The sequence below is a fragment of the Sinohyriopsis cumingii genome, chromosome 14, assembly GCF_028554795.1.
Source record: "Sinohyriopsis cumingii isolate HCF-2022 chromosome 14, ASM2855479v2, whole genome shotgun sequence".
Classification (NCBI taxonomy): domain Eukaryota; kingdom Metazoa; phylum Mollusca; class Bivalvia; order Unionida; family Unionidae; genus Sinohyriopsis; species Sinohyriopsis cumingii.
Genome location: NC_142974.1, coordinates 107,282 through 179,370, shown reverse-complemented (window position 1 = coordinate 179,370; position 72,089 = coordinate 107,282). Strand labels below are relative to the sequence as shown.

The window sequence follows — 72,089 nt, the reverse complement described above, 5'->3', positions numbered from 1 at the left end:
ACCTTATTTTCCGTTGATATTAAATGTTGTCTCTACAAATTACGACATACAGATCTTTAAACTTAATAATGTTATTCTTTTGATGTGAAGTTTGTTCACTATTCGATCATTTAATAATATTTTTGTTCTGGAGCAGTATGAGTCTCATGTCTGTATTGCATGTATTAAGTTCCAGATCAGCATGATTTCCAAAGCGGTTTACTTAGGCTTTCTGCATTTGTGAAAGTCTCTCTCTCTCTCTCTCTCTCTCTCTCTCTCTCTCTCTCTCTCTATATATATATATATATATATATATATATATATATACGCACGGAGACAGGGAGAGGGAGATAGAATGGAGCAAAGAGAGACCGTCTACAATTTAGATTTGTCGAAAATATGGTCACCTGACTAACTGTTGCTAAAACAGGCTGTGGTATAGATCTGCTCCACCGGTAAATATGAGTTCTTTTAACAATGTATAAAATAGTGAACACTTTCTTTGAATTAGTTTTTTTAATTAAGTATATGGACGGAAAACAAGAACAGGGTATTTGTTCTTCAGCAAGAATCCCCTCGCTAACAGGAGCACATTTGCATTAGAGGTTTCACACCACTAAAACCTTTTTTCTAAATATGATCAAATAACCTAACAATTTATCACAGCTTCATGAACAAGAATTCCATGATTTTGATTGATTGGTTTAATAGTTTTACCACTGATTTAAATTTACGTAAATTAATTTATGAAATAAGATGCGATAATCTAGTAGTCAAGAGACTTTTTATTTAAAAATTTTGTCTACTCCACTTTTAAAAGTATATTATGGTCTTTCAGAAATGAGCACCATTACATCGTTTATATGCAGTCCTCATTCCCACCTACTCCAGATGTCAGCTTAAACACTTAAGGTAAACTATAGGAAGCTCAAGAATGGCTTTTCTCAATACGTGGTCACTAATAATTACGACTGTTTCAAAGCCTGTATCTAAAGGATCTTGTTCGACAATATCAATTCTTGAAGTTTGTTACGTTGCCAGGGAAACCGCATTTCTAATATTATAACCAAAATTACGTGTGACTATAGCCCATAATTATGCCTGAAGGGAAATAAATCGAAAAATCTCAGAATATGCAATAAATGGTTTACAAATATTGGAGCTAGAAATAAAAATATACATTTAATATAATGACAAGAAATGATTTGGTCAAGCTTGACCGTTTAAATGTATATACTGATTTTCTTTCAAATCATTAAAGTATTTGGTTAAAATTTAGACAGATCTAAAGGAAATACATTTTAAACAGTTCTTATTAAGAGCAAATAGGTTCTAAGGAATAAATCTGTTGCTGTATTATTATTTTCAAAAAAGAGATCAATCAGTAAACGTCGGGAAGACCTAAAGCATTTCTGAAAAGTTATGAATATTATTAAGTTACTCAAGCTGAAAAAGTAGCGTTAAAGAGTTAAGCGTCATATAATGATGGCGATAATAACAATAAGAAAAAAAGAGACATAACTGCTGAGAAAAAAAGGAAAAAAAAAGTTCATGAAATCTTCATGGTTGATGCAGGCTACAGTTAATATTCAATGCATGCACAATATGACATCAGATCATGGACACTTCCTATTATTAATTACTGGGCTGAAATATTCAATGATATTAGCTTCACTCAATCCCATATTTGGTGGATTTATTATCTAACACATAGATCTATAATTTCTGTAAATATAAAATATAAAATACAACAGCATAGATACAAATGCATTGTTTGTCCATGAAAACAACATTCACCATAAAAAACAGCATCCACCTCCCATTTCCTTTCGATAGACTCTTTCTGGTATGCGAAAACTTTCACCATATCGCGCGTGCACTGTACAGGATCATGACAATAGACAGTTTGTAAATATACATCACAGTCTGTGTCATGGCAGCTAATTAAAAAAAAAAAAAATAATTAAAAATTCTTCATGCGTGCTCTCAGCTAAATCATGCTAAGCATTGTAATTCTATAGTCCTCTATTATGTAAGTCTGTGCACAAATTGTTTTAAAGAACACCTATTTATATATGACCCAAGCAAACACCTTGCATGTTTTTCCCAAATACACATTAATCCGCTTTACAAAGGATACCATTATAAAAGACAGTTCACTGTATTTTATTGACAGGTTTTTCTGTTTAATTATCCAAAATGCACAAGAATACTAATGTGTAAATTCTATATTAAGAACACACTCAAAGAATATATACATATAAGAAAATATATATAAACCCCATTTCATAATTTAACACACATATCAAACCTCTGTACAAATGGCACACTTTTCGTGTTTCCCTGACAGTCCTCAGTAAACAAGTTCTACTGGGTAAGTATGAATGATACATTTTTACACAAAGTTGCAATGCTTAGAACAGTGATAATATTTTCACCGATATGCTTGGTTAATAATTACTGAAAATATAGACATTTCACTTAATTTCTCCACATTTATTAAAAACATGCTTGAACAAGCAGCCAAAGTTGGGATATGCTTGATAGCAGAAGTAGTCTAGTGGATGGTACACATGTTCTAATTCAATATCTTTAATTATGCTTGATCTTCCATATTTTTAAAACAGTTTTCCTTTCAATTTTTCCATTTTCCAATTTATTAACTATTATCTATAATCATGCATACATCTTTTTATAATAATTATGTTTCTTTGGATATTGTAGTTTAATTGAATACATCCAGTAGCTTTTAATTATTGTTGGGAGGCGGAGTGGGGATAACCATCTCATTTGCGATGACAGTTAAATGCTGCAAAGTGCTCAGCATTTCGACAATAAAAGTTTGGTCTGTTCTAAACGATAATACAAAAAAAAATTTCAACATGGAAAAACTATTCCTCTTTGGTTCTCGCTGTCACATTTAAATATTCTGAAGATATCCTTTACACAACCCCACTTAACCTTCATTTAGCATAAAATGTAACTTAGCACAGCAAAAGCAAATAAACAAATTCAAAATCATACCGATCATGTCGATACGTTTCTCGTCAAAATAACGTAAAAATAATGTGAAACAATGCATATCATTTAATACAAAGGAGAATAGCCTACAAACCAAGATGTACCATATATACTCGCATATAAGCCGAATAATTTAGGAAAAAATAAAGGCATGGAAGAAGGGGGGTCGGCTTATCACCGGGACAGTGTCTAAACTTGACAGTTTTTAGGTCTTTATGTTGACTACTTTAATTGCTGTAAATATTCAGACACGAAACAATGGTTTTTTTCCGTGTCCTAAGACATAGGCATGTAAAAAAGTAACTTTCGGTACAATTATTAAACTGTTATAAAGTACTATGGTTGATTTTGTTATTATTTTGCATGTGCATATTTTCTGATTTCTCCAACATGAAGTTAAATAAAGGTAAATACAGACTTCATAAATTGCGGGCCAGTTGAGTTTACCAGGGAGACCATGCTGAACTGTAGTGCACAGTACTTACACAGTGCGAAGAGTGCTTAGCATCACTTAAATCCTTACTTGTTCCCAAGACAGATGCAGATTTTGCTTTATTCTTTGTTTCGATCAAATTGCATTCTTCCAGATAACATTTCAGCTAGTCCTTAATAGCTGTTTCATTTACGTTGAATCACGCTCTCACGAGTTACTCATTTTCAATGATATAAGCGATCCTACAAATTGAGATAATATTTTTAAAACGTTACGCACTTTTAATTGTACAAGACACATAACCATCATAATTTACATGTTCACGAACAGTGGTAATAATAAAGGCTAAAATTCTTATAATAGATCAACCAAGATCAACTTCAATCAATTTTAGTTTAGTGTTTTAGCTGAACAAGCATCATAACTTTCCACGCAATGGAAAGCTTGATGTTTCGGCGTCTCCTATGTCTTTTGTTTTGCAACATCAATACAGGCCAGTTAATCATTAAAACCTTGAAACTGGCTTGTAATAAGAGGGAATTTTGACCAGTAACTATACCAGTGCATTGATGTGTAATTGCCCTTTATTCCATAATATTAGCACTATTACTGTAGTTTTGTATCAATTTCTCAAAAGCCAAGTAGGGAGACTGAATTAAAAATATAGAGATTGGGACCTAAAATCGGGATGTTTTTCGCGGCATTTTTAAAACCTTTTTTCACTAAATATTGATCGATTTTCCTGATCCAATATGCGTGAAATTCGCAAAAAGATTCGCCGTTTCTCCCTGTGACATGCACTATTTCCCCCAGGACTTGCCCTATTTTCATATTCTGCTCAGCTGTGGTCAACTGTACAATAGCTCAAGATTAACCTTAAATAAACAAGCAAGAAAGCCAGCATGACTAATTAAAAGTTAATCCTTGTCCATGCAACTATTCTGTGAAAACGATTGGCCCTCCACCGTAATTCAAAGAAACCATGTTCTACACTTTTGTGTGTTACACAAGCACCAACAATTGATTGGCAAATAAAGGATTTCCAATTTTGTTGAACTAAAGGTACCAAAATAGCCAGCCTCTAGGTACCGTACATGTGGCAACTATTTTCCTCCTCTTTATATATCCAACCTTATTCCCTTATTGTCAACTCGTAATTTATGTAGTATTGTTTATTATAAAACATGTATTATGAATTAGTTTTTTGATGGCACATTTGCAGCGTGGTATGTATTTTCATTCCTTTTATTAATTTAACGATGGTAATTAACATTGTTGCATACGGTATAAAAATGCCAGGTGTTTACTTGTGTAAGTTTATTTCGTGGGAATGGCGCTATAGCATAAGGAGTTAAAGCAATCATAGTGATCATTATTGGGACTGAAATTAATTGTGGACGATTTTATTGTTGTGGTTTATTTTTTTGTTCTGGTTTATATTATGATTTTTGTATTATTGTAGAGGTTTAAAAAATCATTAATTTACATTAATATTGTTTAAACTGGACATTCTATTTAGTGAAGAAGCGGATTCTTTATAGTAAAGTAATTATTTCATGACAACAATAATCCACAGGTGTTACAACAGAACATGTAGGACTTTTCTTGTTTAGAAGAAATGAAAATGGACGACAATGTAATAGTCGGGAGTTCTCTGCAAAACTCGGGAAGATATTATGAAATCAGGAGGATTTCAGAAACTTTATTATTGTATTTTGGAGATATCATTAAAGTTTAGCGCAATGGTGTCCATGATTCGACTTCAAGGGATGTACTTAATTCAGCGCGTAATCGAATCTACAATGTACATGTGGTGGCGCCATTATGTAAATACGTTCAGTAGCCTAATTGCGAGAGTTGAATCAAACCGTATTGTTTGTTTGTTGTGTTGTCATACTGGGATTACATTTTTATGAGTTAGGTATTAACAATTTCAAAGCAAAGTAAAAATTTAATTACCGGTGCACTGATATAAAATGTCCAATGCAATAATGCATAAACAAACAATAATCAAGTCAAAAGGGAGAGGTAGTGTTACAGCAACTCGTGATTGCTATATTCTTTTCATCGTTCTATCAAATTATACAGAAATCTAAATTAGGCAGAAACAATAAGAAAACAAAATTAAATAAATTACTTATAAATTACTTTTCAAACAAGTTTATACCATTTCTTTTTAATAGTCATGCACGCCAACCTGGAGATAAGTATACATGTAATTTTTTAAAATATAAGTTTGCCTAAATAAATGCATTTTGAACTTATCTCGTGCATCTTGAGATATCTCGGAGTTGTAGGTTGGCTTATACGCGGGTCATGCACTTTTTAGTGTTTATACCTGTTCAGTTTGGGGCTCGGCTTATACGCGAGTATATACGGTAACTAAAATTACAAATATACCTAAAGCCACACATATCAATGTGCAAAGTTTACATATTATAATGGACATACTACACAGTATCAAAACACTAAAGTGATATTATACACAGCAAAACCGCAATATTTTGGACACAATCATTGTCTGGAATGGTATGCTGTTATGAGGCATAAAGTATGGAATGCAGATACTTAAAAACCAACCAGTAGGTCTACAAATAGTATGTACAATATACAGTGTATTTCATACGGGCTGTGATTGGAGCCTTGTTATTTCTTGTGTCAAATAGAGTATAAAATAATCTAAACACCTATCCAAAATTATCTAAACACCTATCAGCTGATCAGAGCTGTAAGCTATTTAGCCTACTCTTTTAACCACTCAACACTGATAAGTGATCATTTTGTGAAAGTTACAATTTTCAACATACAAGTTAGCTAGCTGACTATCACAAGCAAGTGAAAAGAAGAAACTTTCCTTGATGGCAGCTCAGATACTTTTTACTCTTTGTTATTCAGTTCCATTTTATAAATATACTCGCGTTTTCTCGTGTCCAAAATGGGCAATCATTGCATCCCATATATCCAAATAGTGAGGGTTCCTTTATCTGTGTAAGATACATTATAAAATATAACATTAGATTCTGAAGCAAATAATGTTGGATACTATTGAACAAATTGTGCTCAAAAAAGTAAATATTTCTATTAAGTCACAATTACAATAACCTTGCAAAGGATCAGCTAAAATCATGCTGACAAATTAAATGTGTTCCAGTGCATGAAATGTCCCTAATAGATGGGTTCTTGTGATGGAATCAGCAACTATTTGTTGTCTACCTTGCAAGAACTGCCGCATTCAAATTGGAAGCGGATTCCATCATTTCCATCAGTCGCACAATAAAAGATTGTGCAATAAACTTGCAGCAACTATTTGTACATAGTCTTCAGAAGAGTGTTCAATTATTGTTGAAGACAAACTATTCAAACAATCCAGTTGTTACTTCAAAATCAACATTAAACATCCTGATTATATTCAGTATAAAGGCAGGGCTTTTATTTCAGTCAGTATGATGTCACATGATAGTACCAGGATGAATATTTAGCCTTAATTGTTACTGAATACTCTTGCATTTATGTGCAATTAAATATTTTTTAATAAATGATAGCACTGATACATGAGTGGAAATAATTCTGACCTATAATAATATAATCTAGCATAGTTATTATTTATACAAGTTTGCAATTAAGTAAATATACCTCACAATTCATTTTCCATTAGTCAGTTGATTATACATGTAAATGACAAAATAGCAAATAAAGTTGGCTGATATCAACCACCTTGCATGATAGATAAATCTCTCCACAAACAGTTACAATGAAGGTGAAAAACAATTCAAAATATCTGCTATACTAAAACAATAATCACATTTTGACAAAAGAAGGGGTTCACTTGGCACATGGGTACTTGTGTATAATATCATGTGAAGTGCAATTACCCTGACATGTTTGTATATGCAAACTGAATCTACCAAACTTACCTTTATTTACAAATTTTAGAACAGGGATTGCTTAAATGTGAGGCCATCTGTGTTGGTCAATTTGCATGTAAATTGATTCAGTCTATCCATGCAATGGAGAGTCAAACCTGTATAAAGTGGTCACTATCATCATGATGACCAGGTTTGTTCAGTTTCATTAAAAGTTGCTTTGTAAATAATCTGTATTTAATGATCACATGCACAACGTAGTGTATTTAGCAGTGACCATAATTACTCCAAGTTTTCTACTGGTTCTCTATGTGAAGATTCAGAAAGTTCCAACTACATGTATTTATATAAATAAGTACTTAATACTAAATAATTTGCTGCTTAAAATAAAATAATTAATAAAACCATTAGTATGGTATGGTAAGCATGAATTCAAAATACGTTTTCAATATCTCTTGCTAAAGTATGTTTCCATTCCTTCATTAATCTTTAATACTGAGAAGCTGGGTGACCTTGCATATAAAAACCTCCTATATTATAAATGCCTATCTCAGCATGTCCCTGGGGTGACCACTATGCACAGACTGGTTCAATTCCTTATCCAAACTATTGGTCTGATCCAGGCACACTGGATATTAGATACCAGTGGCAAAAGCATGATGAAATACCAATGGTAAAATAATGACATTGCGTTATCTGCATGAATCGTTAATAAATCCCTTCATATGATAGCATTTATAGAAATAGAAATAATAATAATACTAATGATAATGATACTAATAAAATAACATTATTTTATGTTGCTAAATTAAGTTTGGATCTTTGCATGCAGCTTGAGAGCAAACACATCTACTGTACTTAATTCAAGTGCAATATTTTGTTCACTTTATCATCAGGTTTCACTGATTAGAACTATACAGTGATCATTCCTTTTTACAATGCAATAAGCAATTTAAATTTGCAATGCCAACAAAACCCTTTAAATTAAATTAAATTTATGCAATGTATTTTGTAGCATACATAAATATTTGGTACTGACATTCAAATAGGTTTTAATATCTTATTTCATTTAATTGTAGGGCACACTCCATTATTTTAGTTCTTTGAATCTTGTACAACTACTAACGCAAAGGTCTAGTAATCATTATGCTAATTGGTAAATGATGTTGCAGTGGTGTATCCACTGTTACATCACTTAAGTACAATACAAACACAAATGTACCAAAATAACAAAAGGATGTCAAAATGTATCCCAATAACATCATTTGTTACATATGTACCATAAATGGGTAAATGATGTCAAAATGTATATCTTATAGCATGCTGTAAAATGTATATATATCATAAATGGTAAATTATAAAAAATGTATCTCTTGACATAAGATACATATATACATACCAACAATGGACACATCTCAAATGTATCCCTTATAGCATTGCCAGACCTGCCAACCCCGACGAGACCGTCTTAGTATGACAGCTGATTATTTGCGTAAGATTGACCACTTTTCAGTAAGAGTAAACAAAATAGCAATAACTGCTATTGTAAAGCTGGAAAACATAATTAAAAGTTTGACGCAGCGATGATAACATTGTGTTCAACTGAAAGGCTCATGCGTATACCTCATTTACCACTAGTACAATTGCACAAGCTTTAGTTCTAAACCCTATGCAACTCAATGGCTTGTTGCTATCTCTCAACTTGACGTAATTCTTGTAAATTCTTTTTCCATTTCACATGATGACGGCAGTCATATCTCCCACCACGAGACTCACTCAAATTGACACGTGAAGTTCATTATACATAATTGTGTCCTTTCCATCTTTTATTCACAAGAATCTGAATATTCCTTTTTACTCTTGTGTTGATTATTAACACTTTTCTAGGGGCTCATTTTTCCTTTCGTCTTAAACATGCATGACTTTCGGGACGACATTAAAAAAAAATTCTATACTCAGTAGTTTGATCATCCAGACCCTTTGCATGAACAAATAGGTGGAGTTTAAAGTGTCTTGGGTGCTGCTGTAAAGTTAATCTGGTTCCTTAACTAATTTCACTAATTCTAATATGAAACCCGGTGCCAAATAAAACACAGATGAACCAATTGTCCAGATTTTTCAGCAACGATTATTTTTCCGTAGTTTTCGCTTGTATGTCGTAAGTCCGTATTTTAAGGCTAATTTTCGTAAGACTTGCAGCAAAATCGCAAGAGTTGGTTGTTCTTTTTGTTGTTATAGGGTTTAACGCCATTTTTCAGCACAGGATAGGCTATACATGGTGGCCAGTATTAATGGTGGAAGAAGAACCCGGGAAAACCCCGGAAAGAACCACCGACCCACTAGAAGCTACCGCCATACTTTCTCACATATCCACATTGGCCGAGCCCGAGACTCGAACCTACGCAGACAGAGATGAGCTAGCAGTGATCCCTGACAGAGAGCGCTTTAAACCACTTGGCCACTTGGGGCCCCCGTAAGAGTTGGATGGTCTGCATTGCACTCACACACACACACACACACACACACACCCACATATATATATATCAAAAATAGGTAAATGACATTGAAATATATCCATTGTAGCAAGACATAAGACACACACACACACACACACACACACACACACACATATATATATATATATATATATATATATATATATATATATATATATATATATATATATATATATATTAGTAAATGATGTCAAAATATATCATTGTAGCATTGCGTAACATACATATATGTAAAAGATTGATAAATGTTGTCAAAATATATCCATTATAGCATGATGTATCATACATATATATCAAAAACTGGTAAATGATTTCACAATGTATCCATTATAGCATAACGTACCATACATATATACATACATACTAAAAATTAGTAAATAGTGTTTAAATGTATCAAAAATGAATAAAGAATGACAAAAATTTGTCTCATGTAGCACTACTTAAATAACATATACCATGGGCATGGTAAATGATGTCAAAGTGTATAAATGTTTATGTCACTAAAGCAGCATACCAAAAATAGGTAAATTATTGCAAAATACGTTCTTAGTAGCATCATTGAAGTAACACTGCTTACAAAGAATGGGTAAATGATGTCGCTCATTTTTCTTGTCACATCATCTAATCTAAAAAAGTATATCAATAATGACATCATAAGGATATCAATAATGACATAAGGACATCAATAATGACATCATAATGACATAAATAATGACATCATAAGGATATCAATAATGACATCATAAGGAAAGCAATAATGACATCATAAGGACATCAATACTGACATCATAATGATACAATAAGGACATCATAATGATATCAATAATGATATCAATAGGGACATCAATACTGACATCATAATGATATCATAAGGACATCATAATGATATCAATAATGATATCAATAGGGACATCAATACTGACATCATAATGATATCATAAGGACATCATAATGATATCAATAATGATATCAATAGGGACATCAATAATGACATAAGGACATCAATAATGACATCATAAGGACATCAATAATGACATCATAAGGATATCAATAATGACATCATAAGGACATCAATAATGACATTATAAGGATATCAATAATGACATCATAAGGACATCAATAATGACATCATAAGGACATCAATAATGACATCATAAGGACATCAATAATGACATCAATAATGACATCATAAGGACATCAATAATGACATCATAAGAACATCAATAATGACATCATAAGGATATCAATAATGACATCATAAGGATATCAATAATGACATCATAAGGACATCAATAATGACATTATAAGGATATCAATAATGACATCATAAGGACATCAATAATGACATCATAAGGACATCAATAATGACATCAATAATGACATCATAAGGACATCAATAATGACATCATAAGGGCATCAATAATGACATAAGGACATCAATAATGGCATCATAAGGACATCAATAATGGCATCATAAGGACATCAATAATGACATCATAAGGACATCAATAATGACATCAATAATGACATCATAAGGACATCAATAATGACATAAGGACATCAATAATGGCATCATAAGGACATCAATAATGACATCATAAGGATATCAATAATGACATCATAAGGACATCAATAATGACATTATAAGGATATCAATAATGACATCATAAGGACATCAATAATGACATCATAAGGACATCAATAATGACATCATAAGGACATCAATAATGACATCAATAATGACATCATAAGGACATCAATAATGACATCATAAGGACATCAATAATGACATTATAAGGATATCAATAATGACATCATAAGGACATCAATAATGACATCATAAGGACATCAATAATGACATCAATAATGACATCATAAGGACATCAATAATGACATCATAAGGACATCAATAATGGCATCATAAGGACATCAATAATGACATCATAAGGACATCAATAATGACATCATAAGGACATCAATAATGACATAAGGACATCAATAATGACATCATAAGGATATCAATAATGACATCATAAGGACATCAATAATGACATCATAAGGACATCAATAATGGCATCATAAGGATATCAATAATGACATCATAAGGACATCAATAATGACATCATAAGGATATCAATAATGACATCATAAGGACATCAATAATGACATCATAAGGACATCAATAATGACATCAATAATGACATCATAAGGACATCAATAATGACATCATAAGGACATCAATAATGACATCATAAGGATATCAATAATGACATCATAAGGACATCAATAATGACATCATAAGGACATCAATAATGACATCATAAGGACATCAATAATGGCATCATAAGGATATCAATAATGACATCATAAGGACATCAATAATGACATCAATAATGACATCATAAGGACATCAATAATGACATCATAAGGACATCAATAATGACATCATAAGGATATCAATAATGACATCATAAGGATATCAATAATGACATCATAAGGACATCAATAATGACATCATAAGGACATCAATAATGGCATCATAAGGACATCAATAATGACATCATAAGGATATCAATAATGACATCATAAGGACATCAATAATGACATCATAAGGACATCAATAATGACATCATAAGGACATCAATAATGACATCAATAATGACATCATAAGGACATCAATAATGACATCATAAGGACATCAATAATGACATCATAAGGATATCAATAATGACATCATAAGGATATCAATAATGACATCATAAGGACATCAATAATGACATCATAAGGACGTCAATAATGGCATCATAAGGACATCAATAATGACATCATAAGGACATCAATAATGACATCAATAATGACATCATAAGGACATCAATAATGACATCATAAGGACATCAATAATGACATCATAAGGATATCAATAATGACATCATAAGGATATCAATAATGACATCATAAGGACATCAATAATGACATCATAATGACATCAATAATGGCATCATAAGGACATCAATAATGACATCATAAGGACATCAATAATGACATCAATAATGACATCATAAGGACATCAATAATGACATCATAAGGACATCAATAATGACATCATAAGGATATCAATAATGACATCATAAGGACATCAATAATGACATCATAAGGACATCAATAATGGCATCATAAGGACATCAATAATGACATCATAAGGACATCAATAATGACATCATAAGGATATCAATAATGACATCATAAGGACATCAATAATGGCATCATAAGGACATCAATAATGGCATCATAAGGATATCAATAATGACATCATAAGGACATCAATAATGACATCATAAGGACATCAATAATGACATCAATAATGACATCATAAGGACATCAATAATGACATCATAAGGACATCAATAATGGCATCATAAGGACATCAATAATGACATAAGGACATCAATAATGGCATCATAAGGACATCAATAATGGCATCATAAGGATATCAATAATGACATCATAAGGACATCAATAATGACATTATAAGGATATCAATAATGACATCATAAGGATATCAATAATGACATCATAAGGACATCAATAATGACATGATAAGGACATCAATAATGACATCAATAATGACATCATAAGGACATCAATAATGACATCATAAGGACATCAATAATGACATCATAAGGACATCAATAATGATATCAATAGGGACATCAATAATGATATCATAAGGACATCAATAATGGCATCATAAGGACATCAATAATGACATCATAAGGACATCAATAATGACATCATAAGGACATCAATAATGACATCATAAGGACATCAATAATGATATCAATAGGGACATCAATAATGGCATCATAAGGACATCAATAATGACATCATAAGGACATCAATAATGATATCAATAGGGACATCAATAATGACATCATAAGGACATCAATAATGACATCATAAGGACATCAATAATGATATCAATAGGGACATCAATAATGACATCATAAGGACATCAATAATGACATCATAAGGACATCAATAATGATATCAATAGGGACATCAATAATGACATCATTAGGACATCAATAATGGCATCATAAGGACATCAATAATGACATCATAAGGACATCAATAATGACATCAATAATGACATCATAAGGACATCAATAATGACATCATAAGGACATCAATAATGACATCATAAGGATATCAATAATGACATCATAAGGATATCAATAATGACATCATAAGGACATCAATAATGACATCATAAGGACATCAATAATGGCATCATAAGGACATCAATAATGACATCATAAGGACATCAATAATGACATCAATAATGACATCATAAGGACATCAATAATGACATCATAAGGACATCAATAATGACATCATAAGGATATCAATAATGACATCATAAGGATATCAATAATGACATCATAAGGACATCAATAATGACATCATAAGGACATCAATAATGGCATCATAAGGACATCAATAATGACATCATAAGGACATCAATAATGACATCAATAATGACATCATAAGGACATCAATAATGACATCATAAGGACATCAATAATGACATCATAAGGATATCAATAATGACATCATAAGGACATCAATAATGACATCATAAGGACATCAATAATGGCATCATAAGGACATCAATAATGACATCATAAGGACATCAATAATGACATCATAAGGATATCAATAATGACATCATAAGGACATCAATAATGGCATCATAAGGACATCAATAATGGCATCATAAGGATATCAATAATGACATCATAAGGACATCAATAATGACATCATAAGGACATCAATAATGACATCAATAATGACATCATAAGGACATCAATAATGACATCATAAGGACATCAATAATGGCATCATAAGGACATCAATAATGACATAAGGACATCAATAATGGCATCATATGGACATCAATAATGGCATCATAAGGATATCAATAATGACATCATAAGGACATCAATAATGACATTATAAGGATATCAATAATGACATCATAAGGACATCAATAATGACATCATAAGGACATCAATAATGACATGATAAGGACATCAATAATGACATCAATAATGACATCATAAGGACATCAATAATGACATCATAAGGACATCAATAATGACATCATAAGGACATCAATAATGATATCAATAGGGACATCAATAATGATATCATAAGGACATCAATAATGGCATCATAAGGACATCAATAATGACATCATAAGGACATCAATAATGACATCATAAGGACATCAATAATGACATCATAAGGACATCAATAATGACATCATAAGGACATCAATAATGATATCAATAGGGACATCAATAATGGCATCATAAGGACATCAATAATGACATCATAAGGACATCAATAATGATATCAATAGGGACATCAATAATGACATCATAAGGACATCAATAATGACATCATAAGGACATCAATAATGATATCAATAGGGACATCAATAATGACATCATAAGGACATCAATAATGACATCATAAGGACATCAATAATGACATCATAAGGACATCAATAATGATATCAATAGGGACATCAATAATGACATCATTAGGACATCAATAATGGCATCATAAGGACATCAATAATGACATCATAAGGATATCAATAATGACATCATAAGGACATCAATAATGACATCATAAGGACATCAATAATGACATCAATAATGACATCATAAGCATATCAATAATAACATAAGGATATCAATAACGACATCATAAAGGATATCAATCATAAGGACATCAATAATGACATCATAAGGATATCAATAATGACATCATAATGACATCAATAATGACATCATAAGGATATCAATAATGACATCATAAGGATATCAATAATGACATCATAATGACATCAATAATGACATCATAAGGATATCAATAATGACATCATAAAGGACATCAATAATGACATCATAAAGGACATCAATAATGACATCATAAGGACATCAATAATGACATCATAAGGATATCAATAATGACATCATAAGGACATCAATATTATGTTTAGGTTTCATGACCTGTTTTCAGATTGCTACTATTCATCCTCATAATCATAATCACAGACACCTAGATGCAACATTTGCAATCTGAAGCCAAATTGCAGACAGTTGTGAGTTATTAAATATGGATACATTTTTCATGTTGTAAATAGATGTGTTATTAGTAAGTAAAAGAGGCTATAGCATGCAAACTATTACAATGTCAAGTTATATTGACGTGTATACTATTTATAATTTTCGTACATGGCAAATGTGCAAGATGCTTGCTCACTGTGTTTAATGTAGTATAATTTAAATTTGAATTTATTCATGTTGTGTCCATATTTGTGGATTTTGAGGCTTACAAAATGCAGGTATGTCAAAGCCAAATGAACATACATCCCTTTTTTAAGACATCTGGATCTATCTATCATATATCTGAGGAAACAGCCTTTCTTTCAGTTTGAGGTTTTTTGTGCATAATCACAAGTTAAGATTGGTATCAACTAAAGTAACTGTAATTAGTTTCATTCCACATTCTGAGTTAATGCAAATAGCTATAAAGTAGACACCATTATTGGTTTATATAATGTTAGGAACAAAGTACATTTAACAAACTGTTACACACTTAAGCATTTGCAATTTTTCAGTGCACATGTCAGAAGTATGCTGTTTGCATGTTGGTTTAATGGGATGTATATAGATGCACATATTTTTTGTACAGCATGAAATCCTGCACATTTTGTTGACCTGTAGTACAAACATCCCCATTCAAGTAAGTAAAAGTAAACTGAAACAAAACTGGAATAAAAACGAATCTATATACATGCACATGTACAACTAGCTAGTTACATACCATTTTAATAAAAGATCATTTTGTCCCTCGATTTGTACATGAAAAAGTCTTGACAATCTACATGATCTTTGAAAGAACATAACTAAAATAAAAACAAACAAATACATGGTTCAAATCAAATCCAAGTCAGCATTTTTAATGCTGTATATCAACTAAATGAAAAGATTAACTTTCAATTTTAAAATTACATACATGCACTATTTTGCATAGTTTTTACATTTCATAAAATGAGGCTATCAGTTTTGCCTCCATGCAAGGATAATGGTGTATTTACAATTTTCTTTGGGAAAATCATGATATAAAATATCTGGACACATATAGAACTTCACTTAATACCTTCTCAGTCATTCTGTTTTATGATTTTGTTAAATAATTTGTTTCACTCTAAATTAACACCACAGTGTTTAGTAATAATCCAAAAGAATACATGCATCTAGATGGCAAATTCTGTAATCTGACCTCATCACCTGAAGCACAAGCATGCATGCAACATCAAAAGCTAACTGTATATTTTCGTCTTGGCTACTTACATTTCTGAATAGTTTGTTCTTGACAGGTCAGTAGTTTATGATAATTACTTAGACATATCAAGGAAATAGACATAAGCATATCATACAAAGTCATATCTGCAATTATCTGGACTACAATGATACGAATCTGAAAGTAACACCATGAATCACCCAAAGCATACATTTATATCATGTTCACTGTTGCATGTCAACCAAGTCTTCTTATTAGTCTAACATACAAAATGTTATACATACGATCACTATTTTCAATGTTCTTTATATATGACAAAAATAAGGTTGGTTGCAAAATTGTATCTCTACAAGAGAATCATATTTTATGTAGAATTATCTTAGGAAATATCACAATATAACATATCAGGGCACATATAAAACTGTTTCAAATGTTATCATTGATTCTTGTTTAAAGCCTGTAAAATAGAGTAGGTCATCTAAACTTTCCTGACATTGTGCAAAAGCAATGCAAGTATTTAGTTGTCCAAGGCAACTGCAACAGCTGTAATTATGCTTTTCAATGATATGAATACACTACAACAGCTGTAATTATGCCATTAAATGATATGAATACACTACAACAGCTGTAATTATGCCATTACATGATACGAATACACTACAACAGCTGAAATTATGCCATTAAATGATATGAATACACTACAACAGCTGCAATTATGCTTTTCTATATGTATACATTACAACAGCTGTAATTATGCTTTTCAATGATATGTATACACTACAACAGCTGTAATTATGCCATTAAATGATATGAATACACTACAACAGCTGCAATTATGCTTTTCAATGATATGAATACACCACAACAGCTGTAATTATGCTTTTAAATGATATGAATACACTATGAATACCACGCGATATTCAACATATAACGTTTACTGTCAAAGTTTAGCAAAAATCTTACTCAAATTAGCATTGGTATTGCTGTACTTATGAACCGAGAATGTGGAAAATTAATGCATATGGCTTTTTCATAAGATGTAATAGTAGTCCAGAAATAGAGGAAACTAACGATTTCATGAAAAATGTACAGATGAACAAAACTGTGGCAATAAAAATGGGTGATGACAACACTGAAAATTGTCATAAAAAAGCAATATAAAAATTTAAACATTTAACAAGGTTAAAATTTAAGTGGGATTATTAATTGCATCTCCTTCGACAGAATCAAAAAAATCATTTCATACGTACAACATGCATATCATTTTTGTTGTTGATCTATCCGCTAGAGATATATTATTTACAACATGAACTATAATACTTGGTGAGTTCATGATACACATCATGAGGAAGCTTCAAAAAGAATTACTGAAATATATTACATCACAACAATGATGTATATTTACAATACTTACAATGTAGAGATTTTGTGACCTTACAATTCAAGCATGGAAGGCTTCTTCATCATTATCAGCTCTTAAATTCTCTCCATTGAGAATCTTCATACATGACATCCCAAAATAATACGAGTTACAACAGTTTCCCGTAGAATTTGTAATGATGGGAAGGACTGCCCTGTCACTCAATGTCAGGAAGGCATACATAGTTCACTGCAAAAGTCCGTAAGAAAACCATAATGAAAATAATGTTTCTTTTAATTCATCCATGATAATAATGTCAAAAATGTAATTATTGTTATTAGCCATGACTCATATAAATTATCGTTATGTTTTTCTAAATGTAATTATTGTTATTAGCCATGACTCATATCAATTATCGTTATGTTTTTCTAAATGTAATTATTGTTATTAGCCATGACTCATATAAATTATCGTTATGTTTTTCTAAATGTAATTATTGTTATTAGCCATGACTCATATCAATTATCGTTATGTTTTTCTAAATGTAATTATTGTTATTAGCCGTGACTCATATAAATTATCGTTATGTTTTTCTAAATGTAATTATTGTTATTAGCCATGACTCATATCAATTATCGTTATGTTTTTCTAAATGTAATTATTGTTATTAGCCATGACTCATATCAATTATCGTTATGTTTTTCTAAATGTAATTATTGTTATTAGCCATGACTCATATAAATTATCGTTATGTTTTTCTAAATGTAATTATTGTTATTAGCCATGACTCATATAAATTATCGTTATGTTTTTCTAAATGTAATTATTGTTATTAGCCATGACTCATATAAATTATCGTTATGTTTTTCTAAATTCTCATTATGCTATGTGCATATTTTCCATCATTACTGTCCAAGGTGTGACCAAATGTTTAAAGCAGTGTATAGAAAACCATATATTTTTGTTCATATACAACACTTTAACTAAACATAACAAGTATTTTATGCCATCATTATCTAAAGTCTGATTAGTAACTAGCACAGCATACTTGTTACAAAATTATATTTCTTCAAAAATCAAAGTTCAGAAGATTTTGTCTTATTAAGTTTCTGATATGAAACCACTAAGATAAATCTCTTTTTACATTGTAATAGACCACTCTGGTTGCCTAAGAGGTTAGATCATATGACTTGGATGTGGGATGTCGCGGGTTTGAACCTCAGCTGAGTCTAAACAAAGACATAAAAATGGTACTAGCAGCTCCCTTGCTTGGCGCTCAGCATTAAGAGGTTAGTGTGAGGACTAGTTGGCCTGGTGTCAGAATAATGTGGCTAGGTGGGACATGATGCTACATGTCTGTAGCATGATGCCCATGTGCTATATATCACTAGAAACTGACATACTGCAAACATCATAGCAATATGACTGAAAAATTGTTAGAGCTATGCTAAAAATCCAAATCACACACACACATTTGTAACATATATTTTGTCAAGCTGTATGCATGATACTTTGCAGACAGCATAAGACAGATTAGATGTCAGGAATGACAATTATGTGCTTGTTGAGAATATGTTCACTCATAAATGAGAAACTCCAGTTTTCTGCTCTGGTTTTCATGTTGGTTGGTAGTTTACAAATGCCAATAACCTTCATTCAGAATTAACTAATGCCTTTGACTGAATGACTAATTTTCAGTTTGCATGTAATAAACACCAGATCTTTTAATATGGAAATGCTACCAATGAACATAGCATATAATACATCCTAACATTTTGAGCATAAATGTAAATAAACTTTGCTTAATAAGCAAAGTTTGTTTTATGTATGAAATGTGAGTAAGGCACAAATTGTTTTAGTCTTGTGACATTCAACCATGGTCACATTTTACTAAAATGATACATATTTACATTATATATCAAAAATATCATACCGTGTGCACTTGAGATGACTTTTAGCTGAGGTAATTTTCATCCACCAACTGAACAACATTCTCTGCTATTTCAAGGGCAATTCTCGCCTGAACATCTGTATACAGTTCTGATGGAACCGGAGTTCTGGCAATGGGGTCAGGGTACCTCATTCTGGTGTGTTCTCCTAGACAGGACTGGAGATTCATGGCTAAATGAACAAGATCTTGGCTCAAACCACCTTTTGTAGCAATGTTGGCAAGCTGGTGACTCTTCAGATCCACTTTGTTTGCATCTTTTGCGTACACGGCAGCTTTCAGAGCTTTCTCAGTCGCCTATTGTAGGTAGGAGATAATTTATATATGCAATTTAGCTTTGACAAATGTGTAAAATGTGCAAATGTGGTTTGTTTATAGTGATAATACAAGGTATTTTATGCGCAAAAATGTGTCAAAACACAAGGGAATGATTTTATTCTCTGGTTCAAAGTTGTTCCTTTATTCCCTTGCAGATACTTGCTTGCAATGAACGGTGCCTGATACACTGTAGTTCTTCTATCATTATTACATCACCAATGTCTAAGTCAAGGCATATCATATAATGAAGCAAAACATAGCAAACAATGGTACAGTAAAACCTGTCTTGAGAAACCACTGCTATGAGAGACCATCTGTTTTGAGATACCAGAATCTCCATGCACAGATTTATTGATCATATAGTGTTACAACCTGTTATGAGAGATCACCTGTCTTGAGAGACCATTATTTTTTGGCAGAAGGGGTCATCTTTCAAGACAGGTTCTACTGTAGTACCTTCATGTCCAGCATGCAAAAAACATTTGCTATAAAACATGTTACCTTAACTACAAAATCATAAGTTTGAATGTGAACATCCCAGAATGAAATATATTCAAGGGGCCCTGACTGGCCGAGTGGTCTAAAGCGCTCTCCATTATGGGTCACTGCCATCTCACCTCTGTCTGTCTGGGTTCGAGTCTAGGATTCAGCCTATGTGGGTATGTGAGAAAGCTTGCCAGTAGCTTCTCGTGGGTCGGTGGCTCTTCCCGGGGTTTTCCCAGGTTCTTCCTCCATCATTAATACTGGCCGCCATGCATAGCCTATCATGTGCTGAAAAATGGTGTTTGTTGCTCTGTTTAAGATGTCTTGGAACTTTCCATCTTATGGAATGATACAATTATGAGCTTGTAGAAGAGCACTTTGGTAAAAGATAAATAAGGCAATAGTGACAATCAATTAAATAGTTCCCTACTATGACCTTTCACATGTGGTTGTTCGTAAGATGAAATAAATCAATGAATGAGATCTTACCTGCTGACAATGGTAACAGATCCAATTGAACGCTGGAACACTTTTGGCCAAGGGATTGAAAACCTTAGCTGATACAAGGTCATTCTTTGCCTGTAGTATCCAGCGTCGAGCATTAGGTTGGTCGGGGGCTGGAAGATAGGGAATCGAACCTCGATAAGCACGATGTTTTCTTCTATGCGCCTGGTAGAAAGTATGTTGATGTTCGCTGTGTTGCTGCCTATATTGTTCACTTCTCCTATTAACTCTTCTGCCAAGATTCTCATACACTGTACCTGTAAAGACATCCCTTCTCTCACAGTTGTTAGTATTGATGCTTACATCATCTAGTGATTGTCCACTGTCTAATCTCGACACAACTTCACCAATATACACAAATATTCTAGTGCAGTAGTTTTCTTCTCCAATATTCCTGTCTGGATGCCACTTCAGCATAAGACGTCTCAAAATGCGATGATGCTCTTCTGTTGGTAGGCTCCTTGCTTCTCGAAGAATATTCTTGATTTGGTGACAAATGTCATCAAAGGGGAGAGATCCAACAGTCACATTATCGGTTGGTAACAGATCTTGCGTTGTTGCGTCTGGCTTTCGTTCAAATTTAAATAATGTGTACCCATATACTCTAATGTGTTCTCTTGCAGGATATCCAATGTCGATCAAGTACTGCTGTTTTATTCCAAATGTACCTGGTTCTTCTGATTGCAATGGATGAATAATGTGAACATAGATGTAGACAGGTTCAGCACTGTCAGATGCATCAATATCATCTTCAAGTTCGTATGCTAAAGAATGATATTCATATCTTTGGAATTCTGAAAACCCTTGCTCAAGGAAAGGATGAAATTCTTTTGGAACGTATGTCCCAGGAGGAGGGAATACAGAGCGCGACAAACTTTGAGGACGATCAAATGGATCAATACGATGTTTATCAAGTACCTTATCGATACTTCTGTTGCCTTTATAGCAGTTTAACATATCATACAGTACTTGAATCTTTGTCAGTTTTATTTCAAGTAAGTGTTCAATGCAGTTTTTGATCATCTCAATTATTCCAGGCTGAACCATATTTAAAAAGTGTTCATTACTCGGATTATTTTCATCATCAGACTGAAAATACATAGTGTAATGTACTGTGTTTTCAACAGTTTTCTCCTGAATGAACCAGGTTTCCGTCTCCTTTGAACACTGTACCATTTGCCCATCAAACATTAAGTATTTGTAAAGCCCAATGACTTCTCTAACCGATAAACTTTGCACTTGAGCATATATTTTCTCCTCATCGTCCCTTGTAAATGGCCTGTTCACTTCAGTTTTCATATGTTTTACAAGCCTCAGAATGCCATCCAAAAACTCAGTGGAATGAAGATACTGTTCTATGCTTTCAGCATTTTTGCTTTCCAAGATAGTAATGTTAGACATGTCGATCTCTTCCACTGCGATTTCTGACAGCAGTCTGGGACGACAACATTCTGGAAGAGCATTCACAATTGGTCGTGGGTCTAAGACATCTATCTTAAGTTCAGGGAATCCAACAAAGAAATCCAAGTTACATTCTAAGAGTCTCTCTTCGGTTGACTTCAGGTCTGATACTATCAAACTCCTGGCATCCTTTAGTATTAATTCCCGATTGGGAAGATACAGGGTCCCAACTTCTTGATCTTTTTGTTTATCTGCCATTCTTCTCAGCAGCTTCACAAGATTTGCAATGGCTGTCTTCACAATTACAACCTCATTAGGTAAAAGCTTTGTGTTAGGCTCTTTCTGTTGCCGATATATTGACTCCAAAACCATGAAATAATGATTACATGTCACCTTTTCTGCAGCACCCAAATAAACAAAGAGGTCATGATATTTCCCGTAGTATGAAGGGGCCCTACACAAGTAGGGTTCAACTGTATCTTCTTCGCTTAGATCTATAACAATGTTGCTGACAGGCAGAAGAATGCGATTGTCTGGGATCAATACCACAGGAGTATGTTTTAGTCTTCCTTTCATTTCAGGATACGAGTTTTTATGTTGGAACAAGTAGGCATAAACAGGTTCCAAAATGGTTTTTAACAGCTCCATATTGAACATTTCCTGATCCCGTCCTGACAGAGCCTTCTTTTGAGTATCACAAATGTTTTGACAATGTGCAACAACCCTATCAATTGGTGGTTTTGAGTATACACCTAACTTTGGTGACAGATCTCTCCAACCCTCTGATTCTGTACCAATCCACAATGGAAGCAGTGGTACGCTTGTCCAGCATAATCGTTCAAAGGAAGCTGATATGGAGCCTGAAAAGCAGATAAGACTTGCAGAATCAGAATACTGGCTGCATATGGATAACAGTTCCTTCGAGACAATGTGCACTGGAATAAATTTTATTCTTGCTAATCTTTCATATGTGTTCTTTCTGAACGTTGAAGTATACGAGTTAAATAAAAATTCAATGAGAACTCTACACTTGTCCATAACAGTTTCTGTAACACAAATGGCACCTTCCCAAGCTAATTTTTCTGCAAACTCAACAAATTTGTCTTCTGTGACTTCTGTCCTTAATCCAACAAGTTTCATAAAACTGTTCCAAAAGAAAGCATTAAAGGGTGCAGGGGGGAAGTCACCCTCATCACACATATAGGAGAAGACAGAATGAAAAGGATCGTAAAAGTCTGATGCATGCTTCAAACCATCAGCTGTTGAAATAAATGCAGTTGATTTTAGAACATGTATTAATTTTGTTTGCTCTTCATTGAATGTCACATGGAAATATGATGTTTGCAGAAGCATTTCTTTGATGTACACCAAATGCTGACTGTGATGGCACTGAGGCAGCGCGTCAAATCTGGGTAGGATTTTGGAATGATAGATGCCTATTGTACATGAATATGTGCATCCTAATAATTTGTGAAGTTCGCTGAGTTCTGAATTCTGTCGAAGAAGAATATGTCCTGTGTTTGTTGCCCATTCACCAATGCCATCTGTTGGCATTCCAGTTGGGATGACAAGCACTTTTTTATTCTCATCAAGACTTGTAGCAGTCCCCTGTTGTGTGACATGCAAAGGCAATGCTTTAATACGATCAAGTATCCACCATTCTTCTGCAACCTCTTTGAGTGTACCCATATGCCTCAAGCATAACACAAGAAAGGAATTGCATTGCTGAATTGTCAAATTTGCATTTCTGATTTTTTCTTTGTGGTAATACAAGCAATTCAGAAGTTTTAGTGGTTCTCTATTAGATGCCACTAGAGAGTTCAACATACTTGCTAAACAGCTGTGTCGACCTTCATTAAATATACTTGTGTCGATTCTTGGAAGGTTCAGACCTTCAAAAGCACTCCTGAGATCAGATTTCACCTCAAAGGAGCACAAATCAACAATTGTGAACCCTTGATTAATAGGCTTCAAAAGAAGGGTGTCTTTATTATTTTGTTTCACTGGTAGAAAGCTCCAATGTTCTAGCGTTTTCACATTTTGCTTGAAAACACTATCGTCAATACTGGCCAATCCAAAATCGGAATATTTCACAGATCTTTCGTACAGAAATTCCCAGAGCCGGACAATCCATAACTTGTTTGGAACACTGTTGGATAACTTGCTGCAAAGTATATCTTTTCCGGCTTTATATAGTTGAGGTTTTACTGTTGATGGCAATAGCTGTTCAAACTTTTGAACACTGAGCTCACATAAAACTCCACTATCTTTGAAATTCTTAGAATGGCACATAGCAACCAATTTGTGATGCAAGAAATGTTCAGAGGAGCACCTAAATAGATCGCAGAAGTCCGAGATAATAATGGGTCGGTTTGATAAAAATAATCTTAAGACATCATCATTCGTGAGAAGAAGAGGTAGCTGGTCGATTTCTTCGGTGAAATTTGGCATACCCTCTAGATATCGTATTACCATTTGTACCCTGTCAGCAGTACCTAGTCTTGTGCTTGAGATTGGTACATTTATTTGCAAGCTGCATCTGTCTTGTTCTATTGAATGGTGTGACTTAAGAAATTTTGCAACAGCATTGGGACTAACTTCTTCAATTTGACTTCCCGAGTCCTGTATTGATTTCTTAATTTCTAAAGGAGAATCAACAAGTTTCATTCCTAATCCTTTCAGAATACTCGCTAACTGAGGTCTCAATTCATGAAAATATGCTGGAAATAGGTTCCCTGATTTCTGTAAGGCTACCCAGTCTAACCGTGTCTCCTTAATGCAGCCAACTGACTGAGAGTTAACTATTGATTCTTGCACAACTGGGAAAAGCTCCACCTCATCCTCTATCATCACACGATACAAGAATTGTACAATGGCCTTCCAATCATCATCTTTGGCCAGGTGCAGCAGAGGAAACTGAGAATGAAAAGCTCCTAATAATCTACGAGTCAATTCATTTGACCTTTCATGTTTGTCTCCAAATATGTGCTGCTTCAAAAACAACAAAGCTGAAATGTAAGCTGGTGATACAATAGCTTGAAAAAGAGAATGATTCCAATCATGACGATAGCCCTTATCTTCATTCCACAGTGATCGTCTTGATTCATGGTCTAAAACAAAATGTCCATTTACGTGACATGGTAATCCAGTTCTCAGTGGCAAGGGAAGAAAACAGAAAGCTCTGCCATTTTCAGATGCTGGCATAATATTGTCTCTCTTATATACTGTATGATAAGGCTCTTTCTTTTTCTCAGATTCTTGGCACAATGCTTCTACGTTTGGAATAACAACTGCCACGCCGCACAAAGGAAGCTGACCTAAATCCTTCTCTTTCAATGCATGCTTCACAGTGTTTGGAAGTTCGAATCCTTCCTTGAATCCTATTCTTTGGACTACATAAAAGGATTTGGATATCAATTTTCCATCTGTCACAGCCACTGTATAACCAATCTCCTTGGCTGACATATTAATGATACTTGTTTTGTCTTGTTTGTATTGACTGGAAACTTCTCGAACAAACTGAAAAAAATCGTCTCTCTTCCTCTTGTCCTCATTTGACATTGTTATTTCCACTCTATATTCTTCTACTAGTTCCCCAGAGGAAATATTGGACACGGTTATCTTGGACACATGTTTTACAAAAAGAAGTGCATCAAAGACATCATCACGAAACTTCCATAATATTTTATTGACTTCTTCCTCATCCACTTGCGTTGATGATATATGTGTTGTGTTTGGTGTTTTCTTGAGTGGGAAACGAAACATTGTTCCCACATTCGCTTTGAAGAAGGTTTCCTCTAGATAACCTATTAATACATCAGGGTAATTGTTTCGGACTTTATCAACTACACACTGCACTCCAGGGTTCCGTTCATCCACTTTGGGTAAATATTGACATGTAGGGTCAAACACACACAATATTTCCCCACGTTCAAGCTCAGGACCCTTTGTAAGAAATGATGGGGCATCAGTCAAGTGGTATACTGCATTGAACCCAACTCCATATTGACCAGTTTTTAACGGGTCCTCACGCTTGCTTCCAAGGCCCAACTCATGTATGCCCTGTACATCTTTTTGTGTGAAGGCACTATTATTAAACACACACAGAGCCGGACCTTGTAGAGGCTCAAACCTCTGATCAAATATCTTCCTACATCCATGTGTTCGAAAGTCCTTAATGAAATGTATCTCAGATGCTTGTGCATCATCAGCATTCTGTAACAACTCCTTCATTATTCCATCATCACATGGATACGCAGACAGAATTCCTCTTAGTCGGGTAACTAGCTTTTCTTTCTGTCCACTTGGGATGAGACACGAAAAGTCATCAAAGCATTTTCTTCGTTTTGTTTTCACACCCAATGCTAGAGCCAGACTGGGTGATATTGTGTGATGTACTATTTTTGTATCTGGACCAGTCTCAAATTCACTGTCGTCAAGACACAAAGAGTTTGTTTCCCTTAATATTCCATCCGTGTCTGGAGCTACTATGTCGATTAAGAGGGATTTATCAATATGTGCATATTCAATACCTTTATGCTCCATTGAATCTTTTAGTGCTGATAGCAATTCATGAACAAGTTCAATGTCCTCAGCTGATAATGGTATTGGTCCAAATTGCATCTTTTTTTCTCCTACGACCCTCATAATATCTTCAAAGTCAAAATGCTCTTTAACCCCTATTGCTTTCCACAAGTGCCTATATTTTGCCAAGTCTGTCTTTGTAAGACTATGAAGGACAGGTGAACAGTTATGCTTTAAATGAAAGGCAATTCTTGAGGAATCTATTATTTGATCTGCAAGTAAGATGACGCGTTCGTTTGAAAGATCTCGAAAACATGCATTTCTTATTTCCTCTGAATTTTCACACTGTTTATCTAGAAAAGAATAGATCTCATGCAGAATTGATTGACAATACTTACTTGTATCTTTTGATTTATTCTGTTTGTATTCACGTGCAACCATTTTCAACTGCTGAACCACTGTTTCATACGGAACATCGCTCTTTGTTGATCCTTGGAAACTTAAAAGTTTGTAGACATCTCTTAACTGGATTCTTGACTCGAAAACTAGAACAGATTTTTCATCGAAGACTAGCTCCACACAACCCACCAGTTTTTCAGTGCCTAGTGCAAACAGATTTGCAGAGGAAGCAAGTCTGATTGTTTTAGAAGGATGATTTCTGTGACATGTATTTGTGATTATCTGTGTAATTGTGTGTCCTTTCCAAGAAAACTGCCAATTTGATGGTTTCTGAAGAACGGGCAAAAATGTGATATTTCTAAGTGTTTGAATATGGGTTTGATTCTTCTCAAGTTCTCTTTGAACATTATATTCACTGAGATATTTCAAAATCTTAGAGCAACGCTCGATTGCACATTGTCCACACATCTGTGCCAACTGTAAGACAGACTGACACCTATCCTGAAGTAAAGTGAAAGGCAGGTAATGATCCATCATTCCTAAACCAACAAGAAGTTCAGTAATTTTTTTTTGCCTAAAGGTATTTTTACCTCTTGGAAATACCTCATCATTATCACTAAACATATCACTCAATTTGCCAAGTGGATTAACCAGATCTATAGGACGTTTAAGGGCACCACTGGGTTCACATGGAATGCATCTTGCACTGGAAAGAACCTTTCTCACTGCTTCATTTTCAAACCCAAGAAAGTGAATAACAATTTTGTCCCTCTTGTTGATATTTGCCTCTGACTGGTTCCAAAATTCGTTCTCTATGTTTGGAAGAAAAACACTTAGGAAAAATTGTTCTTTGGACACAATTCTTTCTCTCAACTCATTTGGGTAATAGACTTTGAGATTGTCCATTACATGACAAGGCAATTCCATGACAACTGAACTCACTCCGGAATAAAATGTTAGCAATGTTTCGAATACTGCTTCTCCGATGGTCTTGTCATTTCGAAGTGTTGGATCCAGAAATATACAGTTGCTGAAGCTCTCCCAATGTACATCCCTGTAAAATAGTCTTGAATTAAGTTCTACTAATTTCTTTATGAAATGTTCTCTGACAGGTAGGTCAGTGTTCTGGCATTTCAAAGGCCACAGGGAGTAGTATTGATATTCAGGGGCAGGACTATGTTCCCTGATTCCTTCAAGCAAATATAAATATGCGTTTATTAATGCATCTTGAATCAAAGCCTTGTTCCAGCTGCTGCATTGAAGCTTTTTGTCATCTTCGGTCGATGTCATCAGTTGCCGGCGGTCTGACGTCAAAGCAAAACACCCATTGATGTGCACTGGTAAATCGCATGAGATAGGAAGCGGTAAGAAACAGAACAAATGACCATTTTTATAAAAGCCAAATGGCAAATCCTTTAGCTGCAATGGGCATAACTGATTCGCTCGCATTTCAAATGGCACAGCAACTGCGCCAAGAGGGAGCGCCCCAACAACATCTCTAAATATTTTTTCAACAGATTTGTCTGTCCCTGTAGCCCAAGAAATTAGCCATGAAGCACTTACTGACATTCCAGCCTGTTTTTTCAATGATGGTAGAATATATCCAGCATGCTGTTCTATTGTTTCCTTTATGACAATTTTTTGCAGCCTTTTTAGTGGATGGGATCTCAAATCACTTGTTGATTTCAATTTTGACACATGCGAAAGAACTGTTTCATTATTTGAATCTTGTGCTTGTCCTTGAAAATGTTCTTTGGTTATTGAAAATATCACTTTAGCTTCGTTTGGATCTTTGCAATCTGCAGGCAGATGCAAGATTTTTATCTCCTGGATATGTTGCGTGAACAACAACAAATTTCCAGCATATTGCATTGTCATATGCAAGAGATCCTGACATTCCTTTTTAGAATAACTCTTCTTACTTATTTCACTTCTTTCAGCCTGGAATGCAGTTCGAAGTGGAAAACGAAAGAGTGTACCCTCAAAAGCACATGATGTATTGCATCCAAAGACATTCTGAAATGGCTTAAACTGATATTTAAGCCTCTTCATCATTTTCAGATTTTTCATCTTTGCAAAGTCTATTCTCATACCTGGACTTGAGCCAGGTAAGGCTTTTCCAAGGTGAGATTTGTGGGGATCCAAAATAACTATATTACTGCCACTGATAAAGCTGGGTACATCAGTCAGATTATAAACAGAACAAAAACCTAAGCCAAACTTTCCAATTTTTTCCAGTTCGGCTTCTTTTGTTGCTCCATTCAACTTAGTGATGTTTTTGAAATCTTTCTCTTGGAATATGGCATCATTGTATGCCCAGAAGGCTGGACCTTGACATTCTGCCATACCTTCATCTAAAAGATTGATTTTCGCATCCTCATTTTCTCTCTCATCATAGAGAAAATATACAGTCTTTGCTCCTGCATCATCAGCATTCTGCACAATCTCTTTTGGAACCGAAAATCCATCCTGATATCCCTCTTTAAGCAGACGATGTAATCTTGTAGTAAGTAATTCTTGCTGACCCCATTCCTCTATAGCAAGTTCCTCAGTGTCTGATAGAAGCTGTTGTGTCAGAGATTTTACACCCAACTCTTCAGCTGTCATGTTTGATACATCTTCATGAACATAGAATATGTCTGTTTCTTCATCGTCTTGTGTCATATCTCGGAGCCATTGTGCATTACAATATGTGCACTCTGGTCCTGGTTTCAGGGTTAAAGTTGACTCATTGCCACAGTGAATGGGGAAAAGGATCCTGTCTAACTGGTCTTGTAGCTTGCCCTTTTCCTGTCTCAGTCTGTTGAGAATGCTGATCAATACTGACAAATCTTTCTTCACGTCATCTTGAGAATGTTTCCCAGATGCATATTTTTCTTTGATTTGAACTTGTATCTTCAGAAAAACATCAACATTCTGTTCCTTGTTGCAACCTAATCCTAGAAACAAAGAATGTAACCTTTTAAACTCCTCAGGAAGTCTGTATAAGTAAGGAGTTAGGTCAAGGTCATTTATTTTTGAGTCAAGGAAAATCTCTTGTGGTGATGAAAATCCATCTCCTCTCCAAATACAACCATTTTGAATGAGAGTTTTGAAGTTTTCATCCAGCAGTAAGTCATGAATGCTGTATTTACTGAGCTCCTGGTATATTTCATTTAACACTGGCAAGAGTTCTGGTTTATAACTAATTTCATACACATTAATCAGCAATGTCAACTGTTCCAAAACTTTATCTTGGGGTGGGTTATGGTTCCATCCAAACGCTTCTGACAACTCCTTGCTCTGGCAGTCAATTAGTGGCATCGTTGACCCAACTAATGTAGAAAACTGGATCAGCCGTAATTCAGAAGGTCTACATAATTCATCTTGTTGTTGATACCATTGCAATACAGATGGAAAGCTTCGATCTTTTGATTTTGCATGCGGCATGCACTTGATATATATCAACTTTACCTTTAGAGTTTCTCCGGCCACACAAGAATTTAGGAGTGAAGGTTTCTCATTCAAAACCTCTAGAAATTGATCTGCCTTTACAGGAACTAGATGTCTTGCATTTTCATCGTTGCACCAGCTCTCCATAAGCTGAGCTGTTTCATACAATTCTGTGGCAGACAAGTCATTGTAAGTCTTTAAGCCAAGCATCTTTAAGGCTACAATATCTGCATCGGTTTGGAAACAGTTTTCCACTGGAAAGCGGTTTTCACCACAAAATAGTTTCTGCAACCGAGTATCCTTTAGGTCAAATAGATCTGCCGGTGAACAAATGGCATTTGTTATGTTTGACTCGAGAAAAGAAACACTGCTAGCCATTTTCAATATACTTTGGTCACCTTCAAATTCTCTGATATTTCGAATAAAGTACTGCATGAACGTTTTCTTTTCAGATAATCTGTAGGTCGTACCTTGCATAATTTGTAAAGTCTCCATGACCAAATTTTTTCTATCCAATTCGGTTGCCTCGAGTGCAATAGCTAAGCGACATTCATCATAACTTCCAGTGATTATTGGTCGAGGAAACTTGACTGGAAAGTTTGCAACTGTGGTGAAAGCTGCAATCTCCTGAAGTGAGACATTCCTACTAATTGAACCACTCTCTGTAAATAATTTAAGGTGCCTCACAAAAGTTTTGCTGTTGGAAGTCCAGGATGTACAACCTGCCAGAAAACGGACAAATTCTTCCTTTAGTCCATCTTCACATGATCTATTGAAATTAGAAATGAGATTCTCCCTGTTTTGAGAGAGGTAAAGCTTGTCTAACAGCTGAATTATGTCATTAACTGTGGAATAATGTATGTACTGTAAAATATGTGATCTCTGAAGCCACTCTGGAAGGGAAGGAAGTACTTTGATAGATAAAAGTTCCAAGCATCTGTAGACATCTTCATTCAGACTGGGTACATTCTGTATCTGTTTCACGATCAGGAAGTTTGTAAGTTGGTATAATTCCATTTCTTGCACATCTGACCAGGAGCCACTTATAACCAAAGGAATCAGTGACATGTGTTCAAAGTATCTCACATCATATTTATGTGAGAAAATATGTTCCCATACCTTTTGAATCCAGCTGCCAGTTAAAATTGAAAATGGCCTTACAGTTGGTGGACATGTGGAGCCAATGTGCTGTTGAATTACTGTCTCCAGCATAACCCGAAATGCTTCAGTGTCCATAGGCTGTATCTGGTATAAGCCTATAAAATAAATTATATCATCAGTTCTAGCAGCAAAGATTTGCTTAATAATGCAATGGATTTTTCATGGATAGAGATAATGTAATTTAAAAAGTGGCCAAAGGAAAATATTTCGCAATGTAGGATTTGAAGGCCACTACTGTAACATAGTTCGGAATACATTTGGTATTTATTGTAAACAAATGCTGGTAGATAATGAGTGTATATCAATGATAAATGACACTAATAGTAGGAAGGGAAATCTCCATGGTGCTCCATATCCTTCAGGTTAACCACATATTCAAACATCTTAATACTGTCATCAGTTACTTCAGCATGTCCAAGTATATTAGGATAATACAGCATACATGACAAGGTTAAGGTGGCAAACACGTTGAACAAACTATATTACCTCAGTTCTATAGCACTATTAGTATATTATACACTATTATCTCCATTTGTTTCTTAAAATGCGCATCCCAGGATTTGAAGGGTGGGGTGCACAGTGTCCATCGCTTTAGGCGTCCTATATGGAATAATACACCGCCATAAGACAACTGTATACCTCATTATAATCATGTGACCACATATCATAGTGATCACTTTTTTATCAATAGATCTTTAGTTGTGTAAGAAAATGGTAAGTAAGCAATACTAACTTGTTTTGTCATATTTCTGAGATGATTATTTTCATCAGTGCTCTTGATTGCAAATTTTGAAAACATTTAATGATATAAAGAACATTGATACCCTTACCTTGTTATCCTTACCTTGATATCCTTACCTTGATATCCTTACATTGGTATCCTTACCTTGATCGACTAAAACAGACATATGCTTCTCAAGCCATTGGTTTTGATCTGGTTGATACACAAAATTTTTCTCTAATCCTGGGAAGAGTTTTATTTCCTCCTTGCCGCAAAGCAAAACTGGGTCAGACGTTCTGCATCTGGAAACAAACGTTGTGAAGGAGCCATCGTCATGGGGAAGGAGCTCCAAACCATCCAAGATTTCATAATGACAGTCCAAGGTAAGGAATTCAAGAACAGATAACTTTTCTTCCCATGACAGGGACTTGTACCTTGGATTCTCTTTCAACACAGCTGCAAAACTTTGTGGACTTGTATCTGTGACACAGCTATTGAATTTCAGGAAGAATTCAAATACATGCAAAGGGACATCCACATATTGTTTGCTATACATCCGTAAGATTTTAACCAGGGTAGACTTCACCGTTGGTGGCAAGCTAGTGTACTGACGGAATGTGGCAAAGAAAGCGTCTGAGCAGCTAATCCAACTCTTCTCTCCAGACATGTTAACAGTCATTAAATTGGGTCCTGAAATACTTCTCCCAAAAAGACCAGGTAGTATGGCATTCCATTCATCGACAACCTCATCAACTCTTGGAATAGTTTCATATACACACTGAACAAGGTCATCTCGATTTCCATTTTCCTCAGCATGATTGACCATCTCACTGATAAGAATTTCATATGCTTCAGGCAGTACTTCTGACAGCAGTTTTTCATTCCACATTAGTGATTTGTCCCTATGTAGGTGCATTGTCTCCTGCTCAGCCGATGGCCATTTGATGTGGCGTCTGTTCTGGCTCAGGGCAAAGAATCCGTTGACATGCACTGGTAATCCTGTCATGCTTTTAGTCTTCTGTGGCAGTGGCAGGAAGCAATATACATGGCCTTTGAACTCTGCATGATTTTGACCCAAAGGGGCAGCCACACCAACAAAAGGGCAATATCCTAAAGAATCATCCTTAATAAGCGCTTGCAGTTCTTCAGACATATTTCCTCCTTTGTAATAATTAATCACCATCCAGTGATTATTCATTTCCTCCACAACACTGTTTTCCTTAAAGGATTTTGTGCAGAAGGAAAGACGATATCTACAGTCAATCGAATTCTGTGAGACAGATTTTTTCAAACATTTGATCTTTGTCAGAAACTCTTTTCTTAATTTTCTTACTTCTTGTACATTTTTCATAATTTCCAGAGAAAGTTGTAAATTGATAATGTTTGTATCATTCTTTCGCTCATGCAAAACAACTTTAGCTAAATGTTTCAAGAAGACCAAAATGCTTGAGGCTTCAGTTCTAAATGAAGTAAAGAGATCCATCACCTTTTCTCTATTGTACAATGTATCTGACAGATTCGAAGCCTCTGATCTCAATGGAAACCAGAATAAAGTTCCATTATACATGCCCATCTCTAAAACCTCTCTGGAAACACCAAATGTTCCATCTAGAGCCAGGAAGAAGTCATCAATGTTTAACTTCTTCCATTTCTTAAGTTTTGACAGTTGGATTGTTAGGCATACACAGTCAGGATTTCTGTGGGGATCCATGAACATAATCCTGTCGCCACTCAACACAACAGGGTGATCTGAAACAAGACAGACGTAACAATGGTGAAAGGAGAACTGTGAACAACACATTATATGTCAGCACTGCTTTTAATGATCCTGTATGTTGGTAAAAGCAGGTCAGCAATGACTGATGTTGACCTTGAACATTCAACCCTATAATCACAGGGTTGGTAAAAGCAGGTCAGCAATGACTGATGTTGACCTTGAACTTTCAACCCTATAATCACAGGTTCCTTGGTGTCATGAGAACTGTGAACATTATATGTCAGCACTGCTTTTATAACAATGTGCGTTAGCAATAACAAGTCAAAAATGACTGATAGGTCACATTGGTATTGACCTTGAACTTTAAACTTTATAATCAGGGATTACCTTATACTTACCAAGAATGCAAACTATTTGTGAAGCCTATCGAAACAAGATGATACAGAAAACCTTCAACTGGATTTTTGTGGTCTTGACCCTATTTAACCTGCAATACATCCTATAACTCCTCTTTAATGTTGGTCGCCATTATCTAGATTGCAATTGTAATTATTTTCTTGATATTTTTCTCCGTGTTTATGCCATAGTAACCTTGACATTGGGTTGTTCATATAAAAATGTAAAGGGTTTATGTTTTGTTCCATGTTCAAGTCACCCATAAAGTATAGTCAAGGTATGTGGTCTAGAATAAAACTCACTTTGTGAAAACTAATCTGACCTTAACCTCTGACATTTTGGGCCAAAACTTCTGGTGAAGAAAATCGATTTACACTGTCATGCTGAAACAACACTTCTTTCAGTCATGTTTGCCTGGACCTTTGTAACTTTGACCTTATGTCCCCAAATGGGCACATTTCTTTCCAACCATATACAAGCATGCAACCAAGTTTGGTCAATGTCCATGAACTAAAGCGATATTGCAGAAACCAAAACATTGTCATAAGATGATATTCTCAACATTAAAACAGTCATATAAGGCTTGAAAAAGTAATTAAACTGTTACATATTTTAGCTAATTTCTAATTATCAAACCTCTGTGAAACAAGTTTAAAAACAATAATTTTATTCTGACATTTACATTTCTTAATCAGTTTGAGGGAATAGAAATGCTTCTTTTTAATTCTAGCAATGATAAAATTTAAAGTCATAAATGATCAGAAATTCCCAAGACAAGCATGATCCACCAAAAATATGGTTTCTGTTTTGAAATACCCAAAGAAAGATACATAGATAAAGCAAGGATTTCTTGACCTCCTTTTGAACAAGCCATTGTATTTAGTGCATTCTCAAGAATAAAAACTTGCAAAACCTATAAGAACTTGGACTGTGTCCAAGAACAGGAGGTTCACTCCCAACCCAACCCCTTCGGCTTGAATGAGTTGTGCAAATACAAAAGAGCAACTGAATGATATGTATTGTATGAAAAATATAAAATACTACATTAGTGAATAAAAAGAAATGGGCATACCTCTAGAATATTTATTACAGTAAAAATCTAGAACACGATTGCCTGATGTCCACAATGTCTGCCAAGTGTCACAGATATTTGTTAAACATTCGGGACATGCTGCACACACGATTTATCCTCTATATAAACTAGAAGAGTGTCCAAAAAATTCACACCCACCCCTGCCCCGTCAGCTTGAAGAAGCTGTGCAAATAGAGAAGAGCAAAGGACTAGGAGAATGATACATGTGTACAAAATATTACATCCATGGATACAAGGAAAAGCACAGACACAGTTTATTTTTTATAGGAGACAACTTTAAAAATAAAAGGAACATACCTAACACAACATCAGACCTTCCAACCATAACAAGGCTTTCTCAGTATGTATTGTTTGCTTCTGTAAATTGTACCAGTTTTCAGCAAGATGTAATAAAATGACAGGTACTGGTATTTTCAAGTTACAAAACAAGCATTTAAAAGTCCAGAAGTGTGATACAAGACAAATGCAGCGATGGTAAACCATTGGTAAAGTTTATTTGAACTATAATTACCTCCAGTGCAGTTTACAAACTGCAGTTACAAACCATACAGAGCTCAATGGCTACTTGATATCTCTCAACATTGTAATCCTTGAAAACAAAATTCACGTTGGTCATATCACCGGCAATCATCTTTCCTGCCATGTGATACACTCAAAATGACCTTTAATATCCTTTATATTTATTCTTCTGTACCATTAAAACTTTTTTAAGAGGTCTACTGTCCCCATCGTCCTGACATATCACCTGTTGGATGACATTTTTAAAAAAAAAAGTAACCGCTTTATTATGCAGATGCACTTCGTACAATTTAAAGCACTGAAGGTACTTCAGTAAAGTTAGTCTACTCCCCTGGCCAATTTCACTTAATCTAAAATAAAACCCAGATCAGAATCAAACATGGACATGCTATTATATGTTGATTACCAAAACAATAATATTTCCGTAATGTGTACTTTTATTCTACAAGCATTTGGAGGGTCATTCCCGTAAGACTTACTGCAAAATCATAAGGGTTGGCAGGTCTGAAATATGCAGGTGAATGCAAGTACAGAATGAACTATACATGCTGGCCAGATTTTTATGTAAAATTTCATCGCAATACACTGAAAGTTGATTGGAGAGTTTGTACACAAAGGAATTGCCATACATGGTATAAACATTTGGCACCAAAAAGGGACATAACTCTGTACAATGTATGCAACATAATGAGAAAATTATTTGCTCAGAAAGCCCTCAAGTTGATAATGTCTGTATGACTAGCTGCACATACAAGAGTTGTAGCTTTATCTTATATGCAATTGATGCAGAAAGGGACTTAACTCTGTAAACAATGAATCAAATTCAGAAAGGACAATGATATGTACAAGTTGTCCTATTTCGGTAGTTTAGTTTTGTATGCACAATCACATACATTTAACACCTAAATTCCATAACAATGTATCCGATGGCAAAGAGCATGATATGTGCATTTTGGCCTCATTTCAATGAAGTTGTCCATGATTTATGGAAATCCTTCAAAAGATGTGGGGCAAGTTGTACCCACCGTAACTGTCATAAATGGTACATACATTAATAAAACTGGAAATAACTTAATGTTAAAGTGCTATGGAAGAATGGTATATGCATGTTGACCCCATGTCATTAATATCTAACAAACTATGTCAATAATATCTGACAAGATTCAATCCAGTCCGTGGAAAGAGCTGCATGTACAAAAAGTGCAGAATGTTCGTATGTACAGGTTAGATGTGTAAGCCTACTGCAACATATTCATGCCTTAACAAAAACAGCATCAAGAAAGTTAAAAAAGCTTAAAATACATCACTTTGCAAAGCATATTAAAAAACACAGAAATCTATCTATAAATTATGTCCTTGCATGTGTATATACCAACATGCACATGTTTCTTTCTCCTAAACTTAAAAAAAACAATAGAACTAAACAAATTTCTGATGTTAGATTATCATAAGAGCCATGTTAGGGAGAATAGATTTGCTAAACTGGTACAGTTTAGGGAGGAAAGGCACAACTCACTAGGAGAGTCATAGAACAATGAAACCTGGCTAAAGTATTTGCAAAGCCCTTTGGTAATTTGTGCAATTTGTACAATTTGTGCCAACCTTCCAATTTTAAACTTGAAAGGCCTGAAGGATATACGAAAAGAATTTAATTAATTTAGTATTACTACTCAACAACCCTTGGGGAGTCCATGACTCTGGCATCTTCTTTGCATTTCAAACATTAACCAAGTTGTAAAAGTTGCATTACCTGTGATATGGAAAACAGACTTGAACCCCAGTCCAAATCGTCCAACCTTGAGTGGATCCTCTTCCTTGACACTGCTGTATATCATTTTTATTCCCTTCCAGTCTGATTCCGTGAATTTAGCATCATTAAAGAAGCAAAGAGCTGGACCCTTAAATAATAATAATAATAATAATCATAATAATGATAAAGAAGAGGAAAAAGTAGAGGAAATTTTTTTATTCCCCTCCAGTCTGATTCAATGAAGGTAGCTGGTCCCTATGATAATAATGATTACGATGAAGAAGAAGAAAAAAGAAAATTTATGTTAAGACTGATCACAGCATGCAAACTCTCCAGTATCTTCAAACAACTAAACATTTCACTAGACATAGCTTAGAAAGTGACTCACATATGCAAACTGATAGAATATTTTAAACAATGACCATGTGTCATCTGGAATACAGATTAGGTAACAAACTCGCATTACTTCAGCAAAAAGAAACTTATGCTCATTTAGTCTTGTTCTCATCCTACCAGTGGCCATATTTTTTGCTGTCATACAATGTGAATGAGATGCATAAAATTAATTTCAGTTACTCAGGTCAAATACCATATTGCCTTTTATTCAGTGACAAATAGAACTGGTTGTTTTTTAGAATTCCTACAACTGACCTTGAGAAACTTCCGATATTTGCTCTTTTTGTCATCTTGTGTATTAATACATCTGTCATCATAGAGGATCTTGACCTCGCTTGCTCCAGCATCCTCTGCATTCTGAAGTAGTTCCTGAAAGTTTCAAAAAGTAGATCAGTGATGTTTAAACATGCGTATTAATGCTGTGGATGATAATAATAACAATGTAATATATATATATATATATATATATATATATATATATATATATATATATATGCAATAAACTGATATGATGAACAGCGCGAAACTAATATCTAACAATCCTGAGCACTTTCAACTCTTTAATCAGTCTTTTAAAAGGCAAACACATACAAGACAAATAAAACAGAAAACTGTTCTGTTTGCAAAACCTTACATGGTTGTTTCTACATGAATGAAACCTTTTACTTTATTATGTTTCAACTAGTTTATTTCAGTTTTTTGCTGATACTGGAAAATATTTATATTTACCGGTACCTAGAAATTGATCAGCCTTTGACATCTGTTATTTTATGTAAATTTATGTAAGCACAAATTATATCCCAGATATTCCATTGTTATACTAGTCATTGTCTATTAAGCAAATTAGAGAATTATTTAAAAGAAAACGTGTCAGCTGAAGAAGATAATTTTATTTGTGCATGTTTTTTCTTCTCCTAGTCTTCTTGGTTTAAAATGCTTGGTTGCAATGTTCTTAGGCGATGTATCCAGTAAGATTTCTTTTCTTTCCTGGTTTAGGAACTCCAGTTGGGGTTGTGAGCAATTGCAATAAGTGTTATATCAATGAAAGTGTGGCCAGGAGAGAAATGTTCTACAACCGGGCTTCTGTACAGCTTCTTTGTCATCCAATCAAATCTATGAAGGTTGATCCTTTTGTGTCACTTTTCAGTTTTGCCGACATACTGAAGGCTACAGATCTTACATGTGATGAGATAAATGACATTCTCTGTTTTGCACATTTTGTTTGGACCATGGATGTTTAATTTTGCTCTAGTCACTGTGCCAGAAAATGTCCTGGTCTCTATCATATGTTGGTATGTTTTGCACCTTTTATCGCCACAGGGGCCAGATTGACTAGGGTGGTCTTGATCAGTGATTTGCGTTAGCTTCACCCTGACTAGGACGTCCTTGAGGTTTTTTGGTCTCCGGTAGGCTACTGCAGGTTTGTTAGGGAGAATTAACTTTAGTGCGTTCGATGATTCCACGATGGGCTAGTGTTTCCTGGTGATTTTGCCTACTTTGGGGTTGTCTGGATGGTACAGGTCAGGATAAATCTAAACCTTTTCCTTCATTTCATACTTTAGTAGGTCATCACGGTTTGTTTGTTTAGTCCTTTGGGTAGCCTCAGTAATCAGGTGTTTGTCATAGCCTCCGTAAATTAAATATTCAGACTTTTTAGGAATGTTTCATCGTCAGAGCACATTCTGCATATCCTCAGTGCCTGGCTATAAGGGATGTTCCTAATGAAGTGTTTTGGATGACAGCTGCTTGGCAGGAGATAATGGTGTTTGTCAGTTGGTTTAGAGTAGATATCTGTATAGTGTTTGTTTTTTACCAGGCTGGTTGTTGTGTTGAACCTATTTCCCTTTATGTTCAAACTAACAACTAAACCACTGGCCAAAAAATAGTTCCTCCAGCAGGATGGAACTGACTTGATGATCTAGGTATCTATACACATCAGACAGACTCTCATAGTGCCCTAGTAATAAATCCTCCTCTCAATACATAGTTACTCCCAACTCCACTAATGGTCTGAAGTATATATATCACAAGGTTAGTGAATTTAATTCATCCCCTTTCCATCTTAACATTGTCAAAATGACAACATCTAAGAATTAAAACAAGCCCAAGATACAAAATTGCCTGATCATATAGGATTTGATCTTTGTGAATGATTTGTCCTCCTGTGACAATGATCATCTCTTTTAATAATCCAGACTATTCAACTCAACATGGTAGCTGCCGAGGAAGAAAATTTGAGTAATGATTTAAAAAGAAATGCAATGCTCTAACTGGTCACCCACTACGAGTCCATAAATATGATACTGGTATAGATATAACCGTTATGATGCATTACTACCATTATGATGCATTACTACCATTATGATGCACTACAACCATTATGATGCATTAAAACCATTATGATGCATTAGAATAATTATGACGCACTACAACCTTTATAATGCAGTACAACCGTTATGATGCACTACAACCATTATTATGCACTACAACGATTATAATAATACTAACAACAATAATAATAAAGAGCACCTAATCTTTAGAACCTCTAAGTGTTTTACAATATTGGATAACACATATATAATGATGTGATTTTAAAAAAATAAACACCATGAAATTTGAAAACAGAAAACATGCTGAATATTTATGGTAAGTAAACATTATTAGGTCTTTAAGTCAGTTCTTGCAATTGAAATATATGAGTTTTAAGAGTGCTCTTGAATGAAATCACTGTTTCTTTGTGTCAAAGTTCAGTGGGCAATTTGTTCCACGTTGCTGGGCCCTGGTATGCAAAAGAACGCTGTCCATATGGCTTCATTTTCATAGTGGCAATAATGAGAATACAAATGTTAAAAGAGGAGCATAAGTATCTTGCTGGTGTGTACATATGGGTGAGGTCGGATAGGTATGTTGGACTGGAGCCCGTCAGTGAAATGTAATACAAAGAACACATTCTGTGTTTGATTATGGATCAAATGGATAGCCACTGTAAGGTACAGAGCAGGGGGGAGGTGTGCTCTGATCATGGTACTCTAAGTATGATCCATGCAGCTGTGTTTGGAACATTTTGAAGTTTCTGGAGCAGATATTGAGATGAACCAGACATAATTGAGTTACAATAGTCCAGTCTTGAAAGTACTAAGGTACACACAAGTTTTGTAGCAGCATCAACAGAAAGATAATTGCAAATGGAGCTGATGTGTCTCAGCTCAAGATATGCAGCCTTGCATATGTTCATGACATGTTGGTGCAATGTGAGAGTACTGTCCTGAGTAACACCTAGGTTTCGTACTGATTGTGTGAATTTAATGTTGGCGTTGCTGATATTTATTGTTTGTGGTAAAGGATATGAATGAGAAAGTCTTTGTGTTGTGATCAGAATGGCCTCAGTTTTATCATCTTTCATCTGCAGCTTGTTAGATGTCATCCATGATTTCACATCAGAAATGCACCTATCTACATCTTGAATGGTAGCATCAGCGTACAATTGGTGAGACCCAGGATGATGATCTATGACATTTGAGAGTGCATGTGTGAATAGAATGATAAGTGTCAAGCCAAAAACAGACCCCTATGGAACACGACAACATAAATCAACTGGGCTGGAGGGTATTCCATTTATGGACACAATTTGTGTCCTGTTGACCAAGTTGACCAAGTAGGATTTGAACCACAATATGGCTGTATCGTGAATGCGAAATATGTGCTGGAGATGGTGAATTGGTACATCATGGTCTATTGTGTCAAATGCTGCAGACAAATCAAGGAGGGCGAGGACTGTAATCTTTCTGCTACCCAAAGAAGAGAAAGAAGGCCATTAACTACTTTCAGAAGAGTAGTTTCAGTAGTGTGGCAAGGGCGATATGCAGACTGTACATTGCTAAAAAGACAGACTTCAGATGAGATATAAAGTGGGATAGAACAACTTTTTCTAAGCTTTTTGACATGAATAGGAGATTAGAAACTGGGCAATAGTTCTTTAAATTGTTATGGTACAGTGCTGGTTTCATCAGCAGAGGCTTAACAATAGCAGTTTTAAAAAAATGATGGGAATTCCCCGGATGAGAGAGAGGTATTAATAACATCAGTTAGTGATGGCAATATTTGATCTAAGCACTGAAGCAGCAGTAATGTTGGAATTGAATCAAGTTCACATGACTTTGGTGCACTCTTCATCGCAATTGTATGTATTAAATCCATAGAGACAGGTTCAAATGTTGCTAATGGTTGCCACTGAAATTCTGTATGGCAACTGTATGGTGACGTCTAGCCAACTGAAATAGTGCTGTCAGTGAAGATCAAATCTGCAATCGTTTTATGTCGTATGTAACACTTTTGAATACTCTTCACAATGGAGGCTAATTATGGGATAAGAATAAACCTCCTAACATCAAATTCGCAATGGAAATACCTGGTTGTAGATATCGATACACTCATCTGCAGATTTTAAATCATGATACATCAATGCATCTAGTAACCAGTATATATATTTGTATGCACAAAATGTGGACCCAATCCATTGGTGATGTGTGTCATGAAAACTACTTCCAACTGTTGCCTAGGATGTAGGAACAAAGAATGCAGTTAAGCCCTAACGATAGCACGTTGAGTTGAAACTAGAAAGCACAAACGTTTTTCATAACACCCAACAATCAAGAAATCGCAAGGGTTTGTTCTTCTCTCTGCTGATCCAAGATGACTAAATCACATCTACAATCTGACACCATGACTTTACCTCCCCATCGAACATTATAGACCAATAACAAATATCTAGATGTTGTAAACAACTTTCAATAGGTGCCATAATGATTCTATACTAATTACGTACACGTGTTTTTTTATTATTTATAACCCTACTTACAAGATGGACAGTTTGTGGGTTAAATGAAAGTTTTCTTCTTCTTGAACAATACCGGTACATGATAATCTGCTTACCAAAAACATAGGTTTTACATATCAGCATAATTGATAGGAATTGTCTTAAAGAGAATCAAACAGCCCACAGCTAATATGTTGTTGTTGTTGTTGTAGGGTTTAACGCCATTTCTTCAACACAAGATAGGCTATACATGGTGGCCAGGATAAATGGTAGAGGAAATACCTGGGAAAACCCAAGAAAGAACCACCGACCCATAAAAAGCTACTGGCAAGCTTTCTTACGTACCCACATGTGCCGAGCCCGATACACAAACCCAGGGAAAGAGAGAAAGAAAAAGAAATATGCATGTGTGTGTATTTGAATAGATATGAACCAAACGTGCTGTTCTTCCATATAAAAATACTACTTACAATACACAACTTTGAGAATTTGGAAATTAGTGTTTATATTGAATCGTTTCTAATGTCTCTATCCTTGATAATCCAAAAAATTTAAATACTGATTTCATAACAATTATTATGATCATAATCATTAAAAGTGGCTTAAATGTCCTGGGACAGGAATAAAGCAAAAGTATATTAAAAAAATGTTTAAAAAATTGGGATGAATGAGTTTTACATAAAAGTGAAAATATAATAAAAAGTATCTGTTTTTAAAAATTTAAACAAAATTGGGATACCATCGCGAGTTTCAAACTTGTGACCTCTTCTTCGGCAGCCAGACACACAGAAAGAAAAAAATGTGTGTTTTTATATATAAGATTATTAATTTTATTATTATTATTATTATTATTATTATTATTAAAGATATTAGTGCTAATATTGTTGTTTTAATTGAAGTTTATTCCTGTCCTTAAAAGCACCTTTAAAATGGCTTCTGAAAAGTCATATACGAAAGCACTATAAAGATCTAGGAACAAAACTTCAACTCACCACCACCTGCTCTAGCATGAAAAAAGAATAAATTCAAGTGCATGTATGAGAGGCAGAAAGAGAGAGATACTTTTATGATCTGTCCATCATCCGGGTACTCTGCAAGAATGGTCTTCAGCTGTTTTATTAAAGGAGGTTGTTCCATGGAGGAATACTCCTCAATGTCCGAGTCAGCTTCCTCACTCGCTAAAAAGAAAACAACTCTTCATGCCTCTTTTCACAAAAGAAAAAATTCTAGAAAAGAAGATTGACATATATTTGTTCACATTAAATAAGGTCCACCAATCAAATTATAACTTTCAAATTTCAGGAATTAACACGATTTTTGAGGACATATAATTACTATCAATAACTCTCCTCAACATGACTTGGCTTTGCTTTGATAGCATTCTAAAAATAGGCTCCAAAGGTCACCAAAATATGAACTTTTATTCGTGGCTGTCAAATCTAAATGTTTAAATTTACGTTTTTCTAAAAAAGAACAGATTAAGATTAACATTTATTTTGTCCACATTAGATAAAGTTCACCAATCAAATTACAACTTTCAAACTTCAGGAATTAGCACACGTCATTTGCATCACATTAGATACAGTTCACCAATTAAATTACAACTTTCAAACTTCAGGAATTAACACACGTCTTTTGCATGACTTGGTATAATGGTACCAATTGTACAACCCCAGGTGGGCAGAGCTTAAAATGTAGGGAACATTGTATTCAGAAATAAACAACAACACTAGCTGTGATTGGTGCATTATGTAAGAGTTGTACTTTCTGTTAGGCTTAAAAAAAGTTTAGCCTCTTGGCAACATGTGAGATTATGCTAATTCATATCTAGATATCATTTTGTATTTTTTATGATTTTCTTTTAAAATTTGGTACACATGGCTGAAAATGTGTAGATAACTCTTACCCCTGTTTAGTTCCAGCAGAGTTATGACTCTTAAATGCAATGGAGTACCTGGTTCTGTCCTTGTCAAATGGACAATCTAACAAAGTTCTCTATGACAGTGTGTGACATGAATGCTGAGGCAGGATAGAAAGTATATTTATTTCACAAAACACTGCCATTGAGGTCTATCGAAAAACAATTGGTAATGTGATACCATTTGTTGGATGCCATGCTTTAAAATTATATAATCAACAGTTTGATCGTAAAGACCCTTTGCATGAAATCGATATGCATAGTTTAAAACATCTGTTGAAATGCTCTAAAGTTAGTCTGTCTCCCTAATTCCATTAATTATAATATGAAGCCCAGATCAAATACATATAAATCAATTATCCATACTTTTTGGCAGCAATCATTTTTCTGTATGTTTTGCGTTTAGGATGCAAGTCTGTATTTTAAGGGTCATTTCTGTAAGACTTATTCAAAATCGTAAGGGTTGGCAGGCTGTCATTCTAATGAGTGCATGTTTGCTGCCCTCTCTCTTTCAACGCATTACCTGTTAAGCATCTGACCTATGAAGTGTGTGGTTCCTCTAGAAGAGGCAAAAACAGAGGTCACTCCCACTAAAGCCAGGGACCATCCAAAAGGTTGAATATAAATGATGCCGACAGAGGATTGTCATTAAAGCAAAATGAAAGCGCAAGGTGAACACACATTGTATTGTAGATATTTGCATACACAATCATGATGTCTGTGAGAACAACCCATAGAATGGCACAAAATAATTAACAGGGTAGGGAGCTAACTTTCATCCTATAGAGGAAATGGACTCAGAAAACAATGGCATCTGTCGCCTAGTTTTCATTCATCAGAGTTCTAATATCTTCAAACATGGAAGGTATATTGCTGTCAATTTGCAATTATAAGCTCTTGTTCATTCCTAAATAAACATATTGTGGGTTTGTGCATTAAGTGGGGCTTTAACTTGTTTTTGCCTAGCAAGATCGTTCCAGTGCATCTCAGACTCTTTCATCTATATTCCATCATTCTGGGGATCATGAGTGCACAGACACAGACACACACACACAGTGTAATTATGACATACCCATTTTTGTGGATGGACTCTAATGGCTGCTATCTTCACTGATAAGTCAGGTGATACATCCACGCAAAACCATTTTCAAATGACTGAAAAGAAGATGAAGGGAATATTATTCACTTTACTTTTCTTGTAAAAGCATTTGTCTTTTTCATAATTTCAATGTGCCTTTTTAGCATCATCTTTGTCACTTTAGTAGTATCAGTAGTAATCATCATTGTTTTTATTTTTCTGCCCCTTGATTCCATGCCAACATGACCAAGGCAGATGATTCAGTCCCATAGACAATATTGCTAATGTCTGTCCAAACTGCTTTTTTTGTCTGTCAAGATATGCAAAAAATACATATAAACTATGAATGATTTATCCAAGAGGAAACAATTTTCCTTGTATATGCCAACTTTACACATTAAATCCACGTGATCTCTCTATTTACATCCAGTAGTGCATGTGCACTGAAGATGATTCAATTAAAATGGTTCAAGGCTCAACCCTATGATTGTCTTCATTTGGTACTTAGAAAAAAATTACATGATTTCTTTCAAATAATTATGTTTAATCATTCATCGACCTTCATTCTTTATTGCAAATAGACGAGTTCCTTAGTTCATACAATACTTATTTGGTTGAGACCACATGCAATACCCCGATACAAACTAAAAAGAACAGTCTTGAATGGTCTTTAAAGTCGAAGAATTAATTTTTTCTCAGCTTCATGGAAAATACTGAGAATGTTCTGATTGGTATGGTTGGGAACGAAACTGGGGCTCAGAACTTCCTGGGAGATGACCTGCGATGGTAACATATCTGTTTAGCCTGGGCCTTCAAGTTAAAACACTAACCGGAGTCAAGGCTACCGAATGGTGGAATGCAAGGAACCACCCAAACTGCGGACATGATTCCATTTGCAATATAAATCAGCATGTTCTAGTGGTGACATGTTTTAACTGCATATAATACAGAGAAAAAGAGCAATTGTGATAAAGAAACAATGTCGTTATATGCGTTAGGGAAAACTGATGCATTAAATAACATGAAAATAGTGAAACAAATTCAGAATATTTTCTTACTGTAAATAATTACAAGTAATTTTACCCAATATCAGTAATTTTACATGTCATTTTCTAGTTGTGTCCTGTGTACAAATATATAAACTGAGACTGCATGTCACAAATGAAATATGAAAGATCATATTTTCCATCTTTTATAAGAGTAAAATATTTTAAAGGCATGAACATCTGCCATTATTGTCATGAAAAAATTAATGCAAAATTGCCTTTCTTCATATATTTGTTTTAATCTAGATTTATAATAAATACTGAACAAGACAAGAGGACACAGTACCATCAATTTTACAAGTCATAGGTCATAAGTACTGCCTTGTTGGAAAAGGGAGAGAAGGTCCCTAGTTGGTAAATTACATACACTAAATCAAAATCAAAATGTCTTTCATACTAGATATACTTTCATGCAATAATTGCTGCATTCTAATTACTTAATTGACAGCCACTGTATGAATGCAGTTACCAAACAAATACAGCCAAGTCTACATTGAGTACCATATTGGGGTAGACAAGTACAGATACCCCCTCATAAAGCTGTTTTTTTGTGCTTATTTCTATTGGACACCATTTTGTATATTTTTGACAAGATAGCCTTTAAATACTGATGTGTTGTAAACATGTCTGGATTTTCATGTAGATAACATAATTTAATATTTTATGGAGACCTTGAGAAAAGTTATATATTTTTAGTACACTTATGGCAAAAATATGTATCATTTGTCTTTATCACGTACCTTTTTATTACACTAAGCTTTTTGTAACATTCATTTTCACAACATTTAATAGTATTACATGTCTTTATTGTAAGAAACCAACATGTCAAGATCCTTTTAACATTATATTGCAGGATGAAAATGTAAATACTTCAGCTGTCAACTACAAGCAAATGGACTGAAGCAGAAACAGTGTGAATGCTTTATTTAGCTGCTGAAACAGAACTTCACTCAAATATATTCTGCGGGAAACGCTTAGAAGAACTAAATAAAACCTTTTCAAGATCAAGAACTAGTGAATGTTTCTGCAGATAAAATTGTTGTACATTTATTAATACCATAGTGTACATGTACAGAAACTTAAGGAATTGTATGTCTCGACATATAATGTTATAACTGATAGGATTTGGAATGAATAATACTATTTTATTAGGCAAAACACAACTCAAACTTTAACATCTCGTATTTGACTGTACATGAAAAATTATTTCTTATGTACACATAAAATAGGTACAGCAACTGATTGACATGTTCGTTCCTGCCTGTACCCCATATAGCAACAGCAACTGATTGACATGTTCTTTCCTGCCTGTACCCCATTACAGCTGACAATTGTGATTATTATGATCATATGATCATTTCACCAATATATTGGGAAGTATAGAAGTCACAGCATGATGAAATGGATTGTATGTTTCATGACAATGGTCGTAAGTTCATATCCAGAGACTTGTTCCAACTCATCCATCGCCACAACACATGGTTAAGCCAAATTTATTACCCTACACGAATTGTAGCTTGAACTGTCGCCGTCGATTCTTAAATAGGTCATGCAAATAGGATAGAAGTGTATAATTTTGAGAAAAGTTTTAAGGAACGTTACGAGTCCCTGTGAATGAGCATTGGGGTAGCAACAGGGGGCATCACTAGAGGGCACTGGTGATCAATATTAAGATTTTCTCAAAATGGCAACCTCATTACCCCTGGTGCTATCTCTACTTCGACATGTAAAAAGCCAACATTATTGCATGCGAATGTTTTCAAGGTTGAAAGGTTACTGTCCATATTTAGCGAAAATATGAAACAATGAGGCTTGTTTTGACTTGTACAACATATTCAGCAGAAATAAACGAGAAAAAAAAAACACTTTGCAAAATGCAGTAAAACTAAATAAATGAATATATATGCTGAGCTATGGCAACTTTTTAAATACTTTGGAGATAATTTTACAAAAATAATACTAAAATGTATGCGAATATTTGTGTAGAAATCTCAATTTATATCCTTTATAAAGGTCACTCACGCCAGCACATGCAGATGTAAAAATTCAAGTTTAAGAAAGAAGAATCTTTCGAGATCAGACTTTTTGATTATTAAATCACAGAGACAAAAAAATTATGCCCCGAGAGTCTTGCTCCTGTTTCAAGTCAGAACTGGATCTGCTTGCCATGCTACCAACCATAAAGACGATGCAAGAATCCCAAAATGGGTCGAATTTCACAATGTCTCCTCTTTGACGGATTCAGCTCCCATCGAGTTTGAAATCAAATGACAGCCCGAAGATTACATCGATCTGAATCGCAGTTACTTGTATTTGAAAGTCAAAGTTCTAGATAAGGATGAAAGTCCTTTAGCCAACACTGAGAAAGTAGCTCTCGTAAACAATTTGATGCATTCCTTGTTCAGCGGAGTGGACCTGTACTTGAATAACAAACTAGTCAGTAACAACTTGGATACTTACCCTTGCCGTGCCTACCTGGAGAATATCTTGTACGGAACAGACGCCCATAACACCCACCTAAATGCCTGAGTGTATTGGGAACCTCACGAATCGAAAAACTTCGACATAATATCGGATGACAATGATGGAGTTGTAGAAAGAAGAAGCAAAAGCATAAATAAGAAGAGTTTAGAATTGGTGGATTGTTTGCATTTGGATATGTGGTTGCAAGGGAAGTATTTGCTGAACGGTGTGAATGTCCGCTTGAGGCTAAATCTCTGCAGTACCGCTTTCAAATTTGTTAGCTGAAGCTACTGAAAATCCCAAAAGCAAAAGCGAGGACGCCAAACTCTACGTACGAAGCGTGGAAGTGTTACCTAAAGTGGGAAACGACATCTTTCACACTTTGAGCAGAACGACCGCCAAGTATCCGATACCGCGTGTGGAAGTGAAAACTTTTAACTTCCCCAGTGGACAATCATTCCATGATCGAAGATCATTTGTTCCAAGGACAGTTACTTAAACGTCTAATCCGTGGTGTCATCGAGAATGAAGCCTTCAACAGAGCCTTCAATAAAAATCCTTTCAACATTCAGCAGGTGAAGAAAATCGAAGTCAGTCGTGATGGCAAAACCTTTCGAACCTAAGATTGGTAAAGAGATGAATTACTTGAGTTCCTACTGGTCCCTCTACAAAGCCACCAGACAGTTAGGAACCAACACCAGTCACGGTATTACGTACGATGATTATGCAGGAGGCTATGCTTTGTGGGTTTTTGATTTCACTCCAGACCAAGGCAGCGACGACGGACATTTCCACCCTATAACATCAGATCAGATTCGTGTGGAAATTCAGTTTGAAGAAGAGCTGAAGGTGATAGTAAACATCATCCTGTATGACAAATTTGATAATACCATAGAAATCAACAGTTTGAGAGAAGTCATTCTCGACTACTAGAAGCAAGGGAAAACAGTAATCCCTCTTTGAACAGTGGAGAATCTATGGAAATGGGATGGGAGGATACCGTGGAAGAAGAACGCCAAGACAAAGACGAAATGGACAAAGTGATGAAGTCCAGAAAGTGATGAAGTCCAGATGGCCAGAACAAGAACAGCATTTTGGAGGAAAAATTACGGATTGATCAAGAAAGATTGTTATGGATATCAAGTCGATCATCCCATTCAACTTCAACACGATAAATGTCTGATGCTGAGTCAAGAAGAAAAATTTGAACGAGTATCTGGACGAAGCTTGGAGTCTCATATCAGAAGTAGTCGTATTGCATCAGTGGTATCTGGACTTGCGTGATCATTCCTCTCCTCCATTGATGACTCTAGAGATCCATCACGTGGAAGCTCTCTTGGCCCAGAGTGCGGAGACGAAGCGAAGTAACGGTTACGTTTCAGACAATTTCAAGCAAATAGTTGAATTGACAACTTATCATTACTTGTGAAGAAACAAAACAAGAAAGAAAAAACCCCACATAAAATGGATAACTAGGATCTTATTACCTTTTTAACCACAGTTCATACACTGCTTCTTGGAATCCTGTCGTGTGTGGTAAAAATGAACTTCCTCATTGCAAACCTCACTACCATCCAGGAACCCACTGGGTAGCCGCCTACTTTCCTAAAGAAGGTTGTGTGGAGTATTTATATTCATATGGACTACCACCTTTGGAAGACGACATCGTCGACTTTATGAGAAGGAATGTCCGGACGACACGATTCAATCATGTGTAATTACAAGGCACATATTCCATGGTATGTGGACAATATTGTGTGATTGTGTATTTTCTTCATCAACTTAGTCTTGGATATTCTTTAGACCATTTAGTGACTTATTTTGGTCGTCACTTTTCTAGAAAAGATGACAAAGTAGAACGATGGTTTTGTGACTATTATGGTTATCTCTTGTCTTTAGCTAGGAAACGTAGTGCATATAAATGGCACAATGGCTTCCATCAGTGGAAGTCTAGCTTGACTTCACAACGTTGTCAACCTTATAAAACATAGTTTTTATTTGAAAATGTTCGTTTGATTGTTTGAAAAATATTAATTGTTGGTTGTTAGTTATTTGAATGAAAATGTGTTTTGAAAAAATGTGTCTGTCGTTTGTTTTCAATTTTTATGATGATACGTGCTATATGACTTCTCTCTATCCGTCTCCCTCTAATCAATCTATCCTAGCGTTCCGACTCTAAGCATTGTATGGATGTTTTCTTTCACGTTAGCGCTTGAACCATAGAAAGCAGGGCAGTCTCCAGTTTGACCATCCATTGTTGACTCATCCTTCTATGAAGATGTGCTCAAGACTAGCCAAGCTGAACAAACCTTACGTGAATTTACATCGTGTTAGGCAAAACTTGATACCTAAGCCAGAAGAGATAGAGAATGTCAGAATGTTAAAATGACCGAAGACCTGATAGAAGAGCTCTTCAGAGAGGAAATCGTGAAGGAGAAAGAAAAATGGACGTAGACGTACAGATTTCAAAAGCAGAGAGAGAAAGCAGCAGCAGCAACAGCAGGAACCAGACAGAGGCTTTGTCGATAGCCGTGATGACACAAAAGAGTTCTCCTCTTTTCCTGTGGGAAAGCCAACCGCCATACAGTGACGCAGTCTTAGACGATAAAAGAATTGTCATAACTCTCTGTCCACAAAATAACAGCTCTTTTCAGGGCTACCCAATACGCTAGAATATATATACTAATTAAATTGCCAATGGTACGTTAGTGAGTTAGAAAAATAGATGTGTGTCTATAAGCACTTCGTTTGTTTGACTTTGTTAGAAGTGTGGCTATAAGAACGTTGTTTCTCTAGCATGTCAAATTATAATCTGTATGCGTTTGTGTTTGTAGTTAGTGTTTATAAGTAAAACAGTGAGTGTTTATTGTTAATATATTTGCCTGGTATGTTTTTGTGCTATGGGTGTGTTTTCCTTCACGTCCGTGCTTTAAAAATATAAAGGGAGCGCTCTCCAGTCTGGCTACCCCGAGTTGTTTCCTCAACTGTAAAATATGAACAACAGACTCACAAAACTGATGGAACTCCAGATGCACCTGGAATATACCAAGCGCCTCCTGGATGAGCTGGCCATGGAGGCAATCCAGAAAAGGGCTAGGATAGAAGAGGGGGAGAAAAAAAAGAAGATAGAAGAGGAGGAGAAGAATAAAGAAATTATCCTGCCTCATTCGATGTTATTAAAGAGCTGTGAAGTTAAGCCCATGGTGAGGACACCTCCACAGACACAACCGGCACAGAGACCTGTCGACCCACAAACAGAGGTCTGGGACCAAGAATTGCATAGGCAATAGCGGTAACCTGAGCGACCAGAGAAGTTAAGAAGACAACGTGAGCAGAACAGGAGGAGAAGTCTTCACTATCACTCAATTTGAAGACTGCGAGATTGAAGCCAGTCATCCCTCCCTCAGCGCTCCCAACCACAAACATCATTTGGGAGCAGGACTGCAGAAGACGACGCGTGTGTTGGGCTAGACCTGGTAGGTGCCGACATTAAGAGGCGCATCTGGAGTTACAAAAACAGCCCTTTTCAGGGCTAACGAAATCTTTAGTAAAGAGACACTATTCAAGTTGCCAATTTGTGTGAATTTGGAGTAATGTGATTATAAACACTCACTCCTTTTCTGATGTGATTGTGTGTGTGTATTAGTATGAGCACGCATACGTTTGTGTAGATAGTAGAGTGTGCGTTTGCTTAAGTGCGTATACGTTTGTGTGGATAGTAGAGTGTGTGTTTGCATAAATGCGCATATATTTATGTGGATAGTAGAATTTTGAGGTTAGTAAGCGTTCGCGTACGTTTGTGTGGATAGTAGATATTGTGATTTTTGACAATATAATTTCAGTTTGTTTTTTCTCCTTCCCGTGTGTTGATAGTATATTTTCGTTTTGATGTTTCTCCTTCCCGTGTGTGGATAGTAGATATTGGTGTGTTTTATAGTATAATTTTGGTTTGGTTTTTATCCTTCCCGTGTGTGGATAGTATATTTTTTTCTCCTTCCTGTGTGTGGATAGTAGATGTTAGGGTGTTTTATAGTATAATTTCTGGATCATGGATGTAGCCTATGTGGATGAAGCTTGAGAAAGAATTGAAGTATCCAGGTAGCGTAGACTGTGAACAGTTTGAAATTAGCGAGAGATCTGGAAGAATGTAAAATACAAGAGGAAGTGAAGTATCCAGGTAGCGTAGACTGTGAACAGTTTGAAACTAGCGAGAGATCTGGAAGAATGTAAGATACAAGAGGAATTTAAGTATCCAGGTAGCGTGGACTGTGAACAGTTTGAAATTAGCGAGAGATCTGGAAGAATGTAAGATACAAGAGGAATTTAAGTATCCAGGTAGCGTAGACTGTGAACAGTTTGAAATTAGCGAGAGATCTGGAAGAATGTAAGATACAAGAGGAATTTAAGTATCCAGGTAGCGTAGACTGTGAACAGTTTGAAATTAGCGAGAGATCTGGAAGAATGTAAGATACAAGAGGAATTTAAGTATCCAGGTAGCGTAGACTGTGAACAGTTTGAAATTAGCGAGAGATCTGGAAGAATGTAAGATACAAGAGGAATTTAAGTATCCAGGTAGCGTAGACTGTGAACAGTTTGAAATTAGCGAGAGATCTGGAAGAATGTAAGATACAAGAGGAATTTAAGTATCCAGGTAGCGTAGACTGAACAGTTTGAAATTAGCGAGAGATCTGGAAGAATGTAAGATACAAGAGGAAGTGAAGAAATTAAGATTAATTACAACAAAATACGTGAGAGTGGGAAGCTTGAAGGAGACACTTGATAATGTTTGTAACAAGATAACCGGGTGGGATTTTCGGATTCACAACAGAACACTTTTGACGATGATATAAAGTCAATGTTTAATAATGGATGACTTGCTTGAGCAATTAATTATGAATATGTGCGTGTATATATATATATTCCAAATGTTGGATTTAATTACCATAAGAACGCACAGACTTAATGATGAAAAATACAAATAAATTAATTTAGCAAATACAAAGATAAGTGATGAATGGTTCACAACGATTAGACAATGAAACAATGGATATAGCTTACTCGGGTAGTAAACGATATAAAAATTTTACTCTTGTAGTAAAATGCATTCACTCAGGTAGGGAAAATATGGTGACAAAAAGAGGGATAGGTATACAAATGATCTTTTCAGTCCCGAAAGGTACACTGGGTTTTACGAACCCCAAAACTAGCCCACAGCTAACAAATTACATGTATGATGATACACTCTGTCATCAGTACACTTTGTTTTCAGCTCCACGGCTGCTACAGTTAAGCTTCACAGCTGCTACAGAATCTGGACACTCGGAATACTTCGAACACTCGGAACACTCTGAACATTAGACCCTCCGGACACTCCGGACATTAGACCCTCCGGACACCCCAGACATTAGACCCTCCGGACACCCCAGACATTAGACCCTCCGGACACCCCAGACATTAGACCCTCCCGACACCCTGGACATTAGACCCTCCGGACACCCCGGACATTAGTCTCTCCCGACACTCCGGACAGTAGTCCATCCGGACACTCCGGATATTAGATCATCCGGACACTCCGGACAATAGACCCTTCGGACATTAGACCCTCTGGACACTCCGGACATTAGACGATCCGGACACTCCGGACATTAGACACTCCAGACACCCGGACATTAGACACTCCGGACACTCCAGACACAGACACTCCGGTCACAGCCAGCTCTACAGCTGAAGATGTGCAAGTCCTTGAAGTAGACTGTCGGCTGCCAAGACTATTCCCGTATTGTAAAGAAATTTACGTACGGCGAGGTATTTATACACAGACAGTCGTTGCATTATAGGCATTCGGTTCGTCCCATCGAAAGCACTTCGCACGTGCGGCATGGGGTGAACTGAACTCATTATTTCGAAATACGGCACAATATACATAAATCACCCTCGGGTATCGTTGTACACAAAAATGAAACCCGAGTACATGCAGTCAATAAATAAAAGAGTTTAATTCCGTGACAATGTCATCAAAATCAGATGCTTTCTAGAAGACACATTGTATTGGACAGAGTGGTAACTTGTGAAGTGGGGACTAGACCAGCTAAAGGAAGCAGAAGAAATTATGAGAAGGTGATGGAAGTAGAGGTGAACAAAAATCAAAGATGCATAGGCAAAGGAGAAAAACGAAAAAGAAAACACAAAGAACAAGTACAACACAAAGTTGTTATTGTTGTTGTAGGGTTTGACGCCATTTTTCAACACACGATAGGCTATACATGGCGGCCAGCGTTGACGGTGGAGGAAGAACCCGGGAAAACCCCGGAAAGAACCACCGACCCACGAGTAGCTCCTGGCAAGCGTTCTTACATACCCACTTTGGCCGAATCGGAGACTCGAACCCAAGCAGACAGAGGTGAGATGGCAGTGATCCGTAACGGAGAGCGCTTTAGACCACTCGGCCACTCGGGGCCCCTAAAATAGAAAGAAAAAAGAGAACTTTGAAAGACTGAATAACAACTGGATGAAGGTACATGAGAAATTTAGATCTATGGGACATCCTGAATGAATGCCAGACACGGATATGAAGAAGAAAAAAAAAATCATTGAAAAAGTGAGGAAATATTGGAACAACAGGAGAAAATAGAAGAAGAACGTAAAGGCCCTTTTCAGGGCCACTTATACGCCTCGAAAAATTTGCTTTCTTCCCTAAAAATTATTTTAGTCGGTTGTATTGTTGTTTTTTGTGTGATAAATTGATTTAAATCCATCTAAGTCTGTATGTTGCATGTTGTTTGTGTTAAATAAGTCACTGTCCAGCCAGACGTTATAGGAGTTTTTCCAGTCCCGATTGACGTCTCCTCACATTGTTACCATTCTTCAGTATTGTGACGTAACCTCACCTGCCCCTACAGCTGCAACATTGTTACCAATCTTCAGTACCGTTACGTCACTTCACCTGTTCCATTTCTATTGTCCATTACAACAACCCCAAACTTTTGTCCGTATATAGTCCCAATATTCCCCATGTTAATCCCCATTGTCCGTAAACGTTCCCAGGGGGTCTGAAGAACCTTGTCCGTAAACGTTCCTACGACCTTTTTTACTGGGATTTCCATTGTCCGTATGGTATTACCATTCACTACTTACTTCTTACATTGATGTGATACATCAAAAGACAACATATCAACACATTCGAGGACACTGACACATCAACACATTTTAGACCACAGTCACATCAGCACATTCAATATTGGAATTTATTTGCAACACCACTGGAATTCATTTCGAACTTCATACACTTGGACTTGTGATAGAACTTTTAGGACTATTTGGGTTTTAATTCACAATACCATAAGTTATTTTAAAATTTTCACTTTTGAATACCAGGGAAATACACTATTTCTTGAATTTTACAAAACCTACAGGATTTGGAACTTTTTTGTTACTTAGTTAAAGACCATAAAGTCGTAAAAACTGTAATGAATATACACTATTGTTTTCAAGAGAAACATACAATGTAAACGAGTGCATAACTAGTCATTATGGTTGTTGTTATACAGGCTATACATGGCGGCCAGTATAAATGGTGGAGGAAAAACCGGAGGAAAAAAAAAACAACCGGAAAGAACTACCAACCCACGAGAAGCTACTGGCAAAAAAACATGAATTTATTCTTGAAGCTGAATGTTCACAAAACATTTATATGTGTCCATAAGCAAGAGGTCATGACATATGGTAAAGTCAAACATTTGCATAAAGTGACGAAAGACCAATATTAAAAATGGCTGACAGGGCAGGTGTTTGAATGGTACCATTGAATTTATTTGAAAAGATAATAAACATTAGTTCAGTTTTTCATTCTGCACACACACATTATGCATACAACATTCAGTTGAAGAGTAATATATAATTTCAACATGAGTATGGCTCGAGAATATAGTATTTAAATCAAAAATTTGGGGGGGGGGGTCTTAATATAATGACAGAGAAAGGCTTCAGAAATACCTGGAACATAGAAAAAGCCTATTTATTCCTAACTCTGAATATTCACACATTTCCAAATAACCGAAATATGCAAATTTCTGCTTGAAATAACGAGGTCATTATTTTACAAAAAGTGCATTTATTTGAAAAGATATAATGAAGCTGATTTTTTTTATAATTCTGCACACTCAAATTGTGCAGAAAACATTCCATTTTGATTTATTATAAAATTCTGAAAAATTCAAGTCGTCTAAATACTGACAGTGACTAAAGAACACTTCAGCAATAATATTTTGTCCCCAAAAAACATACTGAATTGGCACATTTCTATAGAATCGTATCATGCCTTCTATTTTGTTTCGTTTGTAGGATTCTGCCATTCGGTATTCCTTGCCAACAGAGCCGGCCTTAGGCGGATTGGACCGATTTGACTCTCAGTCCGTTAGTAATTTTGAGAGAGAGAGAGAGAGAGAGAGAGATTTTAAAGCGATGGAAGAGAATTTTAAGTGTAATATCATAAAAAGTTGTTTAATAATATATTTCCAAATACCATGCTTACTGGGAGTCCAGCCTGTAACTCCAGGAGACCACGCCAAAGTGATTCAAATCGGGCCACATGTTTGCTAAGACCATTACTGCTTGCCTGGGGCCAATGTTTTAACCGACGACCCAGGTTACCTGGCTGTGTTCCAGAATCACATAACGCTGTCGAATAAGATACACGCGTACGTATCAGTTAAACACCTCTTTGGTTATATTACAAGAAGACAAGCAATACTTATATGGTATGATCCTTGAGAATGTTGTTGCAAAGGACCAGAAGGTGTCCGTGTTCTATTTTCATCAAAAGATCAGCCCCAAGGCCGGATCAGGTCCAGTTTTGGGTGTTCGTAGGGGGCGGTATGAAAATTTCAAAAGGCCCTGACGTTCCTCGAAAATCTATGTTTATGTACTCAAAGTGTGCGTAATACCTAATGTATATGCGCAAGAATAAAACGATGGTGAAATTTCAAGTGACTGTATCTACGTGTGCATGTACGGCTTTGTTTTTACAGCCGGGAGAATGCTGGGAAACCCAGGAACCCGCACCCACCCACCCCCATCTGGTTACGAGTCTAATGGGACTATATATATTGGTTGTTCCAATACTGTTTCAGGTCTGGATCCCCCAGCACTCTAGGCCTATCCGTTGACCGATACTATACTGTTTCAGGTCTGGATCCCATAGCCCTCTAGGCCTATCCGTTGGCCGATACAATACTGTTTCAGGTCTGGATCCCCAGCCCTCTAGGCCTATTCATTGACCAATCCTCTTAATTATATTTATAACTAGACCCTGTTTTCAAATTGTCACTCAACTCCAATTATCTTCGAACTACGAAACATTCAAAATTTGATGTGCCTTTAAAAATACCTAAATCAAACCGAGCCAAACATTGTATAGTATAAACACAAATTTAATTTCTGCGAGAGAGAGAGAGAGAAAGAGTTCTAACCTTTGTCCTATGTGGAAGATGTACGTGATAACTGGTTGTTAACACATCACACAATGAGACTTTTATACGTACAGAGACGTTTATATCACGCCAGAATAAAGCGACCAATGTGAGGAAACGCACACAAAGCAAGTAGTACTTCCATGAAAGCGAATTGAAAGTAGAAAACATTTCAAGAAAAACGGCATTCTTCCCCAAGAGCCAAAAATGGCATGGAAAACAATCTGCAATTCGACAGACAAACGGAGAGTGACATATATAATACAATTAACAGTCAATAAAGCACAAAATGAATTATTGATAACCAAAGTATAGAATTTATACAACCTACATTTACATGCAGCCAAAATAAAAATGCATTTTTTTAAGGAACTTAGAATAGGCTCTAATTCAAACAGCAGTATTTTTAAACAGTATTTCTCCGCGTATCGATCTGATTTATTATAGCTGGGAATGTTTTTATTATAATATATGTTGAGGTTTTGACCCACATAAGGAAACCTCAGTCAAGGGGTTATATTATTTGTCTCTCCACGAGAATCTAGTTATATACGCCTCTTACAAAAGGATTTAAAAATCAAGAAAAAAGTTATATTTGTTTTAATGTTGGCAGTATTGCGCTACGTGCTCTTGTTCAGCCAATATTGCGCATTAAGACGAATATGATAATGAGAGCAATGAGGTGACCTGTTGAACCTAAGTGCACAAGTTCTACGCATGAGAAAATAGCAACTTAAAATCACATTTGAGGTCGTGGGTTCTATCATCACCGTGGCAAGGTTATTTATCCTTGAGCGAGATAATTAATTTACATTGTTTAGTACTGGTTCTACACAGGAAGCCAGCGAGAGTAATTAATATAAATTTTAACAGCGCTTTTTCCTCATACAGCTCAAAATCTTAAAGGTTATCACCTAGGGAGTAGACATGCATACATGGTAATCAGATTAGCATCCTATTGGTTTCAACTTTGTAACGACCGCTCAGGCTGGCTGTTGTTAGAGCATCCGCCTCAAATGCGGAAGGTCGTAGGTTCGATCCCAGGCCGAGTCATACCAAAGACTTACAAAAATGGTACTAACAGCTGCCTCGCTTGGCGCTCAGCATTAAGAGGTTAGTGTTAGGACTGATCGGCCTGGTGTCAGGATAATGTGACTGGGTGGGACATCATTATACATGTCTGTGGCATGATGTCGCAGTGCTAGACATCACAATAAACTGCCATACTGCAGACATCGTAGCAATACGACTTTACAATTGTTAAAGCTACGTTAAAAATCCAAATCACACACACACACACAACTTTGTAACGCTATATTTTGTAATGTTATCCACTCGGTCACCAGCTCTGTCAGCTGTTTTCATTCCTGTACAATGTATACTTATATATAGTGATGTATTTGTCTTGCTAACAACATTTATATAATTGGATATGATGTACATTGCTAAGATTTGGTGAATAACTCGGGCTCCATTTCTTTTTATTGTAATGACTATACATGTTCGTGGTTTTGGTTCTTGATAAATATAAATCAACTCTAAAACATCGCTTTATAAGAGGGCCGAATACTTTTTATGGGATACGATAGAAGTACGACGCAATAGAAGTTGTCCTTATTTTTGTTTTAGTTTCTACTTCTTCAGGGGATATTTTAAAAAGTAATATTAAATACCAGTACAAACGATGGTGGACCTCGTAGACTCTATTTCAGACTATGTTGTGGAACTTTTGAACCAAGAAGACCAGGTAAATGAATGTTCTAAACAAACAATTTGCATCCTCTCTTACGGATTAGTTTTGAATTCATTGAAACGCACCTCGCTGAGCCTGTTGCATGATCATTTGTTTTTATAATTCTCACAAAGTATTTTTGACGTATTCATTGTTCAGGGTTCGTCATCAGGGTCCAAATAAAACGATGTCGGAGCATCATCCGTTTGAAGTAATGTACAATCCTCATCTTGAAGCTTTCTTTTTCTTGAGGAAGAGCTTTTTTGCCCGCAATATGTAAATGAATCATTCTAATTTCAAGTCTATTATATTTTCCCAAAATGTTAAAGTATTTTAGAATACTTAAATTGTATCCAGCTCAAAAACGTTAAGCTACAAGTTTAACGTTAAGCTACAAGTTTAATTCTCACAGACAATTGTTGCATGGTACACACTGGACATGTCACAAATATCTTTGATTCTGAGTAAAAGAAAATTTAAAGTTGACATTTTAAGTAAAAGACTCAATCACTGTTCTTCTGTTGATCTGCATAATATATATTTTGTTTTTAGCATGATCAAAACATCTCATACTCTCTTCATATTGTTCTATTCATGGGGGTGGGGCTGCACAGAGGATGATGGGAATGAAAACCGCATCTGCAATGGCATCGAGTGGGATACCGCCAAAGTGGGTACAATTGTTAAGGCAGAAAGAGTAGCTGTGCAAAACATGTTACCTTTCAATAAAGTAAACGATTCGTCCCTTGTATTAGAGTCTAGGTTGCATGAAAATATCAAGCTTGCTTAAAATAAAGTTCATGTTTGCAATTATTATTCATTTGGTTTCAATAACCTATCAGATAACGTTGTGCATTTCGTGTTATGGAGAACTATCGTTAGAAATCATATATTCCGAATGACTTATTCATCTTTTAAAAATGGGAAAGCTGTAATCTAATTGGCGATTCAAAATGTCAATAATAACATGACATCGAATCAGTGTCCGTTAGATCTCCCTTACCATGGGAGATCTCGATTTTCATCCAGTTGGCTAGATAAGAATCTTGTTTCCATCATTTCCATGAATTGGAATCGTCTGAAAAAATGCACAAAGTATATTTTAAAAATGCCTACATTTTCCCAAATGAATAACTAAGAAACAAATAAATAAATTATAATATCAAATATACAACAGAAATCGACGCAGAGTGAATACTTTAAATGTTAATGTATCGCTTTTTTTCCTTTCGTCTCTTTGTATAAAGTATATTAGTAATGTTGGTATAATTTACATTGAACAAACGCCACTCTGCAATACATTTAAAGCAAACTCCTTTCCGTCAGTTGTGTTTGATTCTGTTTCATAATATTAGCGTCCTGAGTACGTAGATATTGGGAGTTTTGGCGAAAGGTTTTCTGCTGCAATAAAGGTAGGGTATGTGCCATCTTTTTTTTTTCTTAAATCGAGTAATTATCCATTTACTATAAACAGGCGTCAATTGTATTGAACTGTATTTACTTGACCCTATGGTAGTATGGATGACTTTTATTCAATGTCCTGTCAGTTTATTTAATATAAATAAATATAAGGATATGAGGGTTTAACAACTTGAGACTGGAATAATTCTGAGGAGCACGTGTTTGGGTCATGTTTCAATTTGCGAGGTATCAAACGCCGATCTGCGGCTTAGACATAAATACTGATAAATCATACGAATCCGAAGCAAGGAAAGATATGCATAAGTGAAATCGGAGTCTCGTGAATGTGTAATCCTAAGCTTGATTAGAGGAAAATTGCTGGTGACATTAGCGAGCGACTGTTGCCTTGTTTTTCCTTATAAAAGATGTAAATAACGACAGCAAGCCAAAACGATGCAGCGTGTTCGAGTTTGTTTGATTGATGTTTGGTCTTTGTTATCAAATTTTATTTGTTGTTTATTTGGGGTGAGGTGTGTGCCCGATCTTGAGTCAAATAAGTATTAAGTGCTTTTAGATGCCCGTTGTGCAATAAGACTACTCTGGTTGGAACAGTTGGATGTGTTGGATGTGTGTGTTGGATGTGTTGGATGTGTGTGTTGGATGTGTTGGATGTGTTGGAACAGTGTGTTGGATGTGTTGGATGTGTGTGTTGGATGTGTTGGAACAGTTGGATCAGTTGGATGTGTTGGATGTGTTGGATAACTTTGCTCTACCTTGATTGAGATGAAGACATGGATTGAACTGCGTACTGGTAATTTGAAGTTTTATATGGTGCTTGATTGTACAGGGTGAAAACATAGATTTCTTGTATAATGTAAAATGATATATTTGTTTCGCTTTTCTCTCCATTGTGAGATAAGTTGATATAACTATTCATGAATGCATGTTGTTATAATGACACCTCTGAAAATAATTTTGGGGTGCATATCCTGTTATATAGCAATCATTAGCAGGTAAAATAGACAATAATTATCTTTTGTTTTTCGCTACAAGAAAATACACGTTAGGGTGTGTAATTATTCGGTTCAAGTGATCATTGGTTGGATTCAGAACCTTAACGGCGTCAAAAGTGTGAAATAAATAGGACCACACAGTAGTTTATCACAAATAAAATAGACTGCCGATTCCTATTGTTTATGTATATTTTCTAAGTTTTATATCGGAAAGTTGTGCTTTATTATAAATTAATACAGATTATATGTTTGTAGTAATAAGAAGTGGCTTGTTTGCAGCTTCAAACAAAAAGATCCATGCCAATTAGAATTGGTCTGGAAGCTGGCAACGTGGGGGGAGGTTTGGGGGAGGGGATTTTGTTTTATTTTTTGTTGTAGTAACATCTGTGTATTATTACGGATGCTGATGTGAAGATGCAGTGTCAGCTAAAATGGACTGAAGTCGAAGATGAATTTAGTCGATATTTGATTGCTTGGGAATCACACATGGGGTTCATGGTTGATATTTTTTATCGGGGAGGGGGATAAAGTTGTATTTGATTAGCACAAAAGCATGACGTTTGTAATCACTAGGAAACTATTGCTTTTCGTTGGTAATATAACATACCTGACATACGTGCTTTTTGTGTTTACGTATCAGTATTAAGCTTTGTTAGAGATAATAAACTCGTTGTTCATGTGAAATCTACTATCAGAAGATAATTATCAAACCCGTTAATTAGTCATTCGTTCGGCACACACGCCATTCATGCTGAACCGTATCGACATCATTTTAATTTTATGGTAGCATGTATCAGTTTGGTGAATTGGTAATCTGAGGTAGGAATATTTCTATGTAAAGCGTTCTCAATACAAAGCACGAAATACCAATCTATAGCTTTGAAAATCACGTGATTTAGAAGAAAAAAAAAACATTCAGTGTGAACTTAGAGCATCGCGAATGTGAGTGTGGTCCTATGTTTAATTACAGACTATCATTTTTTATATAAACGTTTCGAAAAACCTTAAAATTACCAAAGAATGGTTTCGCCTCAAGCCGAATGTTTGAAATAACGCTCTTGCCCTAAAATTACAGTTAATGGAATGTAGTAAATGCATCATACCCTGGCCTCGAAACTGACACGCATTATGAATTGCAAATGCATAATGTTGGAGAAAAAAAACATAAATCATCTATACAAGTATGTTGAATGCACGCCTTCACATAAAAGCCCTTGACGTATAAAGATTAAACTTTTCAAAGCAAACCGGTATCTTCGAGGTAAAGGTATTCTTTGTTGTCGAAATGTTTAATTAAACTTCTCAATGCAATTGTATTGATTTATATCGGTACGATGTATACGAAAGATCGATTGGATATAAGTTATACAAAGTATAAATTATACTTGTGCAAAGTTCTTTATTTATCTTTTCTAATAATCAATACGTAATACATACATGAGCGTGCAGATTTACATCCAGTGTATTAATTAATGCGAGAAATCTACTTGAACTTACTGCCATATTAGAAGGGTAATAATTCATAAGGCCCTTGGTTTTCATTAATAAATACCATACATTTAAGATTTGTATTTACTTTCTCAGTTGATGCAGGAGCCAACAAGAGCACATGCAGGGACAGACCGCTGACATAACACAACTGTATTACACTAAAGTAAAACAAATTTTAAGCTAAATTATTCACCTACCTGCCTACCTACCAAAATGCAAATCCCAACCGAGGAGTATTTACCAATTACACACACACACACACACACACACAGAGGTACTACTTAACTTACTTTAATCATCAGTACAATTATCTATCCATCCGCTTACTCATCCTTCCATCCATCCATCCATCCACCATCCATCCATCCATATTTAAGTACATGCGTATACAGAGGATCTCAAATGAACAATGATTTAATATTGAATTTATGAAACGAATTGAATAATTTCCAGCTTTTACCAGTCCTGGCGAGTAAACGCTGGACATTATTTAGCGAAGTTCATAAATTTAATATTAAATCTTTACCCATTTGAGATTCTGTTTATCACACACTTTTCATTTTAAGGGAAATATGAGTGAAAGAAGAATAACTAATTTCATTCATTCTGACTCTGATAATGTACGTTTATTTCTTAAGCGTAAAACAGCAATTGGAAATTTGTGCGCTGTTCAAAACTATAAAAATATATTAGTTTCATTTTTACCAATTATAACTCAACGAGCAACTGTCCTTCCGAATAAATAGAATATTTGACTCAAAGAACATCATTTTTCAACAGATAATCATTCTGCAAGTTCAGGATGACGTCACATAGTTTTAGTTCGGTTAGGAGTATTTATCAGCTATAGTTTCAGTATGACGTCACATAGTTTTAGTTCGGTTAGAAGTATTTATCAGCTATAGTTTCAGTATGACGTCACATAGTTTTAGTTCGGTTAGAAGTATTTATCAGCTATACTGTATCACTATCAGCTAAACGTCTAAACATTCCAATTGTTGGATATGTAAAAAGGGTGATTATGGGTGCAGATTTTCCAGATTTTCAGTTATGTATTTGTGAAAGGGTATTTGCATTATTATATTTAGAACAGTAGACTATATCAGACATAGACAAATTCGGAATTGCCTCACATGAAAAGAGCTAATGTAGGGCGTAAACATGCTGTGGATAAGGTTCTTTCAGTTTGGAGACCGATTTATATGCGCTGTATCGAGGTGTGTCAATTTAATTGTGTAAGTTAATATTTAGACCACTCTTGTATATAGGGTGGATTCCATGTTACAGGTATGACACCATTCCACACGTACGCTATCAACTGAATAATTCTCCTAGTTTTATTTGTTGTTGTTTTTGTTCTTGTCTGGGGTTTAACGCCATTTTTCAGCACACGATAATCTATACATGGAGCAACTAGCCCATGTGGGGGTCAATGGATCCGATTCAGACAGTAGTGATCTTTCTTCCACGATCCCCTTTTGGCAGTCGACTCGAGAAAATGGCCGTCAAAATATTAGTAGTAATAGTATTTCTTTTAAAAACTGTTTCAGTAGGCGGGGCAAATAAATTTTTATGCGATCGCGACCAATCAGTAAAGAGAACACTACGCAAGAATTTCATCTGCATATTTGCACCATCAAAATAGCATAAAGCGATATTTAACATAACTATAACTATATTAAAAGCGTTCCGACTATGTAATAAACATAGAAACAAATCTACGCCTAAATATCTTTGTCCAATACCGAAGCCGGTGTTCTGGTTCTCTCTCTGGGTATTAGCAAGTCAACACTTGCATTTGAATAGTATCTTATTTGGTATTTAGTATCAGGTATGCTACTGTTTTTTAACTTGGTATTACTCATAAGGTATGTTATTGCAATTTCCGCACGATATGCAGAGGAAAAACGTTTTACCAAAAGAATAATTTACCAATAATGAAGCCATTTTTAGGACATACCATGCTATCTCATGCGAGCCTTAATAAGGAAACATTACCTCTTTGTACTTTGTAACCATAAGGAACATTATATAATTCAGTATCTAAGTCTTATCCAGGTAAACTTTCTTAACTGAATTCAGAATAGAAATTTTATTAATGTCCACTTGCTGTCAATGGTTTTGTTTGCGGTAGAAAAGAAAATGATATGTTTAGGTCTCTTACATGGAGTACAATTTACTCAATTTGCAACATATTCCACATATTGATTTGATATTTTTAAAAGACCATTTGAAAGCAAAACGTTACCTCTATCGGTGTATTCCTTAACTGTTAAATATAACAATAATGAAGCTTGTGCTGTTAAATGCGGTTTCTCTATCATTTAATTAATCATTATAAATGTTTTTTGATGGAATAAAGGTATTAAGCATTTTGAAATGTTCATTAGAAACTTTGACCTATTTATTTGCTACCGCTCCGATGGTCTAGTGGTTAGAGCGTCCGCCTCGGATGAGGGAGGTCGTGGGTTCCCCGGCCGAGTCATACCAAAGACTTACAAAAACGGTGCTAACAGCTGCCTCGCTTGGCGCTCGGCATTAAGAGGTTAGTGTTAGGACTGGTCGGCCCGGTGTCAGTATAATGTGACTGGGTGGGACATCATGCTACATGTCTGCGGCATGATGCCCCAGTGTTAGACAACACTATAAACTGCCACTTTGCAGACATCGTAGCGATATGACTGAAAAATTGTTAAAGCTACGTTAAAAATCCAAATCACATCACATCACATATTTATTTGCTGTCATATTTGGATCTAAATGGAATGGTTGCAAAGGAATGAATAACCCTTATGGATCGAGGTATATAACCAGTGATTCAATTCCCCTAATTCATTTCACATTCCTATAGTATATATACTCATTCTCTCTCCGTGAACTTTATATTGCAAGAATCTTGCAGGATTTTACGATACTGAACGCCTTCATATTGCACGTACGTGCAACACACTTGTGCCTAAAGCTAGTATAGTGCAGGGGTCGGCAAATTACGGTCCGTGGGCCAAATCCGGCCCACCGCCTCTTTTTGTGCCGCCCGGGAGATAAGAATGGCTTTTTACATTTTCAAATTATTTAAAAGTACCCACTATAACGGAACGGCCGACTGCCGGTTTTGTGACGTTGTTGAAGCTGAGGAGGTTCCAAAAAGGCCGTATGGGACGCTACTGTACCTTCGCATTCATACTCTGATTGGTGGCGGCCTCTGCCGTGATGTTGTCACACCCCGCAGTTATAATTCGGCATCGTTTCTAATGCCACGTGTTCGCTGTTCTGCGACATTTGTCTCGCTTTATTACCCGTGCATATCCATCATGTCACTTTCATAACCAGAAAAGATGAGAAAAGTGGACTTCGAATGTTGTGCTTTAAAGGCAGAATGGACTGTGAATTACTTTACTACGGAATTAGATGAAAAAGCATTGTGTTTATTGTGCAATGGCATTATACCTGTACTAAAAGAGTCCAATATTCGGCGTCATTACGAGTCGAGGCACTCGAAACAATATTCACAAGTCACAGGAAAGCAACGATCAGAAAAATTGGGAATATTTTAAGCTTAATATTTTATCAAAACACAATTTCTTCACCACAATGAAAAATGAAAACGAGGCTGTAACTAAAGTGCGTTTACGAGTAGCTCATTTTGTATGCTAAGGAAGGAAAGCCATTTAGTGATGGTGAGCTAATTAAGTCATGTTTTATTGGAGCAGTCGAAGAAATATGTCCAGGGAACGGGGATTTATTTAGATCTATCAGCCTTTCGGCGAGAACAGTTGCTCGAAGAGTTGAGGAATTTGGGACCAACCTCATTAGCCAATTAAATAACAAGACAAATGATTTCGAGTGATTTCCCTTGGCTCTTGATGAGTCGACAGACGTTACTGATACTGCTCAGTTGCTGCAGTTCATTCGAGGAGTCAATGCTGAGTTTGAAGTGACTGAAGAATTAGCTTCTATGAATAGTCTGCGTGGAACAACTACTGGCGACAATATTTTCAAGGAAGTTGAGAAAACGTTAACAAAGTACAATCTGAAATGGAATCATCTAAAATATGTCACAGCTGATGGTGGTGAAAATATATGTGAAAAAGGGAAATGCTTCGTTGGAAATATTTAAAAGGCTTGTGAAAATGAAAGGTATTCCAAGCCTATAGTTATTCATAGTAGTATTCACCAGCAGGTATTTGTGGGAAACATTTGAATATATCATGTGTTCTTGAACCACTTATGCCAACGATGAACTTCATTCTCTCTCTCTCTCTCTCTCTCTCGTGGACTTAACCATCGTCAGTTTCGTGATGTTTTATCAGAAATGGAAGCTGAACATCCTGACTTGCCCTACCATTCATCAGTATTCATATCTGTTCGCAAATAGAATGGTTCAGACTATGACCAGTACTATACAGGGTCTAAGAATACAATATAAAACAGCATATTGAAGTCAAGTAATATAAGGTATCTATCAGACGCGTACCATTTTACCAGTGTGTCAAAATGTTAGATTCGAGACAAAAATGTACCTGAATGTTCTAGTAGGAAACTAAGAGCCTCAGAGCCAATAATCCAAGCGAGGAAATAATATTATTTTCGCTGGGTAAGTGTAATGTCACACAACAGCTGCTGTTTAAGTTTCCACGTGTAGCTATTTTGATACAATGTTAGGCTAGCGATTGAAGACAACTATGATACAGGTCATAGCTGGGGTCCCTCTATCATCAAGATATATACATATTTTCTTTAGCTGGTAATAAGAATGGCAATACATATATTTACATCTATGCATCTTGAAATTCCTCAAAATGTATTGTCTCAGTTAGTTCTTCAAATCCGACCGACATGTCCTGCAAAACCTGATACACACTGAAAGTGTACCGGAATTTCGAGTAGCCTACATTTCCGGCTGACATCCATTCTCCATAATGCACTGAATTGACCCAATAACCCAGTAGTCATCATCATCAGAAAAGCAGAATTGATCAACACAGACACAAAATCCAAGCGCATTCGTTCACAAAATGACTATAAATTTCAATTTAAGTAGACCAAAACGACAATTCTCAAAGAAACTGATGTTGAACGCGCGACTAAGTTCGAAGATCGCTGGACTGCGCTATGTGGGCATTAATAATTTTATTATGTATTGATGAATATCAGGTTGTGTATTTATTCTGAAATACAACATAAATTCGATTGCTAAGTTTCTTGTAAGATATATATATATATATATATATATATATATATATATATATATATATATATATATATATATATATAAGATACAAATAATAAATCAGAAGTCCTGATTCTAGTCCTGATTTTCTTTTCCTTTTTATCAGGACGAAAGTAAATAATTTTAAGTGTCTATTAGCAGAAAGGAGGGTTTATACACAAACAGCTTTCTCCTGGAATAGTATGTTGTTCTGTATTGTCTGGGACTGCCAGTCACTCGTGACTCTCAAGAGTTTGATATCTCATGACTGGATCGATTTTAGTGCACCGGAGCATTGGCGTCTAATCGTTTGGGCAAAGCTCAAAACCTACAGCAATTCAGTTACGAGTTTGACACAACAGATGGAAAGAAAATGCACCCCTATTGGCGATGCATACTTCTAGTGGCAAAATCAAGATATCGCGTGTGTAGCTCGTTTCATCACCGTGATTTTGAATTTATGAAAAGAGCAACGATGAGACTGGATGGAAACAAGAATGTGAGAGTAACAGATTATCTGACTGAGTTAAACAACGAAGAGAAGTCCTTTTGGAATAAACAAGAACTTTTAGGGATACCAGTTGTGGAGCTGAAGAAATGAAAAAAATTAAAGACTTTTTAGTCTTTCTTTATTCATTGAAAGTTTACAGTCAAGTCATTCGTCGAGATCTCCTCTTTCGAGGATAATATTTACCATCACCAAAATCATGTCAGTGTTATACTGGTAAGTAGTGAAAGGGGTCACCCTAGCGACAATGGGAATTAGCATTACAGAGACCCCTGGGTCACTCTAGCGACAATGGAAATTTAACATGGAGAAAAATCGTGGGTCACTCTAGCGACAAGGGGAATTAACATGGGAAAAAACCCTGGGTCACTCTAGCGACAAGGGAAATTGAACATGGGATTTTTTTTTTTAAATTTTTTTAAAAAAAAATTTTTTAAGAAAGGGGTAGGCAATTCAAAGACTATCTCTTTTCGAGAAATATGGCTGGCCCTGAAAAGGGCCTTTGGGTTTTATGTTAATGTATTCATTAACATAAATGGCACCGCATTGGTCTTCTTCTTGTTCTTAGGCTACGTCTCACTGTTGGTCCGTACATCAGCACTCTTTTTAGGCATCCTTGTCTTTCAACGTAGA

At 35.5% G+C, this 72,089-nt stretch overlaps 1 protein-coding gene across 1 annotated transcript; it reads right to left on the bottom strand.

Moving 5' to 3' along the window:
* Positions 1-15,902: 15,902 nt before the first annotated feature.
* On the bottom strand, positions 15,903-46,194 carry LOC149783064 (sacsin-like). The gene is made up of 8 exons (XM_089933339.1): positions 46,182-46,194; positions 45,193-45,308; positions 39,570-39,683; positions 38,919-39,066; positions 33,609-35,192; positions 21,791-32,817; positions 20,486-20,797; positions 15,903-18,801 (listed from the first exon to the last, which is right to left on the bottom strand). Exons 1-7 carry the CDS (start codon positions 46,192-46,194, stop codon positions 20,507-20,509), a joined length of 13,293 nt encoding a protein of 4,430 aa, XP_089789465.1. The 3' UTR covers positions 15,903-18,801; positions 20,486-20,506.
* Positions 46,195-72,089: the final 25,895 nt, after the last annotated feature.

Bases quoted from the DNA above. Each gene is read 5' to 3' on its own strand.
- LOC149783064 (XM_089933339.1), bottom strand. The intron at 39,684-45,192 runs GTATCTCTCTCT...TGAAACTTTCAG, and splicing joins ATGATGGACAGATCATAAAA to GAACTACTTCAGAATGCAGA. The intron at 35,193-38,918 runs GTAATGCAACTT...GTCTTGTTTCAG, and splicing joins GTCTGTTTTCCATATCACAG to ATCACCCTGTTGTGTTGAGT.